At 42.5% G+C, this 72,089-nt stretch overlaps 3 protein-coding genes across 11 annotated transcripts; 1 reads left to right on the plus strand and 2 right to left on the minus strand.

Moving 5' to 3' along the window:
* Nucleotides 1-8,333: 8,333 nt before the first annotated feature.
* Nucleotides 8,334-18,366, minus strand: LOC118384428 (coatomer subunit zeta-1-like). Of its 6 annotated transcripts, XR_004825833.2 has the most exons (11): nucleotides 18,115-18,283; nucleotides 16,488-16,556; nucleotides 16,255-16,339; nucleotides 15,357-15,451; nucleotides 13,250-13,305; nucleotides 12,445-12,522; nucleotides 12,093-12,144; nucleotides 11,644-11,764; nucleotides 11,119-11,157; nucleotides 10,269-10,301; nucleotides 8,334-9,183 (listed from the first exon to the last, which is right to left on the minus strand). XR_004825833.2 is itself a non-coding variant. In XM_035770958.2 (10 exons), exons 1-10 carry the CDS (start codon nucleotides 18,172-18,174, stop codon nucleotides 9,136-9,138), a joined length of 612 nt encoding a protein of 203 aa, XP_035626851.1. In that variant the 5' UTR covers nucleotides 18,175-18,366; the 3' UTR covers nucleotides 8,334-9,135. The 6 variants fall into 6 exon arrangements, 4 of the variants coding, with proteins under 4 accessions (XP_035626851.1, XP_035626850.1, XP_035626852.1 ...); XR_004825834.2 differs by lacking the exon at nucleotides 10,269-10,301; XM_035770958.2 differs by lacking the exon at nucleotides 11,644-11,764 and having other exon boundaries at nucleotides 15,357-15,448; nucleotides 18,115-18,366.
* A 349-nt stretch (nucleotides 18,367-18,715) lies between these two features.
* LOC118384425 (endoplasmic reticulum membrane sensor NFE2L1-like) lies at nucleotides 18,716-32,685 on the plus strand. Its single transcript, XM_035770950.2, has 6 exons — nucleotides 18,716-19,017; nucleotides 20,535-21,322; nucleotides 27,961-28,116; nucleotides 28,799-28,888; nucleotides 28,980-29,138; nucleotides 29,424-32,685. The coding sequence occupies exons 2-6, from the start codon at nucleotides 20,783-20,785 to the stop codon at nucleotides 30,741-30,743; spliced, it is 2,265 nt and encodes a 754-aa protein (XP_035626843.1). The 5' UTR covers nucleotides 18,716-19,017; nucleotides 20,535-20,782; the 3' UTR covers nucleotides 30,744-32,685.
* Nucleotides 32,686-32,776: 91 nt separating this feature from the next.
* On the minus strand, nucleotides 32,777-54,329 carry LOC118384427 (chromobox protein homolog 1-like). 4 transcript variants are annotated; one of them, XM_035770954.2, is made up of 6 exons: nucleotides 54,169-54,329; nucleotides 51,609-51,767; nucleotides 40,076-40,250; nucleotides 37,178-37,361; nucleotides 36,959-37,053; nucleotides 32,777-36,849 (listed from the first exon to the last, which is right to left on the minus strand). In XM_035770954.2, exons 2-6 carry the CDS (start codon nucleotides 51,715-51,717, stop codon nucleotides 36,705-36,707), a joined length of 708 nt encoding a protein of 235 aa, XP_035626847.1. In that variant the 5' UTR covers nucleotides 51,718-51,767; nucleotides 54,169-54,329; the 3' UTR covers nucleotides 32,777-36,704. The 4 variants fall into 4 exon arrangements, with proteins under 4 accessions (XP_035626847.1, XP_035626845.1, XP_035626846.1 ...); XM_035770952.2 differs by lacking the exon at nucleotides 54,169-54,329 and adding an exon at nucleotides 53,780-53,972; XM_035770953.2 differs by lacking the exon at nucleotides 54,169-54,329 and adding an exon at nucleotides 53,463-53,600.
* Between the last annotated feature and the right edge of the window lie 17,760 nt (nucleotides 54,330-72,089).

Genomic DNA, 72,089 nt, shown 5'->3' on the forward strand with positions numbered 1-72,089 from the left:
GGCCATTGTACTCTTCTGCCATCTACTGGCTAAAAGGAGGTACCGCTTGCATGCCCATCATGTTTACGTAGCCTATCTATACACTGAGTATACAAATATTAGAAACATCTAAATATTGAGTGGCCTGTCTAGGAAAGAGCAGGTGTTCTTAATGTTTGGTATACTCAGTGTATAGGGAAAACAGCTCTTGTTTCTATGAGATACTAGAAATTATTATTAATTCCCAAAATCGAATAATTATGAATAAGCCTTTAAATATGTAAGTTTAATACAAATTACTAATTGATTAAGGGTTACTTAGTTATAAACAAACAAATCATAGCGAACCAAATATTTTTTTTTGTCAAACATGTGCGTTAGAGTGTATGCAATTGAAGGAATAAAAACTCCATAATTGGCCCTCAATATTTTGCATGAAATGGACCTTGATGTGAACTATTTATATAGAAACATTTGGTAGGCAAAACAATTACAATGTCCAGATTTGGGGAAATATAGGCCCTTCTACATTTCAATAGATTATCAAATGTAACTAATGCCGACATGTTTATTTTTCAAATAATTTGAATTAATTTGAAACTGAATTCAAAGTTGATGTGTAGGGTATGGCCCTAAAGCAGCACATCAAATTATTGTGACATAGCCTAAATATAGAGGCTTATTGGGCGCTCTGGTTCTTTTAGTGACAGCATGTGGCGTTTTGGAGACCGAGTGGCCAGGTCCAATATTGGGGAAATAGCCTACAAGCTTCGGCCTTATATGGCATTGAGAATCCCATTTTCAAAACAAGGTAGTCTAGGTTAGCCTACTTTAGCCTTTAATTTCCAACATCAGGCTCGAATTTACTTTTGCTTGATTGACTTCCTGTTTATTCTATTTTCTGTGAAACCTCTCAGCCCCGCCTGTCACCTCATATTTTCAGAAACCTGTCGCCTTGTTTACCTTTCAAGACGACAAATCGTTTTCTTTTTTCTAATTCGGCTCCATTTGACAAAGATTGTGTGCGTCCGCGGTCTGAGATTGTGTGCGAGTTTATTTGTTTAAGAATGGGCCATCATTTATATCCCGCGCGCTCTGTTTGGGCAGATGGCTGGCTTTGGTGCGCCAAACAGGGCTGTTTATTTGAAATGGAGCATGTGGCACGCTAGGGTAAAAAAACGGCCCCAATGAGCATGTGGTCCTCCCGTCGCTGATTGAGAGACGAGAGTTTGGCAGCCTGGCTCGACTTTTGACAAGATGCAGGAGACAGGGCTGGTGTTCTGTTGAAACAGACCCGACTGTTTCCACCGGGCAGGGCGCGCGGGGCACAGAGAATGACTGGCCTCGAATACTGGCTGTCCGTTATTCTTTATGGCGTCGTTCGCAACCCGGTGTGGATGTGATAATTAATTGTATGTCCAGCTGGAACTTCATATAAATGTAATTACATTTCAAGATGACATTAAATATGACATTTCACAGACTAAAGCATTTGGCAATAGAAAAATATTGGAGAGTAAAAAATGTGCACATTTTAGGACATATTGTGCTTCCATAGTGCAGGTGAGAATATGAAATTAAACTTTCCTATTCAACGAATTCAATCTTTGCAAGATAATAAGATTGGGAAGGGGGTTATTGATTGTTCAATTAAAACCAATGCACTCATTAAAACATAATAGATATAGGGACTACTATCAGTCAAATTATAGTTGCAAAAATGATTATGGTCTGTACTCCACAGACCGTCAATAATAGACCCACAGGGTGGAAGGGCTCATATTAAAGGGTACAACAATAAGGCCGAGGCATTTGACAGTTATAGCCTAGAAAATACAGTCTAGTTCATGAAAATGTTACGATCTTATTTCAATTGTAATTGCATAAGATGTTTTCATTATCATAGTCTAGTTTATCAGTAAAACACTTTCCATTTTGTATTCTTTATTAACAAGACGTTCGACTACAGCTACAACTAATATGTAACCCCACAGTCTTATTTAAAGAAAACAAAAAATAGCACGTCTTTGACCACAGTTGATGATTGACAGTGTACCCCCTATTCCACCCCACCCTTCGCTGTCTCCATCCAGCTCAGCCCACTTTTACACGTCACTGGAATATCCAATCAGCTGGAGGCCAATCTGTCAATGTCAGGTCACACACCAATCAGCAAAAGATATGGTAATACATTCTAGCCAATAGAGTCAGCCTTTTCACTTCATGGCTATATATATATATATATATATATATATATATATATATATATATATATATATATATAGGAACTTATATATAGGAACTGGGCTGCATCTGTCACATAGACAGTTGGGAGCCAGCTGGATCATCTTATGGAACTAAATGAAACTGAGCAGAACAAACCTTGAGGCTGATGTTATAGGCATATTGATAGAGACCAGGCATAACTAGATTACTTTTGTATTGGGATGTAGGCCTATTTTAGGGGAACAGATAGGCAGAAAGAAAGGATATACACACCTATTTATGTGGGTGTCCTTTCTGAATTAGATTTTGTCAATACCGGCTACTTAGGGAGCCTACATGAAGAACATTAAAAACGTTAGTAACACGTCAGTAACATTACACAACACAACAGATGGAAAATACATTGAGAGTGGACACGGGCAGGATTTACAGACTGACGTAACCACATTCAATGTCTGTCTGTAACATTGTCCAGTGTTGTCTTAGCTAAGTGCTCCCTAGATAATCCCAATGACCCAGCTTTGGGAGAATCTGACGTTCCACGTATTTTAGGAATCCCAGCCCCAAATCCCCAATCCACTCCTGGACACCCCTCCAGAACCCCTCCCATTACCCAGAGCACCATGGCCCCATCATGTCCATGCACTGCCTCTGCCTGGCTTGTACAAATCACCCCCTGTCACTCTGTCAGATCTGTGTAACATAATTCACCCTATTTGACTATTTGACTTGGCTCTCTCACAAAAGGGTCTGAATGTGTGTAAGTGTGCGCTTCCCACCTCTACGTCACACCTGCTTTGATGGAGGCCAGACCCCGGGCTGCAGAGCCAGTGTGTGTGTGTGTGTGTGCATGTCCATAGTCTCTCTCTCTCCCATCACTGCTTTCCTCTCTCACAACCCTCTCAATTTCACTCCCTGTGTATTTTCTCTCTTTCACTCATTCCATTTCTCTGTATTTTTCTTTCCCACTCACTCGCTCTCTCATATTGTAGCCTATCCCTGTGTGAATCCCCCTTGTCAAACTCCCACTCCCACTTAGGCTTTGCCAGTGGGAGTCACTGGGATGGGGGCTAGGGAGGTTGTGTTGCCAGAGAGCCCTCCTCACTCCCCCCCCCCACCTCATTCAGCCTCTCACCAGTCACTGGCAGCTTTTTGAGGAGACATTTTGACTGATGATATGGCCACTTCTCTGAACTCAAGCTGCTTAAAGATCATACAACCTAAAAAAGCTGTTGTCTTTTTTTTTAGGTATTTATGGCAAAGGGTGACGTTGTGGGTTTGTGGTTCTCAAATAAAGTTGGCTGTGAAAGGCATTTGTATTTTATTTATTTTTATCTCTCGCTCTCTCTATATATACTCTCTCTATACATTTTTTACAATTATTGTACTTTTCTCTGATTAGCTCTGTGGCTGAAACCAATATGAATTCATAGTTTTACTTGGTAAGCATATATGCTAGGCCAAGGCCTATTGGTCTATCAAGCCATAAAAAAAACAATGAATATCTGATGTGTATTAAAGGGTCTGTTTTAATGTAATTATGGGGCTATTGCTAGCCTACAGTTGTTGTTATTTTATTCTTCCTCTCGTGAAGTTGAACTCTCTCTGACCTTTCAAGATTCTCTTCTGCCTCTGTCTGATATGAGAGGACGGAACCACGTGTTTGTGTGCGTTTTATTGCCCATACAGTTCAGACAGTGGCGGGACGTGAACACATTTGAGAAAACGTCCGGAAAACAGATGTTAGTCGGCTTTAAAAAATGATCTCGTAAAAAAAGCCAGCTGGGTTGCTTTTGAGTCCGCTGTGACAGATGGAGATGTATCTGATATCTATTAACACTCACGCCTCGCTTCTAAAAGGCCATAATGGATGTTGCGAGTTTCCTGAGGATGTGGCACACGTGCGTCGCGTGCTCAGAGTCAACTGGTGCGTTGATGATGATAGCTTGTGCTGAGTGCAGCGAAGGACAAGAGAGATAGAGGATGTCATGACTGACCCTTTCGCTATGGAAATGTTTCATCCCATGTAATTAACCAATTCATGCCATGTAAATGCCACAGACTGGAATATATTCCGGAATTCATCTGATAACATTGAGGAGTTTACCACATCAGTATCCGGCTCCGTTAGTGCATTGGCAACGTGACCATACAAAAATAACCCAACCAGAAGCTATGGATTACAGGCAACATCCACACTGAGTTAAAGGATAGAGGTGCCGCTTTCAAGGAGTGGGACACTGATCCGGACGCGAATAAGAAATCCATCTCCGACCTCCGATGATCGATCAAACAGGCAAAGCGTCAATACAGGGTTAAGATCGAAACCCTACTATGCCTGCTCTGACGCTCAACGAATGTGGTAGGGTTTGCAAATTATCACGGACTACAAAGGGATACCCAGCCGCAAGCTTCCTAGCAAGGCCGCAGGGCTAGACAGAATACCAGGATGTGTACTTTGAGCATGCGCTGATCAGCTGGCAAGTGTCTTCAATGACATTTTCAATCTATCCCTTATACAAAGGATGGCGACTTATACAGGATAGCACTTATACAAAGGATGGCGAGTTCGGATCAGTACATCACTGTGGCCGAGCTCCCTGCCATCCAGGACCTCAATACCAGGTGGTGTCAAAGACTCCAGCCACCCAAGCCATAGACTGTTCTCTCTGCTACCGCATATCTAGTGGTACCAGTGCACCAAGTCTGGAACCAACAGGACCCTGAGCAGCTTTTACCGTCGAGCCTTAAGACATCTAAACAAAATCCTAAATATCTAACGAAACGACTACCTACATTGTCCATTTTTTGCACGAACTCTCTTGCACGGACTCCATGCACACACACGGGACTCTACCCAAACACTCACAAATACTTAAACTCATGTTGCCTAGTCACTTTACTCCTATCTATACATACATACATACATACATACATACATACAGTGGCAAGAAAAAGTATGTGAACCTTTAGGAATTACCTGGAATTCTGCACAGATTGGTCATAAAATGTGATCTGATCTAAGTCACAACAAAAGACAAACACAGTCTGCTTAAACTAATAACACACAAACCATTTTATGTTTTCTTGTCTTTATTGAACACACCGTGTAAACATTCACGGTATATGGTGGGAAAAGTATGTGAACCCTTGGATTTAATAACTGGTTGACCCTCCTTTGGCAGGAATAACCTCCACCAAATGTTTTCTGTAGTTGCAGATCAGACCTGCACAACGGTCAGGAGTAATTTTGGACCGTTCCTCTTTATAAACAGTTTCAGTTCAGCAATATTCTTGAGATGTCTGGTGTGATCTGGTCTCTTGAGGTCATGCCAGAGCATCTCAATCGGGTTGAGGTCAGGACTCTGACTGGGCCACTCCAGAAGGCGTATTTTCTTCTGTTGAAGCCATTCTTTTGTTGATTTACTTCTGTGTTTTGGGTCGTTCTCCTGTTGCATCACCAAACTTCTCTTGAGCTTAAATTGGCAGGCCGATAGCCTTACATTCTCCTGCAAAATGTCTTGATAAACTTAGGAATTCATTTTTCCATTGATGACAGCAAGCTGTCCAGGCCCTGAGGCAGCAAAGCAGCCCCAAACCACGATGCTCCCTCCACCATACTTTACAGTTGGGATGTGGTTTTGATGTTGGTGTGCTGTGCCTTTTTTTCTCCACACATAGTGTTGTGTGTTCCTCCCAAACAACACAACCTTAGTTTCATCTGTCCACATAATATTTTGCTACTGGAACATCCAGGTGCTCTTTTGCGAACTTCAGTGTTTTTTTGGACAGCAATGGCTTCTTCTGTGGTGTCCTCCCATGTACACGATTGTTTAGTGTGTTACGTATCATAGACTCATCAACAGAGATGTTAGCATGTTCCAGAGATTTCTGTAAGTCTTTAGCTGACACTCTAGGATCCGTCTTAACCTCATTGAGCATTCTGCACTGTGCTCTTGTAGTTATCTTTGCAGAAAAGCCAGCGAGTAGCAACAGTGCTGAACTTTCTCCGTTTATAGACAATTTGTCTTACCATGGACTGATGAACATCAAGGCTTTTATAGATACTTTTGTAACCCTTTCCAGCTGTTCACATCAGGCAATGCTTCTTGTGAATAGCAAACTCACATTTTGTGAGTGTTTATTATAGGGCAGGGAAGCTCTAACCAATATATCCAACTGATTGGACTCCAGGTTAGCTGACTCTAATTAGCTTTTAGCCTAGGGGTTAGCATACTTTCTCCAACCTACATTGGAAACGATTCAATTATGTATTCAATAGACAAGAAAAAAGACCATCATGTGTGTGTTATTAGTTTAAGCACACTACGTTCGTCTATGGTTGTGACTTGGAGGAAGATAAGATCAAATTTTATGACCAATTTATACAGAAATCCAGGTCATTCCAAGGGGTTCGCATACTTTTTCTTGCTACTGTAGCTACTTCCATTACCTCGTACCCTTGCACATCAGCTCAGTACTGGTGCTCCCTGTATATAGCCATTTGATTTTTACTCTTTCTTGTCATTTGTTATTCCCTGTGTCACTATTTCATCTTAAAATTGTTTTGAAAACGAACCTGTAGGTAAGCATTTCACTGTTAGTCTACATCTGCTGTTTACGAAGCATTTGACAAATAATATTTGATTTGAAAAAAAAAAAGCTTTGGCTATGGTACAGAGGATATGTGAACAATGCTATAAAAAAATGATGTTTTCAATCTCTGTAGATAAATACAGACTACAATAGGCCTATTATTGAATTATAAAAGGCTTGGAAATAACCTATTATGACCTATTATAACCTATTAATATGCTATTTCAATTATTATTAGCCTATGTTTCTGGAATAAGCCTAATGGTAATGAAAAAAACATGATAGGCTATAAACATAGGCCTACTTTACAAGGCACTAGTTCTAGGCAATCCATGATGAGATGGAAATATTCCCAGCTATTTGATTGGGCTTGGTTATGAGATTGATTGTCATGGTAGTTTGTCAATTCCAATACTATGTCAACGATATCCCTATCAATGACTTTTCATTGGGGAGAGAGGAAATTACTCCACATGAGATGCTGCAAGGCGGTGAAAGGCCACTAGATGGCAGCAATGGCATAGTTGGGGAAACGAATCCTTGGTGGGCACAGTGTACGCAGACAGGTTTAATCATCAAGCCGATTATAATTATGAGCAGGCAGTTTCATGCGTTCAATAAAAAGATTCATTCGTTTTGCCTTTGTCTTCCCCATTACACATTTATTTCCATATAGGCACACGCCAGATTGAGAAGCGTTGTGTAGCGTGTGTAGCCTATAATATTTTTTTTAATTTATAATGCAATTCAAACGAAAGTAGGCTAAACACGAATGGCAGTAAAATTGCATAGAACATCGTCAACTAAAGATTTTGAGAGTTAAGATTTGAGGTGTAGGCTAAAATAAAGAATTTCATCCGTTTCCGTTTCTTCCATCCTTATATGAAAGTAGCAGGTGATCCTTGTACATTTGAACAATTGTTTATTTTAAAGAGACCTACATACCCTCTTGCCATCAAATTCGTTCAACATTATCATTTCAAAATCGAAATAATTCTTAAACCTATAATGTTTTCCAATTATATAATATCGTACCAGCTATACCAATTTCTAAATCTAAAGCATCGCAATGTAATCTAAAATAGGCCTACAAGCAACGTTTGTATGCTATTCAATTTCTTTACATATACTATAACATTTACCACAGACACATCTTCATTGTCCATGCTTAATTCCACCTAATTATGGCCTATATTGAACAACTAAAACTATATTTAGCACAGACTGATATGGAATATAGAAAGCTCCACCCTGCAGCAGACACGTCCAATCACATTGAGATTTAACATCTGAAACGCTTCATTGGCTCTTGCTATGAAGGCGAGGGATGTTGACGTAAGACCCTGACGTCCAATCAAAACAGACACCACACCCCATGTCTCATGACTATTCACAACTGAGATTATCATTGAAAATATTCATTTCAAAAGACACTGTGGGCTACAGCCTTCACTGCTCGCTCACAGGAACCCTTTTCGAAGAAACAAGAAAACACAGTGTCAAATTAGGTATGATATATGGAACAAGAGCCATTTTGACAAAACAAAATATACATTTTAATTAGCTTGACAACAGGCAGATTACATTTGAAAAAAATAAGCTGTCAATAGAAATCAACAAAGCAAAAATGATTAGCCTCTTCTTCGTTGGCGTTAAACATGGAAATATTAAAAGTGTATTTGTCCATCATAGACTAGTAACAAAATATGTTATTCTTATAGTCCTAATGGTGTTCTCAGTGCTTTAGAAAAAACATAGGCCTACCCACCTACGCCAACTTCGTTTTAGTATGAACACAAAATAATTCTAAAACATAAATTAACATGGGGTAACCTGACTTTCAACTAGATACAGGACTACTGTAACACTACACAGGCTATTGCCTTTTTCTGTTCAACTTACAAAGCTTTAAAAGTGTAGTATAACATAACTTCATATTTCAAGTTCTCTGTAACATAACGTCATAATTATTGAAGCCCAAGCAACAGTTTCCCTAGTTGTGTAGGTCTGCATACATTACAACAAAATGCAGTTGATTTCTTGGTTTGGTTAAAACATTTCTTTAGAGCATTTTGGTGGGTTAAGGGAAATTAACAAAATCATATGCTATAATCTAGCATAATATCTTGCAATTTATTTCAAATCAAATAAATTAAATAGATTATTTCCAAAATAATACATACAAAATGTCAGCTTGCCTTCATATGAAAAATGCCCATACTTGCCACTAGTCACCATAAATATAGCCTATTTAAGCATAAAGCGCTAAATACACCTTTAATATTTACACATACATTCGTACTGTTCATTCCACCTTTGGACAGGCGGTGTAGATCATTTGAGTATTGACCACTTTATTTGTTCTTTGGCAGACTGCATTATCTGGAAAGAAAAACCCCAGAAAGAACACTTTCAGATTCAATGTGGAAAAACAACATTATCACAGATCATATAGTAAGTAGCCTATTATAGTATGCAGTGTTATATTTATTGTTCATTGTGACACTTCAACCAGTAGGTGTCACTGTTGTATTAATGTGAATTTGAATGGAACTGCTCATACTTTCATTATTTACATGAAATATGAGCTCCTTAAACTTGCAAGTGTAACAACAAATGTTGTAAGTGTATTTTGTGTAGTAGACACAAAAAAAAGTGACAGTCAGCTTCTCTGAGCAGACAAATTCATTTTCATCTTGCTTAGAAACAATTTCATTCTATTCAACATCGGCAATGACATGATGCAAGTGTGACTCAGTGTTTAGAAAATGTCACTCTTCCTGCTATAAAACTAAATTCCACAAGAGAAACAAACTGCATTTTTTGGGCTGTTGAAATAGAGATGCATAGCATAAAACTACACACCAGGGGGCGCAAGGAACCCAGCTAAAATTATGAACTTGTGACTAGCGTTTACTGTCTACCTCTAGTCGTTTACGGTTTCGTTTAATGTTAGTGTTTATTGTTTTAGGTTTATTGTCAAGGTCTAGTGTTTTTATATAGGCACCATGACAATTCCATTTCTATTAGAGGATCGAAAAGGTATTGTCATTGACGTTTGGTTCCAACAAGGGAGAGAAACTGCCACAAGACAAATAGTTAATAGCTTTGGATATGAACCCTTCCTTGCAAGCAGGGTCTGACTCAGGAGTGAAGCGCAGTCTGAAAGTCACACAGAGAGATGACCAGTATAGAACAGTCATGATGTGTCCATTCTATACACTTCATATCTATCTGCAACATTCTGGTCTTTCTGTAGCTCAGTTGGTAGAGCATGGCGCTTGTAACGCCAGGGTAGTGGGTTCGATTCCCGGGACCACCCATACGTAGAATGTATGCACACATGACTGTAAGTCGCTTTGGATAAAAGCGTCTGCTAAATAGCATATTATTATTATGGTCTTCTGAACACACCCCAAGAGACTGAAAATGTCCCATGTTGGAGGGTGAGGAGTGAGAGGACTTACATTGGAGGTCATAGCCAATTTGTCCGTAATGTGCTGTGAGGGTTAAAGTAGAGGGTTAGGAGAAGGAAAGATGAAGTAACAGGCAGAACATTGCATGAAGGTAAGAGCAATTCAGCAGCCATGTTGATCATGCAATGTGGCCCATTCCATAATTTACTATGCAGGTGTGAGCATGGCATCAAATCCAGATGTAGGTTAATTCATGCTGGCAAAGCTGGCAAAATGATATTGAAAGCATTCTGTATGAATGCAGTGTGTTTGGCACTCAAAGAATACGATTCAAATGGATAAATGTGTATGAATGCAGTGACTTTAGTCAAATGGAAACCCTATTGTAGTATGATATCATATAACTGGACCCCATCTTTTAAATCAACCTTCAAACAATCAGGTACTATGAGTAGTAATATGATTGTTTTCAAATCGAACAATACTGGGAGACAATTATCCATATATTGTGTACTGTGGCTTTATTCTACAGAACATTTAGTATAGAAATGATGAAAATGGGTAACTGGAAAGACACGAATCAGGGCTGGGGTCAAATCCATTTAAAATCCAGTCCATTCAGGAAGTACACCAAATTCCTATTCCAAAGCATTGAAGATAATTTGAATTTTGGTGTACTTCCCGAATTGACAAAAACTCAAAATCGAACTGACCCCAACCCTGATAAGACTCATGTTATAGTTTATATGCAAGTAATATACTGTACATGACAGTAGAATAGAAGGTTATGTCATCAGGTGTGAGCTGAAATTAATGGCTAAAGCTGTATCAATGGAAAAGATAATCATAGTCTATACATGCAGTGACATTGCTTTGTTTGTTTGTGTGTTTATGACCTCACCTGAGCCACGCTCTGCTCTGACAGTGGGTTCTCATCCGCCTGGAATAGATACAGTAAAAGAGGGGACATGACATCATAGCAATCACACACCATTAGGGGCTGTGTGTGTAAAGAGTCAAACACATAAAGCAAGCAACAACTAAGATAACATAATACCCTTATAACAATCATGTGATGCCTTGCATTGCTAATGTAAATGCACTCTGACACTGGTGAATATGTCAATGACCACCGCAATCCAATCAAAATGGCTGCCTCACACAAGGCATGCATTGTGCAAGGGAGTACTACAAAGGGCCCCGCTGCTCTTAAAGTGTACCAACACCTATGGTATTTCCTGGAACCCCATACGGACTCCTTGAAACACTCTGGGTAACCTCAGTCTAACCACTGACAAACCCTAGCAAGACAGACTTAGTGGACAGTTGTTCCAACATTGTGAACCTAAAGTGGCATGCTCTCTCACCATGCAGTTACCTGCACTGGATCTCCCTCAACCCCTCCCTCCCTCCCTCCCTCACTCGCCCTCTCTGGTTGTTGGGGCAGTCTGTTGCTATGCACACTGGCTTCTGTCCGTCTGTCCATCAATGTTACCAACGATGTAATCAAAGAGGTCGAAGCCGTAGGCTTGCTCTGAACCATCCAGCTGACAGTGTGAGGAGATGGGTGGGGTCAGGGGAGAGAGAGGACACATGTAAGAGGAAGATGAGATGGACTTGGGTGTTGAGGGGATGGTAGGACGGGGGCTGAAGACTGGCATTTGGTGTTGTGACATCAAATAAGTTAATTAATTTTCATCAAACATACAGGATATCAGATTCCACAACAATCCCACTAAACACAATCCCTACCTCAGTCGGTCCGAAAATATCATAATTTCCTATAGTCATCTGTGTCTTCGAGTATTGTACTCGTATCAGAATCTATGTATTCATCCATACAGTAGACATAGTCCGTGATTGTAGATGTCTTACCCTGTAATTGACCTTCTGGATGACCTGTTGGGGGTCGCTTTCCAAGATCACCCTGGTAACACAATGCTAGGGTCAGTAACTCAGAGAACACAAGATATTGTACCAGTAACTCCCAAACCCATCCCATGAATGATACCTCAAATCAAAGTTTATTGGTCGTGTACACAGTTTAACAGATGTTATAGCGGGTGCAGTTTAATTATTATGTTAATAACTCCTAACAAGGCAGTAAAATGTCAAACAAGGACACAAATAATAAAAATAAAAATTCAAAACAAGAAATGTGGGAAATAATCCAATTATCAACACAAATAGCAATGTAACAGTAATCCAAATGCAATCTATACGTTACCCCCCGTCGATAATTTCGTCCACTACTAAGAAGACTCCGTCCATGTTGTCCAATAGACACCTTCTCTCCACATTTTTCCTGGAAGTAAGAAAACTTGATTGACTTACTTGAATTGTAGTTAGTACGTGGAGCCCAATCTGTGATTGGGTCTCATACTATTGCCTTGTGACCAGAAATGTAGGGGACACTACTGCCGATGTCACCTTAGGCAATTCTGTACATTTCAAACACCGACTTAAATTAACTTCCTGTAGTACCAGTTGTCAAGGTTTGAAATGATACTTAACAGTTGGCATTTTGTTTTTGTTAAATAGGAGAAAAACTGCATGAAATGAGTAGAGAGCAAACAGATAAATTGATTCTCTCCCTCCCTGCATTGCTACTGCATTGGTTTCTATGGTAACGGCTCCAGCCCCTGTCAAGCTGTTCCACTACACAGAGGGCTCTGGGTGTGTCACTGTCATCCGATCATCATTTAACCCAAAATAAACAATCACTAACTTACTGCGGGCATCAACTGTTTCGGTTCTCCATATTTTGAACGCATGAAGGAAACAATTACACCAGAGTTACTCAAATCAGAAATTAACTTCTCATTTTGTTGACCTGTACCCATATTTACAAGAGTGATGTTTTCACTAATTATTTACCCCCCAAAAATGGAATAATCGTTTCTTGCGTGGCTGACTTTGTTACGTTTTTCTCCTCGATGTTACTACAAATCGTTAGCCTCTAAAGGTTGACTGACCTCCTCACTTTTAAAATGTGAGGTTACTTCAACATAGGACAACACTTGTACGCTTACCTTAGGATTTGACCGAGGGACTCAAACAGACAGTTCAGTACAGCCATGAGCATGAGCTATAGGGAGAGAGAGAGAGAGCAGTGGAAGATGAAAGGAAAACAAGAGAATTGAGAGGTATAGATGGAAGCCAGGAGAAATAAACATAGAAAGGGTGTGGGAAAGAGAGAGCAAAAAGTCAGGTGTGGTTGAATCGCTCTGCTTGTTGTATATAAATGCTGAGATGCCATAAAGGGGCTGGTCTTTAGCTTTGCAATGTACACAGCAACAAGAAGTGCTAAAGAAAATGAAATTGTCAGCCATTTATTCTCATGGGCATTTTCTATATATAGCGTCTCCATTGATGACGTCATGCAGACAAGTGACCTGTGGCATGTATTCATGGATGCCAATGGCAGTCAGGCTTCCCCAAAAATGTACCAATATATACAGTCTATATTTTTTTAATCTTTTGTCTCTCCGAGTTTAATCATTTTCATTCAATTTTCAAAAGAGGCTGAATGCATCTCACCGGAGAAAGCATCCGAGCGAGCCAAACAGCAGCCCTCTGTCTCTACGTATCGGCATCTATCTGATACCGTCTGGTCCAAACTAGTATGACATTGTTGCCACCTGTAGCATTGAATGCAAGGGAAGTCAGTGAGCATTTGGCCTCCAATGTTTAAATTTTTATTTTATTTTTAATTGCCAATCAACATTGAGCTAAACTGAGCTCAACTGTGAATAGTCCTGGCGCACCAAAAAAAAAATTAAAAAGGGAAACAAGTCTGGATTTTGGCATCGCTCCTATCAAATCGCATTGTGAGCATACGTCATTGACAGAAACAACTTCAATTGTTGCATCTCATTGTATTGTTGTCCTCCGGTGCCTAGCTAGCTAGCTCAAATTGGCACTTTCCTAAATTAGCCATGGATCGAGATAGGGATTTGGACTTGTGGTTGTAAAGAATTATCTGTACTGGACAATGATTATAATGGCGATTCTGATCCAACCATTAATTAATACATTGTGCCCCTGGCCTGAGAGGATGGAAGTTCAATATGTAGCTAGGTGTAGTAGGCTAATGTTAACTAGCTAATGTTGCCTATGAAAGGAAGTTAGGCTAGCTAGCAAGCATTTTTGCCAGGTAGTCTAGGACAACAAAAAATAAGTATGTACTGTATAACAGAGTGATAGACCGTTTTGTCAACATGAAAGAGAGGAGGATGGCATTGGCGTTTCTCTACAAGTAGGGTGAGTCAACATGTTTTCCTACTCGCAGGAATGCACATGCACACTCACACAGAAATCCGAACCATGGACAGCCACATCATATATAGCTTACGTTGATTGGACTAAATTGTTTTGGTATCTTTTAGTTGTCACTGTATTAGACTAATCAGGGGTGACTTGATGATGTTGAAGTGGTGCTGGAGTAGTGGAGGCAGCGCTTTGTGGATTTTTGTGTGATAAAACAAAGGTGTGGTTGAATGTATTCTACCACTGAGTCTTCTTATTGTCTCAGCTTTCAGGCACATATACACACACCTAATAAATATTATATTATATATACACATACATTTTTATTTTACCTTTATTTAACTAGGCAAGTCAGTTAAGAACACATTTTTATTTTCAATGACGGCCTAGCAACTGCTTTGTTCAGGGGCAGAACGACATATTTGTACCATGTCAGCTCAGGGATTCTATCTTGCAACCTTTCGGTTACTAATTCCTACACTCTAACCACTAGACCACACTACCACACACACTACCACACACACTACCACACACACTACCACACACACACACACACACACAATAATTAGCAGGTTAAAGATGAAAACGCAATTATCACAACACAGGTTGTAATAGGGGGGAAGCCATTTTTACCCATGCACCACTACTGAAAATGACATGTTGCTTTCTGAGATCCGAATTCTAAATTGATATGCGAGGGCTTAACGCAGACTTTGTGGGAATTATGCATTGATGTCAATGCAAGATTAGTGCAAAAAACTTGAGTTGCATGCGGACTGCGGATCTCAAGTCAGGATCCGGGCCATAATGCAGTCTTTGAAGCACCAGTCTAGCCTTGTACTCCTTCTGCATCTGAAGCACATTACCTACCTCATTCTCCTGTGAACTGCCCACCACGTAGAAGAACAGGTCAATGCTGCACTTATACACGATCGTCATCCCCTCCACAAAGGCAATCTCATCTGCTTAGAGAGAATGAAAGAGCGAGAGAGATAGAGAGCGAGACGCTGAGATTTCAAGCCACCAAGTGACCTTTATTGCCACGTTAAAGCACATCCACACCTTATTCACATATACAGACATACCCAAGTGAGAGGTTTCATGGATGTTGCCAATAATGGAGGCTTCCAATTTAAACGAGTGTTGTCACATAAAATGCTAATCTCCTATGTGTGTGGAGAAGAAGGGATGGAGAGGAAGGAGGGATATCGAGATAGAGAGTGGGTATCCTCCTTAGGGGCAGGTGGACCCGGGGTGTCAGATGACTGCTGTGAATTTCATTGGAACAAAAGAGTGTGAGAGCTGTCTGTCGCTGAACTGGTTCCCTCCCCTTTTGTTCACTGTAAGGTGAGCTTGGGAGGACTGAAGAACCCAGAGGAACCAATACTGTTTCTCAACTTTTAGACAAACTAACCAATGAGGGTTGAGCCACAGGCTAATACTATACAGCTAACACTGCCTCGTGGTTTTCTATGGTGGAGGATACACAGAAGGTGTGTACACAACAGGTCATGACCTAATAATGCTTGACGAGAAGCCAAAGAAGACTGGTACACATATGCAATGATTTACATTATGATCCTGTTGATACGGATTTCACTGACAGTGCACATCTTCTCAACTCTCACCACATTGCTAGAAGCTTTGAATTTTTTTTTTTTATCTTAGTGGTTCATTAAAACTATAAAATGGACCAGAATATCAGGCCTCAAGCTCAACTATCCACTCCAATAGTCTCCTGGGACATTTTTATGGGATAAAAACTTACTGTCCGCTTTGTGTGTCTTGTTGAAAACGTTCTTTTCAAAGTTCTTCTGCTCCTTCATGGAGGGGTAGAGCTCTTTGTCGTAGTACTAAAACACAACAAAGACAGAATGTTGAGTCATTACTTATGATTAATACACCATCTACAACGAGTGCTCATTTGGGGCAGTACTCACAATGTCGACTCCACAACAATAACCAACGTGGGTCGCTATTGGACAACTGTTATTAGCATACCTTTGATAGAAGTCTATTGCCATCGTTATCCAAAATGAAGACTGCTTTCACTGTGTACAGTGAGGGTTCCTGAAAGACAGTATTGACCACATGTTGACCAGAATCAAGGACAATTTGCATTTCCATAGGACCTAGGCATACTGAACACATTCCTAACAGTTATTACTAGAGCACTGATGATGATATTGGTGATGATAATACAGTCAAGTTATTCAAAAGCATGAGGAATACGACAAGATCAGGAAGAGATGCGAGTGTAGATGACGATGGTCCCAGAGCCTTCAGTTACTTCCATCCCACGGTGCCTTGGTTGAACCGGGCCAAAGTTCTGTTATGCACTGACTACCACAGACTCAGAGCCTAAGTGTATCACAGAACTTGGGCCAGGAACATCACATTCAGGACTTGACAAGAGTTGAACTGGAGGAAAAGTCCAAACCAGTCATCCAGATGTCTATGGCAATTAGAAACGGTCAACAGTGGAACGAATTCCTTGAACAGTTCAATGAGGTGCAGGTGTCAGGTAACCAGTCCTGTGGTCCTTTGTGCAACATTACTTTATGCATTAAGTACAGTGAATATCAATATCAAGAGTGCATAACTTATTGAAATCCACAGCCATTAATGACTGCCTACTAACAGAAAACACTGCAATTTACATAGAGCAATACATCAGTTGAAATGATATCAGTAAAAATAAAAAAATAAAAAGTGTGTATATATACGAGAGAGAAAGAGATATCTTTTGAGGCTGGGGGTCAAGTGGTGTACAGCGGGTGTTAATCAACGAAAAGTAATTGCGGCCTTGTCCAGCGCTGCTTGTATTATTTAAAGTTTAAATTACAGTATAAAAAAAACAACAACTGTAAAGTCGAAACGTAAACCTTAATTTATCTTAGTACAATGATAATCTGTCTAGAGTTTAGCTCAAAAGTGTGAAATTATTCTATACATATTTTGTTGAAAAACCCACCTGTGGAATCAAGTTTTTGGTAAGCGTAAAATGCTGCGCAACGCACCTCCTCCGGTTGAAACCAAATATCGTAGACGTGGCACACAATATATTCAGTGTTCACCCTTCAATGCTTGGGCAGGGTGATGTCACAGTTATAGTAAAAGTATAACGGATAACCGACACCTCATGCCATTCATTTAAGTGTAAATCATAACAAATTGGGTTATAATATCAGATATGTGACACGGGGTAGCTTTTCAGACAGTATGCCCCTCTCTCTGGGATGATTTGGCAACTGTTCGAGTTTGTACAACAGCAATTGCCCATTGACGAGGAAAAAGTACAACACATGTTGCTGCTGGTTGTGGAATATCAGTACGCTACACTCAAATAGCGCATAGACTACATTCAGATAACGACAGTCGTGCAGAATACAGTACCTCCTAATGTCTGCTATCGCACCTGAAAAGATTAGATCCAGCCAGTCAGAGACCTCAAACAATCACATCTTAAGCTGTCCATACGGTAAAATACTGAATACAACATCTTACGCAGCAAAGGGCTATAATGAATGCTATTCAAGCAATGGCCGACGAGGCCTAATCATGCGTTTGCAAGGTAATGCTCGTTTAGAAATATGTTTAAAGCGCCATATCCCTACCGATTGCTTACCAGAGACGCGATCTCCATAGTGGTTCTCTGGTGTTGACGTGGACAGGTTTGAGCTGTCATTCTAGTAGACCTCGCAAAATCCTCTGACTCATGGGTGGGCGGGCCTGGAGGAGGCTCCACGAAACCAAGCCCTTCATTCGGCCATGTTGGCTCCCTCTAGTTCGTGAATGATGTTAGGTCCTTGTTCTCTAGGAACCACAATGGTGCCCGTTTCTTATAGCGGTGCTTTTACGCGTTACTCCAAAATTAACACCGATTCGGTTTTTGGTGACTTCACTGACTTCATATGGCCAAGCAGTGCATTATGGGACATTATGCATATAAATCCTATCAGTAGTATATTTAATCGCATGTGTTTAGTGCATGTCATACATGAATTACTCTTGTTACAAGTGATAGCCTACTTTATTCTAAAATATGTGATTCAATCCATGTTGCGAGGCATGTCTGGGTTACCCAGCGCGGATGTCATTATTTTCCTACTTCATTCTAACACGGCAGATGGCAGCAATGCACATAGGGATGGATTGACAGACAGCACAGAAAGTATGATATTCTACTTTCGAGCCTGCGCACGGCGTGGCTGTGTGTGTGTGTGTGTGTGTGTGTGTGTGTGTGTGTGTGTGTGTGTGTGTGTTTAGCCATTGATTTGGCAGGGTTGGGCGGTATAGTCTATAGAGAGGCATGGTTTTTGACGCCGCACAGTTATAGAAAAAAGACAAGTGAAACGGTAGGCTTTACGTCATGTAGGGAGGGGACGGCGAACTGCGTGGTGAACTGAGCAGGCTTTAAAACTCTTCACTCTCCGATTTAGAGTCAGAATACAACATCTTCCAAAAGGATTGGGTTTGCTGCTTTTCCAGTGATGTGCCTATTGTTGACAACTTTTGTCTCCATAGTCCGGTAAGAGAATCAAAACAAGACACTGACATTAGCTACTCGTTTGTGTTATTTGGCGGTTTTGTCGGTCTAATACTGGTATATGTAAACAGGCTATACACATTGCATACCTTACATTGAGATGAAGTGGAGTTTATGGCACAGTTAATAATAACAGTTAATAACAGTTTTACATGGGATATTCAGTTGCTGGACCCATTTCTATTTGCCAATTAAAGTGGGAAATTTCTTAAGAACGGGGGTGAAAAGGTGTTGTCAACGGTTTTTAGATCCTTCACGTTCATACATAATTCCAGATATTTTTAAATGAACCTCTAATGATTTCGCGGGATCGTTCAGTGGCCTTTGAAGAAGCCTACAGGTTAAATGCTCAACGTTCTTCCTGTCAGACAGGTTCATGTTCAGTCATTTAAACCATATTTTGTTGAACTGTCTCCTCCATATGACATAATGTTTCATGCAGTAAGAAATGCAATATACTTGCCTATTGAAAACATTGCAGAATACCATTGGTCACTAGTTTATTTACATGGCATATAACATTACAAACAGTAGTCTACAGTTGCCGAAGTAATGATGAGGAAATGTGTTGTCAAGTCATTCATTGACCCATTGATTGGCAGAATATGCTTGTTATTTCCCGGGTAACAGTGTGATTACATCATGTGGTGTAACCTTCACCACTGTCTGTCTAGTACCCGCCCTGGTGCTATCTACCAAACAACTTCTAGAACGAATAGAAGGAAGTAGGTCGAAGTGAAGTCACTGGTATCTGTTGATAACAAGAACACTTCCCTGTTTGTTATCTTTAGGGAGAATGTTTCAAAATTCCCAATGTGTCTTAATCTTAAGTGTACAATAATCTTATATAGGGCAGACTTAAATCTTTTGGGGGCCCAAAGCGAGATTTGGTTGGGGGGCCTCCCACCTTACTCAAAACATGTTAGTGTCCCCCCTCTTGACAGTGGAGAGAGAAATGAAAGTTTTAAAGTTAATTTCATGCAACTCTACATATTTTGCCATGGGGCAGAGACAAAACAAATCTGTTTTACAGCAAATGTCCTGCAATTCTACACATTTTGCTATGGGGTGGAGAAATGTCTGCTGTTTTAGAGCACATTCATGCAATTCTACAAATCTCGCAATGACTTATGCCATATTAATATAGTATCTGAGTGAGAATGACTAACAAAATGATTGGGGGCCTCATGTAGGTCAGGGCCCAGTCGGTATTCGGCCATGATTACTAACTACTAATGTAAAAATATTTTATTTTGGGGTTGTGGGCCCCCTAGCGGCCGGAGGCCCTAAGCGACCCTGATCTATGCCTAGAAGCGGCCCTGATATTATAGCACAGTGTTGAATTCAGCAGCCTCTTCCTCTGCTATTACATCAATTACGTTGGATTCACTACTTGTAATTTTATGAATGATCTTTTCAATGTGATATTCTTTTGAAATAACTTGTAAATTAATTGAATTACCTAACTTTATTTTTTCATGTTGTGTTTGTCTGTATAGGATTTAACGATATTTGGAAGGGTGAAGAGGAGAGGATACACAACTTTTTTATTTCACCATAGTGTCTATTTTGGTGTATCCTAAATAGCCTTATTTTCCCTCTTTATTGCATTGACTTGAAGCTATAGATAACCCATCAACAGACAATAAGTCATCAGAGGCTTACACTTGGCATTTTGCCACCCACCACATCTCCATCCCCTTTCCCTCGTGTCTTGCACTCACCCTGTAAACTCCGAAGACAAGACATGGTGTGTCTGAAGAAATATTTCACAGAGGGCTTGATCCAGGTAGCCATCCTGCTCAGTCTGGTTGGCGTCAGAGTAGATGTGGGCCCTTACCTGCCCCCCTGGAACGAGATGATCTTGGGCCCCACCTCTGCCCTCACCCAGACTCAGTTCCACAACCCCCACAATCAGCTGGATGGCCAGGACCTCCACCCCAAGAGTGTAGACCTGGACGGCTTCTTCACAGCCCGGAGACTCCTGGGCTGGGTCCGCTCCCTGGACTGCCTCCGGGTGCCTAGCTCGGAGCTAGAAACCTGGCTTGTGCGGCGCGAGCCTGATGCCCTGGTGGTGGGGGCTCAAGGTCAGCCAGCCCCCCTGGAGGCAGGGGCAGGTGGGTTGGAGGATCATGCGGGTGACCAGGTGGAGTCGGTCATGAGGTCAAGCGTGGTGGCGGGGTCGCAGGAGTCGGGTTACGGGCCAATCAGAGAGGACAGTCTGGACACCACAGCGCCGCTTCTAAGAAGAAGCCATGAGGAGGAGGATGAAGATCTATATGAAGAGGTAAACTATGGTGAACTCTTCTATACTCTATGTCAGTAAGACCAGTGGCAGCATAGAGTAGTGTTCAAGAGAATTGGCTGTGTCAGAGCTTATTCAATGTTCAAATACAATGCAGTGCCTTAAACAAATTAATCCCATCCTTAGATACACAATAGTGAACTACATTACTGCAAACCAGTCCAAGACTCTGCCACTGGAGAAGTGTGTTCAATTAGGCAACTATCAAACTGTTGATTTACAGAAGGCAAGTGATACGCCTGTCATATATCATTAGGGATCAAGGGCAGGATTTACTGGAGGCTGAGATCACTCTATAAAAGGAGGCTTAACTGGGAGAGAAGAACACCCTTGTATGAAAACAGCCTTACACTAAACAGAGTGGGGATTCCCACCCTCCTCGGATTCAAGCAAAAGTGAAAGCTTCCTGGTTGTATTTGCTGTATCATGCTGTTAATTTCAAACCTGCATAAGAGATTGCAAGACATTTACAACTCCCTTAATTTACAGCATTAAGGAATGCATCTAAGATTGCAAGTCAAGAATGAAGTGTAGGTTACTTTTCAGAATAAGTGACTGATAACTAATCCTAAAGGCCCGTTCAGACTGTACGATTTCAGCCATCTTATGCCACAATTTCCACGTTGTGCTCAAATTCTTAGGTTGTAAACGATTGTCAGACGTCTTGGCTTATTCAGTGTGACTAACAAATCAAATCAAACATAACTTAGCAGGCGTAAAAGACATGCCTGAAATTAGATCCCCCTACCTACTGGTCTTGACGAGAAGGGGAAAAAATGTTGGGGGAGGTTCCATTCTGCACTGTTCAACCAATCTAGTACATGTGGAGGAGGAGTTAAGATGGAGTGTAGCCTTGTTAACATCCAAAAGAGGAAGTCGCGTCACAGGCTCTTTCCATTTCCCCTGAAAACCGGAACATCCGGTTGTTGTGCGACAGGGTCTAGGTCTGCCGATTTAAGTACCACTATGTGTGGTCGTAGCCTCCGACAAAGTGTTGAGCTTATATTGTGTAGTGTGGCTGGTGTTACAAGCCAATCCCAGTGACTGACCAACAGGAACACAGCCGGCACAGAGTATGCCCACAATAATATGATGGAATAGTCAGATTAGTATAACAGTTTGATTTAAACGTTTACATGCTTTGCAAGAAGAACAATTTCTCTAATCTTTACATGACTTCAGAAATCAGGCTACCTAATGGGATTTTGATAAATGCACAAAATCGCAAATCAAAATAAACGTTTTACCACAGTGACCATGTTATTTTTGGGAAGCATGTTTGATTCTGACATATAAAGGTTGTATGTGAAATCATTTAATAGACACATTCCAGTGTTTCTGAACTCATTTCACTAGTGCATAAGTGTGGGAGACTTGCACTGCTGGTGCCGGTACATGCGCTGGTCAAATACACCGCTGCAGTTGGTCTAGTTTACGTCAGCTGACGTAACCTCTCAGGCCAATCGCAGAATGTGATGACAAAACTGAAGCCAATCATACAATCTGACCAGGTTGATAAAGATTTTGATTTGGTAACATGTAAAAGACTGAATCCGACGTACAGTGTGGGAATGCCTGAAAGTGAAATATTTTTCATGTTATAACGTTTGTTTTATTCTAGTAAAAAAGTTCAGGGAATTGTATATTAGGCATGGTGTTTGGTGGGCTGACCTCTTAAGATTTCAATAGCAGAAGTATAATAACCAATATGACGAGGCAAATTATTTAGGTCATTAGTCAATGTTTATTCTCTGAGGACTTGCTGAACTTGAAAACAAGACATGAATCACTTTAAAGACAGGAAAAATATCAACAGTCTTGTTTTATCTAGTCTATTTTTGATGTGTATTGCAACAGTTACATTTGTTTAATTGTAAGAAATTACAATTAACCCAAGTCCCAACCCCATCATTATGTTTTAGCATTTGCTCACTTTTGTTCGAGCCTGTGTTTTGGCACCCAAAACACTAATTGGGCAATGACAGAATCACGCGGAGTTAACGCAGCAGCATGCTGAAACCTTGGCTGGGCTTCCTCTTGTTTTTCAACAGCTGAGGAGAGCTGCTTGTTGATATGTTCCATTAACTGTGAGAGGTGCGCTGGCCAGGCCCAGGCTGCTGTGTGTCAGGGGAAAGTAGACCAGAGAAGGGTGTGTGACTGGAAATGTGTCCCACTTTAGCCACTGGCTGTTCAGATTTGTCCAATACATACAGCTTTCCACACCCATCACAGCCCAGCTGATTTGGTGTAGGAATAAACTGGCTGGTATAGTCATCATAAGTACACACATTCTGTGTAGGCTAATTGTATTTGTACACCAATCATATTTAGAAGTGCAATCACAATAATACTTGAATTTACTATGGAAATAATAGTATCAGAAGATACTGTTAAAACATGTATTTATTTATTGAATATTGCAAACACAGGGGACAGTTTTTTTTTCTGCTCTAACTTAGACTTTGAAGGGGAATTCCCAAATCACTTTCATTTAGCACTGAGGTACACTATTAGTCACTTTGGGAGTGTATGGAGTTTTCAGTCACTGTAGGGTCTAAATATATATCTGCTTGGCAACATGCCTGAGTATGCACCCTACACTGGAGCTAGTTTTGGATTGGGGAACGTATGGGGGTTGTTTTGTTTTAGTCCTCTGTGTGTCATTGCTATCTTCTGGCTTCTGGTCTTTTGGGCCATTTGACTGCGTACCCAGTCTCAGCCAAGATGACGGCAGACACCGGGGAGGCTTTAGTTTTAGCCTCCCAAATCAGCTGCCGCTCTCAGGGCAGAGAAAGTGGTGTCATTTGGCCTGTCCAATGTCACAGTTGACCAAGTATGCAGTTCAGACTCGACATGTAGCCCTGTTGGCTATTTCTGGACAGGAGGGCATGTTTTTTGGCATTGCTAACTGGTACTCAGTTCAAAATTGACATGCCTCATGTTTTCCCACCAACCCTCCCCATGGATGTATTCCTGCTGAAAAATATTTAGTTTTGGAACATAGTTATGCTCTTCCTTCCGTCGATGGTTATGCTTTCTGGGTCAACCAAGATCCCAGTAAGTGATATTGAACTGACCACCTGACAGTAAGTTAGGGGCTGCAATCATGATGTAACAATTCAGACATACTGATAATCTTAGTTCCCTCCAAGGAACGACTCGTCCCTGATAATGACCTTCACCCAGACTAACTCATCTGGGAAGCAGCAACCGCACGGAGACAGCTGGGCTGTATTGTTTTTTAAACTCCAGCTGCATCATATTATGGCAGAAATGTGTTGTACTGTCTGGGACATCCCCCGCTTATAGATGCTGTTATTGCTACAGGGCTAGGCTGGACATGTCTAAAGTGCCAGACATCACAAGTCCTACAGTATTGTTTGAGGAGAAAGGTCAACAAAGCTTTCTCTGGGATACTGCTCTGTGAACCTTTTGCCCTCTCCGCTCATTCGTACACATAGAGGGGTCAAGGACCTCTCCTTAAGGCCATGAGCTATAATTAAGCAATAATGCCAGACGGGTGTGGTATATGGCCAATATACCACGCCTAAGGGCCAATATATCAAGGCTAAAGGCTGTTCTTAGGCCACAGCCCTTAGCCGTGGTATATTGGCCATCAGTGGGGCGGCAGGTAGCCTAGTGGTTAGAGCGTTGGGCCAGTAACCAAAAGGTTGCTAGATCAAATCCCCGAGCTAGGTAAAAATCTGTCGTTCTACCCCTGAACAAGGCAGTTCACCCACTGTTCCTAGGCCGTCATTGTAAATAAGAATTTGTTCTTAACAGACTTGCCTAGTTAAAGTTCAATAAAAATATCAAACCCTCAAGGTGCATTATTGCTATTATAAACTGGTTACCAATGTAATTAGAGCAGTAAAAATAAATGTTTAGTCATACCCGTGGTATACGGTCTGATATACCACAGCTTTCAGCCAATCAGCATTCAGGGCTCGAACCACCCAGTTTATCATTTGTCTTTAACTTCCCGGACTTATTATTCAGTTCTATTACAACTAATCTCTGCTCTATTACCTTGACTTGCTCAATGAAACACTGAAGTGCTGCCAGGCTCATTTGTCTGAGCCTCTCAGGGAAGTAACATTGTGACATGTCAATATTGTGGAAAGTGGCAAACTGACAACGTCAGTGTTGACTCGCCAGCTCGGCTGAAACTACAGATGTTTGTCTTGGAAACTTGGACTGAGTGCTTTGTAGGTATATTTCACTCAGAACATTACCCGTGACCACAGCTCGTTTGTTTTGTAACACGAGGTGGCATCATTCTAGCACACATTCATACCTTTGATTTCACAATACTTGTTTACTAGCTTAGGTTACGAGTATATCACCTCTTCAGACAAGCACATGTATATGTATAGCCCTATACCCAGAGCCCTCTGGACCCCATCCAATGCCCAAATCTGTCCAGAGCTGCCTTCTTTGCCCCCAACAATTCTCATGTTGTGCTTATGCTTGAGGAAAATATGCTGTGCAATCCCTTCCAGTCACATTCAGGCACACATTGACCCAAACCCATAAGTGATTGCAGAGTAGCAGTACCACAGGCCTCAGGGAATGGTCAACGGCAGGGGTTGGAACCGATTCAGGGAACAGAAAAGCAGACAAAAAAAATTGAGGAAGGGAAACAGAACAAAAGTGATCTATATTCTTCCGGAACAGAACCGTTATTTTGTAACCTTGAGCCGGTTCAAATCAAATGTATTTATATAGCCCTTCGTACATCAGCTGATATCTCAAAGTGCTGTACAGAAACCCAGCCTAAAACCCCAAACAGCAAGCAATGCAGGTGTAGAAGCATGGTGGCTAGGAAAAACTCCCTAGAAAGGCCAAAACCTAGGGAGGAACCAGGCTATGTGGAGTGGCCAGTCCTCTTCTGGCTGTCCCGGGTGGAGATTATAACAGAACATGGCCAAGATTTTCAAATGTTCTTTAATTACCAGCATGGTCAAATAATAATAATCACAGGCAGAACAGTTGAAACTGGAGCAGCAGCACGGCCAGGTGGACTGGGGACAGCAAGGAGTCGTCATGTCAGGTAGTCCTGAGGCATGGTCCTAGGGCTCAGGTCCTCCGAGAGAGAGCATACTTAAATTCACACAGGACACCGGATAGGACAGGAGAAGTACTCCAGATATAACAAACTGACCCTAGCCCTACGACACAAACTACTGCAGCATAAATACTGGAGGCTGAGACAGGAGGGGTCAGGAGACACTGTGGCCCCATCCGATGACACCCCCAGACAGGGCCAAACAGGAAGGATATAACCACACCCACTTTGCCAAAGCACAGCCCCCACACCACTAGAGGGATATCTTCAACCACCAACTTACCATCCTGAGACAAGGCCAAGTATAGCCCACAAAGATCTACGCCACGGCACAACCCAAGGTGGGGCGCCAACCCAGACAGGAAGATCACATCAGTGACTCAACCCACTCAAGTGATGCACCCCTCCTAGGGAAAGAACCCCAGTAAGCCAGTGACTCAGCCACTGTAATAGGGTTAGAGGCAGAGAATCCCAGTGTAAAGAGGGGAACCGGCCAGGCAGAGACAGCAAGGGCCGTTCGTTGCTCCAGAGCCTTTCCGTTCATCTTCACACTCCTGGGCCAGACTACACTCAATCATATGACCCACTGAAGAGATTCTTCAGAGAGTCTTCAGTAAAGACTTAAAGGTCGAGACCGAGTTTGCGTCTCTCTCATGGGTAGGCAGACCATTCCATAATAATGTTATTCTGTTACCAGAATATTCCTAATGTGTAGTATATAATTTCAGTTCCAACCCCTGGTCTGACCTCAAACATGTTGTCAAATACTGTTCAAGGAGTCACAAGATCAGAATGTTCCAAATAGTCCAAGTGTAAACAGTCAAAGAAAGTCAGTCAGTTTCACTCAGGTCGCTGTACTGTAAGGTTAGAATCGGGGCATCACAAATGGCAACATCCCGAACTCCAATAGTCCCTTTCGGTGGAGAGCGAGAGGATCAGCTGCAAATTTAGAACTGGTTTAGGGACATGACTGGAACAGTTGGTATCACTAAGCTCCAACTTAAGGAAAAGGTTAAGTCTATTCATAGCCATCTCACCGTTTGTATGCAATGTCTACTAATGTATGGGCCTGTATGGAAAAATAAACTGTAGTAGATTAAATGCAAGGTGGCTGCGATCCCCTTTCTCTTTTTGTTCCTGGCCCGTGTCCTATCTAACAATACTGCCCTACCGAGCAATAAGGCAGTAACTGCTCATAGCGTGGAACTGAGGGGGGGGGGAAATGGCTTTTATTTACCTTTGTTTCACAGTAACCTTATGCAGTTACTGCTAATATGACCCCCATTTTCTCCAAAACACAATAGAGGCAGGATACTTGTCCACATGATTAAGCATGTATTTAATGTAACAAAAATGACTCATTTTCAACCAAATTAGTAGCTACTGCCTTTTTGCTTGGTAGGGCAGAATAGTACAGAGAGAACTTGAATAAAACATACGAGGATACATTGGGCATTGTATGGATGATTGATTATCTTAGTTAATATGCTTATAATAAGGTGTAGATAACATCGCTGCACCTAACATTTCAATTATTATTATGTGTTCACAGGATACAGATATGCTTTGGCAGGATCACTCTGATCTTGGACGTCATCAGAGGCCTGAGGAGGAGCTGGTGGGGGACACCTGGAGAGAAATCTGGAGGGATGGTGGACGCTCTTATGACCTTGCGAATAGAGAACTTGCACAGGATTTATCTGATCAGGTGGGACTCAGTCCGGAGGCTTATAAAATGTCCATATTTCATACATACCTGTACCCTTGGACTTGTTCTTTGACATCCTGGTTCAATTACGTTATAAAACGCACATGTTGAAATGTAAGACATGGTGCACTTTGGGAAAGAGTAATGCTCCGGTTGCTTGAAACCAAAGATGAGTTTTCTATCCTGGCTGTGTGTCGTGAAGCAGGATAGAGTGTTTGGGGTAGATGAGGTGGAGATAGGAAGCAGTCTTCCCATGTGTGTACAATAAGAACATGAACTGCAGGTTTCTGGGTTCTAACCCCAATCTCTTGCACTCCTATGGGTTAGAAGAGACCTGAAACTCTTGCTAATCCACTATACCTAATTTTGGGAACAGGGGCAGCCACATATCATTAAAAGGCATTTGCACTCATCAGTGGTGTATAGCTGGAGCATGAGTTTCCTTGACCCAAGGAGAAATACAGTATAGTGAAATGAAATTAACATTTGATACCACACTACAAAACGTTTCAGATAAAGCCACGCTGTTCCAACTGTTGAGTTTTACCCTCTTGCCATAACATGTTCTGGAAAAGCCTAATCATTTCCACCATCTGTATCAGTTCAGCTCAGAAGAAAAGGAACCATTGTCACCATCCAGAACATCCAGGTAGCTCTCTGCTCACTCCTGTTCTCTTCTCAGTTTGCCAGCTTGGAAGCTCAGTCCTCAATGTCCTTCCAGGAATGTCTACGGCTCTTGGAAGACACCTTCCCTTTTGGAGAGGAGACAGAGGTACAGTTTTATTTGATGGTATTAGGGTAAGAGATGACCATTGATAGGATTGTTGACCACAGGATAACCATTGTGATGTTTCTGTTTTTAGCTGTCAGACCCAGTTGGCGTAGATCGGAGGGAAGCCGCCAGCGGAGAGGACCCAACCCCTGTCCGAGAGCTTCTCCTGTCCCCCCTGCTGTCCCATGAGGAACCCTCTCTGGACTTGGAGCAGCAGTGGCATGATATTCTCGCCACCATGGAGCCAGAAGTAAGTTCAAATCAAATCAAATCAAATTTATTTATATAGCCCTTCGTACATCAGCTGATATCTCAAAGTGCTGTACAGAAACCCAGCCTAAAACCCCAAACAGCAAACAATGCAGGTGTAAAAGCACGTAAAAGCAAGTTCTACGTGGTTTCTGATTTTTTTTATCCCCTTCATAAACATCATAATTTATTTAAAATGTCAAGAAGGTGTATAAACGTTGAAATACCCTTGCCCTGAAAGTAATTCAAAATAAATGTAATCCAACTTCTTGTACTATTTTGGAAGGATATGGATATGGACCTTGGCAGAGATGAAATGCAATCTGGATCTATTCAGAGTTCCAGCTTGATGGACCCCGTTCACCAGGATGTCAGCCTTCATCAGGCAATCCTGCCCGGAAGCAGCCAGGATAGTTACCCCTTCAACTCCAGCTTTGGGGGCAGTGTTCCCCTGGAGGACCCACTCCAGCCAGCCCTGCTCAGTCAGTCCTCCAGCGGACCTGACTTTGACCATAACTTGACCTTTGGCCCATCTGACCTGACAGATAACACTCTTCCTTTGACACTCAATGGCACAGTTGGCAACCCCATGCCTTCCATTCAGTCAAGCCTCTTTCTGGAGGAACCAATCCTGCCTAGCCCACTCGGCTCCCTATTGGATGATGCCTTGCTGGATGAGATTAGTTTCCTGGACCTGGCTCTGGAGGAAGGCTTCAACCCAACACAGGCCTCCCAACTTGAGGAGCTAGACTCTGACTCTGGACTTTCTCTAAACTTCAGCCACAGCCCTGCATCCCCTAGCAGCTCGGAGGCATCCTATTCCTCTTCTTCATCCTCTTCATCATCTGACTCTTCTGTGTTTTCTGACGAAGGGGCTGTGGGCTACAGCTCTGACATGGAGGATATTGTGATGCGAGAGGAAGGTGCCGTGGGAGGCTACTCCCCAAAAGTCCGTAAGATGTGCAGCTACCAGAAGCCTGGGCGTTTCAACAACCTCCCTTGGCTGGAACAAGTGGGCCACGACCATACCTACAACCAGCCATGGGCCACCTCTCCCACGCAGGGAAAATCACATTACAGCAAAACCTATGAGCATGACATTTCCGATAAGCTTTGGGGCCGTGATGAGCGCCGGGCTCTCGCCATGAAGATCCCCTTCTCCAACGATCTCATTGTCAACCTACCCGTGGAGGAGTTCAATGAACTTCTGACCAAGCATTGTCTCAGTGAGGCCCAGCTCAACCTGATCCGAGACATTCGCAGGCGGGGCAAAAACAAGATGGCCGCTCAGAACTGCCGCCGACGCAAGCTTGATGTCCTGTTTGAGCTCGAGGAGGGAGTAGAAGGATTATACCGCCACAAGGCCCGTCTGTTAAAGCAAAAGGCAGAGAACCTTCGCTCTGTCCGGGAAATGAAGCAGCGGCTCAGTGGTCTTTACCAGGAGGTTTTTTCCCGTCTGCGGGATGAGCAAGGAAGACCCTTGCCTGCCACTGACTACACCCTACAGTTTGGCAATGATGGACAGGTCCTGCTTGCTACACGGAACGGTTCAGCCAGTGAACAAAACCGCAAGCCCCACAACAAACAGAAGAGCAGAAAAAAGTGAACATTTGTTGGGTGTGCAGTTTGATGTAGCACTCAAGGAGTCGCTTGACAAGGGGATGGCTGTAAAGATTAAATATCTCACAACAAGATGGAACTGAAAAGGAAAGATGTAAGAGGAAACCTAAATCAGTTTAATCTGCTCTGATAGTTTATTTGCTGGAAAGGACATGTAGCACAAATATGATCATGCAAGAATCTTGTGAACATCTTGGAAAAACAAAGGGAAAACCTGTCTCAGGGGCAAAATAACTGTTGGGAGGACCATGTCAGCCTTCCAAAGAAATACAGTACATAAACCACTAAGGTGACAAGGAGGAATGGCTAGCCTACGGCCTTCAGACACAAGACCGGGCTCTTGGCGCAATGCGGGCACATTGCTGTCCCAGTCTTCCAGTGCCTATATGTTGAGGGTAGGCCTAGGTTCCTTGAAGTCATCACTCAGACAATTTATTAGGTACACATCTAGTACCAGCTCAGAGCCCCCTTTGCCTCCAGAACAACCTGAACTCTTCGGGGCATGGATTCTACAACGTGTCGGAAACGTTTGTTGCTCAATTGGTATCAAGGAAAAACATTCCCCACACCAGCTTGTACCAGGCAAGATGGGTCCACAGACTCATGCTGTTTATGCCAAGTCCTGACTCCGACGCAACAGGAACTGAGATTCAACAGACCAGACAATGTTTTTCCAATCCTCAATTGTCCAGTGTTGGTGATGACATGCCCACTAGAGCCGCTTCTTGTTTTTAGCTAATAGGAGTGGAACAAGGTATGGTGTCTGCTACAATAGTCCATCTGTGACAAGGATCAACAAGTTGTGCGTTCCGAGATGCCGTTCTGCACACAACTGTTGTACTGCAGCGTTACTTGCCTGTTTGTGGCCCACCTGTTAGCTTGCAGGATTCTTGCAATTCTCCTTCGACCTCTCATCAACGAGCTGATTTCACCCACAGGACTGCCGCTGACTGGATGTTTTTGTATGTCGCACCATTCTCGGTAAACCCTAGACCCTGTTGTGTGTGAGAAACTGTGGGAGTGGGAGTTTGAGATACTGGATCTGGTGAGCCTGGCACTGACGATCATACCACGCTCAGGTCACTCGTTGCCCATTCTAACGTTCAATCAAATAGCAACTGAATGCCTCGATGCCAATCTGCCAGCTTTACAAAGCAAGCCTCAGCCACAAGACTCCCTGTCTTGTCTGTAAGAGTTAGCCATTTTCATGAACAGGGTGGTGTACCTTTGTAAATTGAGCGGTGAGTGTATATCAGTAAAAAGGACAGGGGAGCCTGGTTGAGAACAAAAGGGAACCAAAAATATTTGCTCCGGTCTAAAGTGAACACAACAGACAAGTTACCATTAACTGGTGCATTATGGCTGTCAGTGAAGGAGTTGGATAGTGCTTTTAGTAAAGCCTTATAGTTACCCACACAGCTATCTGTGGTTCTCAGGGGATGTGACATGATGCAGACAATGGTACAATGATATTCAGGAAATAAGACTGCTTTAAAGTACCTGAATATAATATCTACTCCGGCCCAGTGCCAACAATATTGTGTTAATGATATGGTTGTGGACTTTTGTTTGTAACACGTTGAAATTGAATGCCTTTATCACCGGTATCATACTGGAATATAACTTAATGCTGCATAAAATATCACAGCATTTTCATAAATGTTAAAAATTAAAATTTATGAAATGCCACTACAAGTACTGTGATTGTGGCTTCCCACTACCTTTATGCTTTGTCAAGTGTCCAATATCATAAAAGTACTTTAAAAAAAATGTATATATATTTAAACCCTGAATTGGGTGCTATATGGTATTATTGGTTTTAAAATAACAATATTGTGTTTTAGGAGGTTCTCACCCGTTTCATACTTTTGAGTACTTCCTGGCAACCAATGGATGTTACTTTTGGGTGAATAAAACATTTAACCCCTTTTGCCTTGACGATTGAGTGATATTACTAATAATACTTATGTACTAAAGAATTACAAGTTAACTTGTTTCATCAAATTATATGAAACGCCATTGTTAACAAAAAAAGATTTATTGTCCAAAAACATTTATACAAGTAAAAGTAACCACTGCAAATGGTGACATTGATTGAAAGCAAGAAACATGCAACGAGATGCATCTTCAGTAGACACGAGAAAGAGTCAAAGACAAAAGAACTAAAAGGTTACATATGAGCCACTTGTCTAGGATATACTGTGTATATATATAGAAATCTTCCGGTCTAGTATAGTAGAAAAGATATACAGCCCTCTTTGTAATGTTAAAATGAGCAGTAAAATGCCAATGCAAAATCAATCCAAGGCAACAGGCTCTATACCAGGGCTGTAAAACCCCTGGTACAGGTGGTTGTCTTCAGTACCTCAACATTTAAAATGTTAGTCACGATTAATCAGTTCAATCGATTAACACTTTAATTCAAGCTATTGTTAGCTGTGATTAAAATAGATTACTTAACAATTTAGGATTTTTTTTTTTAAAGAACAGGAATATTCAGATGCAGTAGAGCAGTGAACAATTCTGCAATTAAGCCAGCGGTAGCTAAGCCCCACAAACCAAACTCGAATATAATCCACCCACCTCTGAGGGTGTCAGATGTTTAACATAACCCACTCACCTCGTGAGGGTGTCAGATCTTTTAATTGGCAGCTCATTTTAATATAACAGGTCCAGACTGGGCGAGTATTAACATCAGAGCTCAAAGGTAAAGTCTGAAAGTAGAATTAGCTTAGTTGGAGAGGCCATCATGATCTGGTCTTGCGATTTCTTGGGCAGGAGGCCCATCATCTTTTTGTCAGTTGTGTGAGATGGATAAGTTGCTAGATTGATCTATATTCACGTGGGCTGTCAACACCTTGAATATATTTACTTTACACTATAAACAGGTCACCATAAAACTGTTGTTTACTTTGAATCACAATATAGACTATACCTAGGGACCAGTCTTTATTTAAAACAAGGGTTTAGTAAAACAGAGGCATGTGCATAGACCAGGGAATTCCAACCCTGTTCCTGGAGAGGTACTCTCCAGTAGGTTCCCGTTTTAATTGACCCCATTCAGCTTATCAACCAGCTAATTATGACAATCAGGTGCGCTAGATTAGAGTTGGAGCAAAAATATAAAATGACTGTAGCTCTCTAGGTACAGGGTTGGAGAGCCCTGGCATAGACACTACATTTACCTCTGTGTATACCTCTTGGGAGAGATTTGACACTTGCATTACTGGCTTATGTTGGTTGCATTGCAAGAAAACACTTCTTTTTTTTTGTCCATCCCATCTTCACAATCACAGTCAACCATAGGCATTGACTGGGCCCAACCCTTCCCACCCCCTTAATCCAAATCCACGTATTTACAGTGCAGTTTGATGGCAATGCCAAACCTCCTAAAAGCCCCAATCACCTCAAGGAAGCCTGTGAATGGTGAGCATGTACTGCACATGGGAAGAGCTCGACAAGAAAGCAAAACAGACTATGTGGACGTTATAGTAAATTAAGCTTTCCACCAAAGATGAATCTGAGTGAAAGCCCGTCTTTCGCATCTTCGTCTATAGCTTCTTACTTATTGCCGGTTTTCCGAGAGTATGTTATCTGACAGGAAAGTGGATCACACCAATCAAGTTTTATTAGCCATAGGTACGAGCCTACAAACAACTCAGGTTACATAGGTCATACTGGTGCTCTACAACAAAGTGAGTTGCTCCATACCAGGGATTCTGTTGGCTAGTAATAGCCGGCTTTTGGCCGATTAAAAAAAGTGAAATGCCGATAAATATAAATGCCGCCGGACAATTCTCTGTGAGAAGAAAAAAAAATCCCATTGAAAAATGCTTTTTAGCCTATTCATTGATGGAAATTCCAGTCGATGCAAATACATATGACCGGTCAAGATTATCAGTCTATAGGTTCATTTGCATAATTTGGTATAATTAAATTGCTGTGTGTATTTCCGTTAGTCTTTATGCATCTTAACACATGCACACAGCATACAGATGCAGAGCCTAATTTGAGCGGAAAATCTGTCAGAACAGAGGAGCTGCTGGTACAGCTTCTCAAACAGCGTGTTCCTTGCTACCGGAGTCAAACGTGCTTTTACAAGCCCAATCATTGCACAACTAAATGCAATCGTGTGTTGAAATAAGACGATGGCCATAATTAAAAATAGCTACTATTTAATTTCTTAACTGGCAATAGAAGCACCCTTATTTTAAGTGCCTAGGCAACAATATGCAGGCTTTAGCGCGTCACACACCACTTAGCAATGAAATGTAGGCAGGATGCTTTTTTTTTTTTAATTGCTTGAAACCTGAATGTTTTACTTCATATTATGAGGCATGTCTTCCCTTGCTTCGAAGTAGCCTAGCCAACATCCGACCCTAGAAACGTAAAGGCAATTTAGAGTTCCGTATGCCATTGAAACCAGCAGCCTATTTCTCTCATTTTCTATTAGTTTTCAAATCAACTTTCTTTCATTGTCCAGTATTGAAAGGCACAATCCTAGTCATATTAGCAACCCATGCTAGTTGTTGCATCTTTATATTAAGAGGGGAGATCAAATGGATATTTTCATCCCATGAAGCCGCTCACAACAGTGTTTTCTTGCCAATTGCATTACGGGACAAACATTCGCAAAGTGTTGAAGAAATAATAGTTGATGAACATTTTAAGCTAAACGTTCTGATCGGTAGCATCAGCCTCGTTGCTTTAACTTTTCTGTTTTGTTTTATGTAGCCTAGGCCTACTGGTTGTATGAATTTGGGATCTGTCGTCCCACAACTGTCCCCGAGTCTGTTTGGAGTAGACCATTTCTTTCTCGCACAGAACGACAAGCTGACCAATAAATAGGTTTATTGTTCCACTGTGGGGGATAGTAGACTGACATAGGCAGGTGATTTTTGCTGTTCCGTTACTCGTCTTGTTGGCTGAGGACAAGTACATGTGGACAGTTGTTCTAACATCTTCAAAGTCCGCATCGGAATTCAGTAAGGATGCACGCCGTTGCATCCTCGATTTGCATGTTCTTTTCAGATGAATCACCATGGCTGTACGCACTAAACAGGTTACGCACACATTTCATATGGGCCGGGAAAATGTCTCAAATGTCCGGTAAATTAAAATGCTGCCAGTCAAATGTCCAGCACCACATTTTCCTAACGGAAACCCTGCTTCACACCATTGTTCACAACTCTATACACCTATGCGTAACACTTAAAGACCAGAATCTAGGTTAACTCCAGTCTGAACATCCAAAACACTCAAATAGAATCCTTCTTAGATCGCTCTCATAACCAAATAAAACCACAACTATTTACACATTATATGATAATGATATGGCAAGGGAGGGCAGGTGCCAACACTTAAAACGTCGAAAGAGAAACAAAAAGCCCCTGCGAGTTGCTCGATGAGGGATGTGTAGGTACAAGATAATGTTCTGACTGGAAATCAACTTCAACATTTCACACAGGAAAACTGGACATTAAAGATAGGCTATTTCAATTGAATTAGCGGAGAACGTTTGCTGGATCATGTTTTGGAATCTGACCCTTCCATTTTGTAAACTCAGCTGCTGTAGTGATACCTCGCTCACTCAAAAGTGTATCTCGACAAAAGCTTTTGAGGCGAAGCTACAGTAAGAGGAGCTGGTGATTTTAAAGCAATTTCAGTGCTCAGGGACTGAAAACTACATATCCCATGGTGATAAGACCCCAAAAGTGAGGCCTGATAAAGTGATCTTGAGACGTACGAGTTCTATTTACCCATGCCCCCCAACCCACCTCCTTGACAAGTCTTCCCATCATCCCCACCCATCTGTCAACCTCTGTTTTAGTTTCAACAGTCTGGGTTTGTAGAATGAAGCTTTTGAAACAAATCAGCTTCTCTGTCCCTCCCCACCACTCTAAACCCCACCCTCTGTACCCCCTTCTCCTTCATCCTGGACCTGTGGCTAGTTCTTATCATCCTTCTTCTCTTCCTCCTCAGTGGGGTAGGAGTGCCATGTCAGACGCTCCTCGTAGAAGGATATGACCACCTGTGGACATTTAATGTTGGCCTCCTTGGCCGGCACCAGGTCCGCCTCATCACTGTTCTTCCTGTGGAGACAGAATTTAAGGGTGAAGCCACTTAAACCAGTTGTATGTCCCACTCTCCCAGTAACGTATAGCGAAAAGTGTCAAAATCCCAATGCTGCCCAGAACTCACCATTTCATGAGGAACATCAGCTCTCCACTGGAGTCTGTGGCTCCAATGATCCGTTCGGGGTCAAGTCCACGAGCAAAGCCTCTGGGCTTCTCTGCCTGGAAGAATGATAGATAAGGAGAGCGATGGAGAGAAGGGGGAGAAGGTTCAGTACAGGACTACGTTCACGGTCTATAGTTTCAGGCATGTTCTTTAATATTGAAGTGCAGTACAGGCTCTCACCTCATCTTTCCTCTTCTTGGGCCTGCCTTCTTCACCCCCTGCCTCTGTGTCAGACTCACCAGCTTTCCTCTTGCCACCAGACTCTTTCTTGTAACTTTCTTTTTTGTTATGATGATTCTGCATGTACTCAGCAATCAGGTCAGGGCAATCCAGGTTGTCCTGCGGTTCCCATGTATTGTCCTCACTGTGGTAAACAAAGTGTAAAAAAGGTACATTTATACCATCAGATTCCGTTTCAACCCCCCCCCCCATTCCCCAGCCCATGGCCCAACTAACAATTGAGATCAGTCCGATGTTATAAAAGTGCATGAAAAAAAGGGGGCAGGGCCCAGGGTGGCAGGACTACCACCGCAACACTGGAAGACGAAGTAGTAAAACAGACAGATGCCAAATATACAGCAGCTGAAGACCAACCAAGCAAGTCACTGTGTCACCATGGACCAGAAAAAGTTGTAAGTGTTTGAGATGGCTATTGACTTTTTGTCGAACGATGAGAACAACCAACAAGAGCCAACCAAAAGGAAAGAAGATTAGGTAGCAGGCTTTGACTTATGCAGTGCCATGCCCAAAGAGTAGGGCCCTATAAAATCTACGATATGGAGAACCCGGACAGAATCCAGACATTAAAATGGAATTCAACGACAAACATGTATTGAACTTAGGACATCAACTAAATGTATTGTATTTATTAGAACATTTATTTACCCAAGATTATAATAAAGACCTGAACAAATAGCCTACGGGATTCATATTTTCCGTTAACTTAGAAGAGGCAACGGGGCGGGAAAGCCCGTGTGCGTGCGTTTGTCTAACCACAAAGCCATTAGCGATGATGCAATTTACAACCGTCTTCTGGCAGATGGAAAGACTTTCCCAAAAACATTCTCATTTAAATGTTAACTACAAAAGTAGTCTGTGCCTACCTGGCAGAATTGATTATTTGCAAGAATCCAGTAGTGATTTTTTTAACAAATCTGAAATACTGTGTGCTATAGGTATTTTGCTGGTGCCAGACTGCACACTTGAATATAAAGGGTATCTACACCCAAAAATGGGGGGGGTTGGGTGATGTAGCCCATTTCCATAATCTTTCCCAGCTGGTGGAGTTGGTGGCCCCTCTCATCGGGAAGCAAGATACTAACTTCAAAAGACAGCATTCCTGACAACTGGCGAGCGATAGCCGTCCTAATGTTTAAATGTTTGATATTAGATTGTCACGATGCCTAAGAGACAACCATGAAGACAAGTAAAAGCTAGCCAGCTGACTATGTATGCTAGCCACACAAAACATGTAAACAATATTTTAGCTAGCATTATTTAAAATGTTTCTTGCAGCTTTATTTCTAATGTTTGGTGTTGGCTAGCATGTGGGCATACATCACCAGCTGGCTTCATGGTTGACTTTTTCTCACAATGCACATATAATGTTCTGAACTCTTAAATGCTTAATAAAACACATGTGTATCTGTTAGTTAAGTTTGCAGCTAGCTTGGTTGACTTGTTGTCTTGGTTTGTAACCCTTATTTGGTAATCAGTGTCTTTGTGCAGGTGAGACCTACAAGAGCCTGTCCTTCCAATTTTGTATTGGACATGCAACAGTCTCTAAAATCGTTCCAGAGACTTGCAAAGACTCTTCCTAGAGCTGGCCGCCTAGCCAAACTGAGCCATCGGGGGAGAAGGGCCTTGGTCAGGGAGGTGACCACCAAGAACCCTATGGTCACTGACAGAGCTCTAGAGTTACTCTGTGGAGATGGGAGAATTTTCCAGAAGGACAACCATCTCTGCAGCACTCCACCAATAAGACCTTTAAGGTAGAGTGGCCAGATGGAAGCCACTCTGCAGTAAAAGGCATGACAGCCAGCTTGAAGTTTGCCAAAAGGCAACAAGACTCAAGGCAACAAGACCATGAGAAACAAGATTCTCATCTGATGAAACCAAGATTTAACTTTTTGGTCTGAATGCCAAGTGTCACAGCTGGAGGAAACCTGGCACTATCCCTACGGTGAAGCATGGTGGTGGCAGCATCAAGCTGTGGGGATGTTTTTCAGAGGCAGGGACTGGGAGACTAGTCAGGATCGAGGCAAAGATGAACGGAGCAAAGTACCGAAGTTCTTGATAAACCTGCTACAGGGTGATCAGGACCTCAGACTGGAGACCTCAGACTGGAGTGAAGGTTCTCATTCCAACAGCACACAGCGAAAACACAGGAGTGGCTTCGGGACAAGTCTCTGAATGTCCTTGAGTGGCCCAGCAGGAGCTCGGACTTGAACTCAATCGAACATCTCTAGAGACTTGAAAATAGCTGTGAAGCAACACTTACCATCCAACCTGACAGAGCTCGAGAGGATCTGCAGAGAGGAATGGGAAAAACTCCCCAAATACAGGTCTGCCTAACTTGTAGTGTCATACCCAAGAAGAATCAAGGCTGCAATCACAGCCAAATGTCCATCAACAAAGTACTAAGTGAAGGGTCTGAATACTTAAGTAAATGTGATTTTATTTTGTATACATTTCTAAAAACACGATCTTGCTTCATCAAGTAACAAAATATGGAAAAAGTAAAGGGGTCTGAATATGTTCCGAATGCACTGTACTTTGCCAACCGCTGGCAAGTGTTCCACACGACCACTCGTCTTAAGACGGAGACCGTGGAAACCATTGTTGACCTTGCACAACATGCTCTGTGAGGAAAACGGAAACCAATATGCCCGGCCTGTTGCAGATCCAGAGGGCCCAGGGGGTATGACAAATCCTGTTGCATGGTGACAAGACCCGCAGCTACACTACCCCATGGGTACCAATAAAGAGATGAAAAATTATAAACCAATAAAATGTACACAGGATTGTATGTAATGTATGCCAACTTAGTTTGTGACTAGCATTACATTCTTCACTCACTCTGAGAAGCCTTTCCATTTGAGCAGAAACTCAACGCGTCCCTTTACCACCCGTCGGTCCAGCACCTTCTCCACCACATATTCCTCCTCCTCTTCCTCTACCACCTCCTCCACCTTCTTCTTGGTCTGCTTCTTGCCTGCTGTTGCCGCCAACTTGACCTCTTCCTTGGGAGGCTCTGGTGAAGGGGAGGAGTGCAGAACAGTTTGGTTAGACTTCATAGACTTTGTTCACGGATATAAGTTCGAATGATTATGGTCACACTTCACTACGGTCAGGTTGAGTCATGTTACACAGGTGGGAATCGTCCCAAAGACATTTGTTGGACTTGCTTTGCCAATCAAAATACAAATTATGTATTTTCTGCAATTAAGCAGCAGTTCAAGCATGGAAACCTCAGGGATGCAAACTGGTGAGGGCCCAAAAAGGTGACTCCCCCAAAAAATTGCATTGAAACATGCAAAAACAAATCCGTGCTAGGAGGAAGGCAGGTTTTAACTAATTAAACAACAAAGAATGATCTACATGATCAGTCTCTGTGTACAATAAATGGTTAATGTGAACCTAACTCACAGCTAAAACATGTAAAGAAAGCAATCCAATGTTATTTGTTGCCTAGACTTTACCGTCGTGAGAAAAAAAACAGTAATATTGCAGTTAGCCATGACAGCCTTTATAGTAGAACACTTGTGACCACACACCTATATCGCAGTTGGGGAAAAAACATCTTAAAGTAGAAATAGAATGAAACAAACAGGCAGTCTATTTTAGCTCTATTATATTGGCCATTATAGTAGATGATCAAGTGCACAAGGCTACATGTGTGCAAAAATTACATTCATTGAGTTAAAAATATATATATAATCCCCCCTCACTCACACACACACACACATTACTGGCAAGTTCAACACAACAAAAGCAATATATTTGGGCTACATTGCACATCATACACTTTCTGCATGTGGACATCTGTTCTACAATGTGCCAGAAAAAGTGAGAAAGAGGGAGGTGTGTGTGTGGTGTTCCTTTCACCTCTATAGTGGCATCCAGCTTAAGCCATGCCCAGCTACACTTGATCCCTGAATCCACTTTTTAACGAGCAATGCCTCATTCTCACCTAATTCTCTCATTCTGAAAATTAACCACATACCGTAGAGGGAAAACATGTGTTAACAGATAGTGGTTAGTTCGTTAACATTTCACACAGATTACCAGGGTCCAGTAAGCAACGTTAACACAACGTGAGGAATGGCAAGGAGTCGTAAACCAGTTAATACTATAGCGAATTGGTTAGATTACTAATGTTAGCTCATCTGATGTTGCAGACTTTATTAGCCAGCTCACTTTCACAGATTAAACTCAATTATTTGATCAGTTAAGTTGGCTAATGTTGCTCAACATTTATCTGGCTAGCGAACGGAGAATTTGATCCAGCTAGCAAGATACTTAACAATGCTAATAATACTTGTTCCACCCCACTTTCTACCTCACCTCAAACTTTCCAAATGCCAGTTGGTTTTCGGATACAGCTCATGAGGTAGGCATCATCACCTCCTCACCCCCGTCTCCGTGGTCAGGCAGCTCACCTAACGTTACCTCTTCGTTATCGTTCTGGGGACGAGCTGCTGTAACTGCCTTTTTACTCCATGCTGTCTTTCCAGATCACGCACAGATGTTGAAACTCGCAAATTGGTTCTCTGCAGTCGCTTGCTGCGCTGCATTCTGATGTTATGTAAAACCATTGGCTGAGCCTTTGATACAGCCGGTATTGCTCCAAACGCACATCACTCATAGGCTTACAGCCGAAAGGTGACTAGTTTTCGTCCCTGCAACCTTCGTACCTTTTAATTATCAACCCTGTTTGCCAACCCTTTCTTCGTTACAGCTCATGGAATTGTAGAGGACTATGCAGAGACGGGCTCTCTGACATAGGCTTCAGTGTGCCTCAAGATCTCTGGCTCTGAATCACTAACATCTGACTGATCCACTTTCAATTGTTTTTTTTTGTAACTGTCAATATAACCAAACCATAGCAATGGGTTTCTGTATTCAAAAGAGATCCTCCAACTGACCCTCGTGGATTTGTTTTTAGAGGAGGTTAAATTAGTTTGGTATTCTGCTGGGGTAGTTTTAAGGTGTCCGGTATGGGGACTTGACCCAAGGATTGAACATTTCAAGGACATATAGATAGGTTGGGCAAAGGATAAGAGGCGTCAAAGCCAATGAAAGGTTTCGGTCAGTTTATTTGGATAGAATCTGTGGAGCATCTACAGATGGTCTATCAACAAACTGTTCATCTGTTGATAAGCAACTGCATGCTAAGGTTTAAAATAAGGGTTAGGGTAAAGTTTACGTTTAGAGTTAGGATAAAGGTTAAGGTTAGGCTTAGCAGATCATTTGTTTAAATGTTACAGATAGAGCATCTACAGATAGTCTGTAGTCTATCCCAAAATAAGAATAACCAAGGTTTCTGAAACTATAAATCCACCTCTAGCTTGGACCATAATGTTAAAGAGCTGGACTGCACTAGAAGTCGACCGATTAATCGGAATGAGCCGATTAATTAGGGTCGATTTCAAGTTCATATAACAATCGGAAATCGGTATTTTTGGACACCGTTTATTTTTTTTACACCTTTATTTAACTAGGCAAGTCAGTTAAGAACAAATTCGTATTTTCAATGATGGCCTAGGAACAGTAGGTTAACTGCCTTGTTCAGGGGCAGAATGACAGATTTTTACCTTGTCAGCTCAGGGATTCAATCTTGCAACCTTACAGTTAAACTAGTCCAACGCTCTAACCACCTGATTACATTGCACTCCACGAGGAGACGCGAATGTAGTAAGAAGCCAAGGTAAGTTGCTAGCTAGCATTAAACGTATCTTGTAAAAAACAATCAATCATAATCACTAGTTAACTACACATGGTTGATGATATTACTAGTTTATTATCTAGCGTGTCCTGCGTTGCATATAATCGATGCGGTGCATATTCGCAGAAAAAGACTGTCTTGCTCCAATGTGTACCTAACCATAAACATCAATTCCTTTCTTAAAATCAATACACAAGTATATATTTTTAAACCTGCTTATTTAGTTAATATTGTCTGCGAACCTGGCTCTTTCGCGAACTCTGAAGACTATTTCTTCCTAACAAAGACAGCCAACTTCGCCAGTGCTTAAAGCATTGCGCTGTTTATGACTTCAAGCCTATCAACTCCCAAGATTAGGCTGGTTTAACCGATGTGAAATGGCTAGCTAGTTAGCGGGGTGCACGCTAATAGCGTTTCAAACGTCACTCGCTCTGAGACTTGGAGTGGTTGTTCCGCCGCAGTATTTGTGGAGCAATGGGTAACGCTGCTTCGAGGGTGACTGATGTGTTCCTGGTTCGAGCCAAGTAGGGGCGAGGAGAGGGACAGAAGCTATACTGTTACACTGACAACACTAAAGTGCCTATAAGAACATCCAATAGTCAAAGGTATATATAATACAAATCGTATAGAGAAATTGTCCTAAAATTCCTATAATAACTACAACCTAAAACTTCTTACCTGGGAATATTGAAGACTCATGTTAAAAGGAACCACCAGCTTTCTTTGTTCTCATGTTCTGAGCAAGGAACTTAAACGTTAGCTTTTTTACGTGGCACATATTGCACTTTTACTTTCTTCTCCAAAACTTTGTTTTTGCATTATTTAAACCAAATTGAACATGTTTCATTATTTATTTGAGGCTATATTGATTTTATTGATGTATTATATTAAGTTAAAATAAGTGTTCATTTTCTATTGTTATTATTACAAATGAAAAATATATATTTTTAAATAAATGCAAAATATTTTTAAACAAATCGGCCGATTGATCGGTATCGGCTTTTTTCCGGTCCCCTAATAATTGGTATCGGTATTGGCGTTGAAAAATCATAAATCGGTCAAACTGCACCGTTGAAAAAGTAAAGGGCACAATGTCCCTTGTTCAGGACTCTGTCTTTCAAAGATAATTTGTAAAAATCCAAATAACTTCACAGATCTTCATTGTAAAGGGCTTAAACACTGTTTCCATGCTTGTTTAACCTGTTACTCCTACCCCCTACTTTTTCGAACATTCTGTTAAAAATCACGCAACATTTCAGCGCCCTGCTGCTCATGCCAGGAATATAGTATATGCATATGATTAGTATGTGTGGATAGAAAACACTCAGACGTTTATAAAACTGGTTAAATCACGGCTGTGACTATAACAGAACGTGCGTTTCATCGAAAAGCGTAGGAAAATCTGATCACTGAAAATGGAAAAATATATCCATCTGCCACTTCAACCCATTGATAAAGGCGAACCACATTAAATGGGGCTGAGGTTGCAATACCTACAGCTTCCACACAATGTCAACAGTCTTGTCATTTGCCTAGGCTTTGTTTCTTGGTCAAACGAAGAAGAGACAAGCCATTTGTTCAGGTCTCCGACCGGATATTTTGGTTGAGATTTACCCGGACATTATTTCCAGACGTACCCCATATAGAATATACATCGCCTCGTGATCAATTTGATCGCTTATTAACGTGTACTAATACCTAAAGTTGCATTACAAAAGTATTTTGAAGTGTTTTGTGAAAGTTCGTCTACTTTTTTTATTTAAAAAAATGACGTTACGTTATAAGACGGTATTTTTTTTTGTTTATCACAGTCTTCATAGATCGATATCTAGGCTATATATGGACCGATTTAATCGAAAAAAAGACCCAATAGTGATTATGGGACATCTAGGAGTGCCAACAAAGAAGATGGTCAAAGGTAATGAATGTTTTATATTTTATTTGTACGGTTTGTGTAGCGACGACTATGCTATTTATTTTGTTTACGTCCCCTGCGGGTCTTTTGGGGTGTTACATGCTATCAGATAATAGCTTCTCATGCTTTCGCTGAAAAGCATTTTAAAAATCTGACTTGTTGCCTGGATTCACAACGAGTGTAGCTTTAATTCAATACCCTGCATGTGTATTTTAATGAACGTTTGAGTTTTAACTAGTACTATTAGCATTTAGCGTAGCGCATTTGCATTTCCAGATGTCTAGATGGGACGCCTGCGTGTCAGGTAGGAGCAAGAGGTTAATGAACCACAAACAATGAACATGCACCAGTGGAACGGTGGTTAAGACACTAAAAGCTTACAGACGGTAGGCAATTAAGGTCACAGTTATGAAAACTTGGGACACTAAAGGCATTTCTACTGACTCTGAAAAACATCAAAATAAAGATGCCCAGGGTCCCTGCTCATCCATGTGAACGTGCCTTAGGCATGCTGCAAGGAGGCATGAGGACTGCAGATGTGGCCAGGGCAATAAATTGCAATGTCCGTACTGTGAGACGCATAAGACAGCGCTACAGGGAGACAGGACGGACAGCTGATCGTCCTCGCAGTGGCAGACCACGTGTAACGACACCTGCACAGGATCGGTACATCCGAACATCACACCTGCAGGACAGGTACAGGATGGCAACAACAACTGCCCGAGTTACACCAGGAATGCACAATCCCTCCATCAGTGCTCAGACTGTCTGCAATAGGCTGAGAGAGGCTGGATTGAGGGCTTGTAGGCCTGTTGTAAGGCAGGTCCTCACCAGACATCACCGGCAACAACATCGCCCATGAGCACAAACCCACCGTCGCTGGACCAGACAGGACTGGCAAAAAGTGCTCTTCATTGACATGCCGCGGTCTTGTCTCACCAGGGTTGGTCGGATTTGCGTTTATCGTCGAAGGAATGAGTGTTACACCGAGGCATGTACTCTGGAGTGGGATCGAGGTGGAGGGTCTGTCATGGTCTGGGGCGTTGTGTCACAGGATCAGACTGAGCTTGTCGTCATTGCAGGCAATCTTAACGCTGTGCGTTACAGGGAAGACATCCTCCTCCCTCATGTGGTACCCTTCCTGCAGGCTCATCCTGACATGACACTCCAGGATGACAATGCCACCAGCCATACTTGTCGTTCCATGCGTGATTTCCTGCAAGACAGGAATGTCAGTGATCTGCCATGGCCAGCGAAGAGCCCAGATCTCAATCTTATTGAGCATGTCTGGGACCTGTTGGATCAGAGAGTGAGGGCTAGGGCCATTCCCCCAGAATTGTCCGGGAACTTGCAGGTGGGGTAACATCTCACAGCGAGAACTGGCAAATCTGGTGCAGTCCATGAGGAGGAGATGCACTGCAGTACTTAATGCAGCTGGTGGCCACACCAGATACTGACTTACCTTTGAGTTTTGAGTGATTTTGAACACCCCCCCCTTTGTTCAGGGACATATTATTCCATTTGTTAGTCACATGTCTGTGGAACTTGTTCAGTTTATGTCTCAGTTGTTGAATCTTATGTTCATACAAATATTTTACACATGTTAAGTTTGCTGAAAATAAATGCAGTTGACAGTGAGGATGTTTTTTTGCTGAGTTTATGATTCATGGATATCTGAAATCTGAAGACAAACGAGATCGTGTAAAGGATGATGATCAAAGCAAACAGTAACAGATGAGTGCATAGTTGACAAATGTGTGTGGAGGGTGGACACAATGCAGTACATATAAGGCTGGGTAACACTGTTGAGAGTTGCGCAAGATGTGAAAAGTAGCGTTGGTTTGTTGTCTTCCTGTATTGAACACAGTGGTCCTTCTGTGGCTCAGTTGGTAGAGCGTGGCACTTGTAACGCCAGGGTAGTGGGTTCGATTCCCGGGACCACCCATACGTAGAATGTATGCACACATGACTGTAAGTCGCTTTGGATAAAAGCGTCAGCTAAATGGCATATATTACTATTATTATATATTACAGATAGGCCCGTCTACAATTTGATCGATTATTAACGTTTAAAAATACCTGAAGTTGTATTTCAAAAGTAGTTTGAAATATTTTGGCATAATATAGGCAACTTTTGAAATATTTTGTAGTGACGTTGTGTCTTTTGGAAGCTCTTTTTTTCTGGATCAAACACATCAAATAAATGGACATTTGGATATATATGGACAGAATTAATCGAAGAAAATGACCAATTGTGATGTTTATGGGACATATTGGAGTGCCAACAAAAGAAGCTCATCAAAGGTAATGCATGTTTTATATTTTATTTCTGCATTTTGTGTAGCGCCTGCAGGGTTGAAATATGCTACCCTCTTTGTTTACTATTGTGCTATCATCAGATAATAGCTTCTTATGCTTTCGCCGAAAAGCCTTTTTAAAATCTGACATGTTGGCTGGATTCACAACGAGTGTAGCTTTAATTGAGTATCTTACGTGTGTGATTTAATGAAAGTTTGATTTTTATACAATTTTTTTTAATTTGCCGCGCTGCATTTTCCCTGTTTTTTGCCCAAGTGGGACGCAACCGTCCCCTATACCATAAGAAGTTAACTGACTTGCCTAGTTAAAGGTTACACACACACACACACGCATACACTGACCAAAAAGTTATTTTGTTGGCATTTGCATATATCCCCATTACCAGTAAAACATCATCAAAACCTATTTCTTTCACTTACTTGCTATGTTGTTCAGTCATTTCATTCTCAACCAGGATTTCTATGGAACACTGTTTGGGTCTTTGCATGTCAAAAAAGACACATCAAATAACACTATTTGACGTGTCAAATAAGCTTGTTGACCAATCTGGACCTGAATAGGACTGCATGTCACATAATAATTTAACATGTTCATAATTTTAGTTATTACACTATCACTCGTATTTCATGTCACAACAATTCACCGACACGTATGCTATGATGCTGGTAAAGTTGTCTCGCACATCTACAGTGCTGGTCATTAAAAAAGCTGGCTAGCTCACGGATTTAAACAATGTTCTTCCTCAAAAACATATCAAAACGACACTCTGTTTCAGTAGCTATAGTTAGCTAACTATATAGCTAGGTGTCATCTAAAAGAACCCTAATTTATAAGACAGTTCTTATTTGACCCATCTATGTGAAGCTAGCCACAATAAGGATTAGCCACAATAGTGGACTTTGCGGTTTGCCTTCAAAATAAAAGTTACTGACAGTGATGCAAATGCATACACATAGTAGAATTATGCCATAATTGAATAGATCATGCTAAATGAGGTTGGAATGTTGTTATATAAAAACAAAAGACAATTTGTTAATTTGATAAAAATCTGTTTAAATCACAATGTATTATACTTTAGTGGCATTGGGGGCATACATATTTCACTGTACAGCCTTACCTATGGATTGTGGATCAATGACATGAGGTATCAGTCTACTCAGTGACACCGAGAGAGCATTAAGCATCGTAGTTCTTATTGCAGGACTCTGAAAAAACTGAATTGAGACAGATTTCTTGTCAACCTATGTGTATTGAACACTATTCCTGAGGAAAAACAATACTGTTTTGGAGTCTGATAACTGAGGAGGACATTGGGGAAAAAAATTGGGTATAGAGTAGCCGGTTACCCCATTTCATTGATCCACAATCCTTTAAAGCTGTACAGTGCAGTATGAATGTCAATACACACAATAGATTGACTGTGGAGGGTATTTCACACAGTCACAGTCACGCAATAAGAGCTACAACGCTAATACTTGAGTAAAACCTTCACAGTTGGGTTCTGTGGGTGTCAGCGAGTAGACTGATAACCCATTTCATTGCTTCACATTCCAACCCTGTTTAACATTATCTAGTCTAAATATGGCATGAATCCACCATCTGCATCACTTTCAAATAGGTACTTTTACTTTGAAGGAAAACTGCAAATTCCACTATTCTGCCTAATCCTTATTGTGGCTAACGTTACAACACATAACCCGGTCAGGCCTCTAGCCAGATGAAGCTAGCTGGCTGCTTGTAACGTTAGCTTTGGGCAACAGGGTTAAGTAGCTGGCAAGCTATTGTTTATTTTCATGAACTCCATTTTAATAAGCGAACAACAATACTTACAAGGATACCGAAATCATTCCTAAGAATAGTGAAAATGACTGCAGTTTCTACTGTTAATTGTTTTCAGACTGGTTGTATTGGTGCTAGCTAGGTACCAAGCTAAAGCTAAGCTAGCTACCCCAGAAGTTGCGGTTGAACAAATAATGCTTTTTTACTAACGCGATATTGTAAACACATTGTTTCGTGGCCGGTGTTTGCAGACTTTTCTGTACAGCTTTGACAGTGCTACTGATAGTAGTGGTGGCGCTTGGCTTGCACTTGCAAATTTAGAACACACAACATTCTATAATAGAACTGTTATGTGACTTGTCAAATCAAAAGCTTATTTAACGAGTCAAATAGTGTTAAGTGTTATTTGACGTATATCTTTTCTGACACGCAAAGACCGAAACCGCGTTACATAGTATGTCGTGAAGCAAATAGCAGTGACACTATTACTGTGTAACTCCGGTAGGGCAACATCTGAACAATAGCACACTTGGTAACAGTGTGTACAGGTGCTCGACCAGTCACGAAAGGCAACATCACCCACGACAGAGAACGGTTGATTGTCAAGTGCAATGAGTTCCATTATCTTGGCATTAATGTATTTCGCCTTTGAGTTGTCTTGCTGAAATGACTTACTCTTTCAAATTGTTGTCTGCTCGATCCACACAGCAGACATTGTGGGCTAGGTCAGGAATGCTGTGTTGCAGGTTCAGCGCAAAATTTTACGTTGCGTCATTACGTCATGAACCTCAGTTACATAAATATGCATGTCAGCTTTGACATCAGTTTTTCACATTGTCGTTAAAATAGACATTGGGCCGATACCGATGTCATTTCTAGCTAATATCGTCCGATTCCGATACGTTCACCGATATATCGTGCATCCCTAATTTAAACTATTTATTTGAAAATGTTTTAATAGATTTGAATATTTGTAGCTACTTAAGTAAATACCGGCAGCCAACTTGTGCAACACATTTGGGGAAGAATAACATTGCGTTCATTTCAGCTGTCACATTATTATGAAGCTTACGTTAGTCCCCAGTCACCTGGTGTTTGTTTACAAGCACACAAAAGACGAGAGCCTTGTGAGTCACTCACTGTCGTACAGCATGCGACAGGTGATATAATATATATGGAATTCACAGCTAAATATTTGCCAACTAGATATCTTATAACTATTAAGGGCTCCCGAGTGGTGCAGTGGTCTAAGGCACTGCATCTCAGTGTAAGAGGCGTCACTGCAGTCCCTGGTTCGAATCCAGGCTGCATCACATCCGAACGTGATTGGGAGTCCCTTAGGGTGACGCACAATTGGTCCAGCATTGGCCGGGGTAGGCCGTCATTGTAAATAGTAATTTGTTCTAAACTGACTTGCCTAGTTAAATAAAAAAGGTTACTTTAAAAAAATATATATATAAAAAATAAAATGTGCTAAATGCTCTGCAGTTGTGTGTTGGTTTGCTAATTCAGTAGCTTGTTAGCTATCTAGCTAAGTGGTTAGATTCTTCCAAAATCAAGCATTCACTTGTTAACAGCTGAGAATCCCCTCCTGGATCAAGAACCTTGCTGGCTAATATTTGTTATTCGTGTGCAGCAAACTGTGTATCATTTGAGTTACTTGTATAGTTTAGGTCAGAAACTGTACACATTTTTTTCAATGCGCTTGTTAGCATTCTCTATGGAATTTTAAATGTACTTGTTTACCAGTGGGGTTTGAAAACAGCGGCCCTTGTGTTCAGTGCCGGTATACCGAATATCCCAGTATGGCAAAGTTGGTATAAAGGTATGACAATCTGGATAGCGCCCAAGCCTAGCACATACCCCACTAATCTTGTCAAGGTGGGCAGCCAAGTCAGAGAGAATCCTCTGGATGCCCCACGCAAAAATATTGAGGTAATTCCTGTTCTAGAGCAGAAGCGCTTGTTTCGGTTCAACTTCTGAAGAATGATGCAGGCTACATTACATATTCAAGAATTGGAGGTGAGTCGGAATGCAGAGGGAAAGATCTCAATTGCATAATCTTTGCATCCTCTCTCCTTCTCAAAACCCATTGGATGAGAAAGCCAGTGGTCTCTCCCCTCTGACATTATCCTCCAATGGGTTTTGCGAAGGAGACGGAGGAGAGGACGCGAGCATTATGCAATTGAGATCTTCCAGAGGTGATTTCCACATGGAGTGGAGAAACATCAACAAATATGGCTTATGATTATTTGCTGGTAAAAAATGTGGAGATGCAAAAACAACACCTAACTTTGCAGGTTTTTCTTATTATTAAACAAATGACAACCTAGTTGATTGTAACATTCAAATAAAACACAGCCCTGAACAAAAAAAATGTAAGACTGAAAAGTATTAGCACGTCATCTCATAGGGGAAAACACATGGCAATGACACGGAAAGTAGATACCACTTTAAGCCAAAATATAATCATACATTGACTAAGGCGATCAACTTAAATCCTTGTGCAACATCATGGGTAAGCTATGTCCATTGTCTTTTACCACCCCCCCAAAATGTGAATTTTCACTTGTGTGCGTAGAAATTCTGCCAAATCTGGCCAGTCCACCACCCAGCCCTATGGCATTCATAAAACAGAAACAATAGATTACCGTTTGCATTAGTAGAAAGTGGATCTACACCTTCAGTGGTAACACCAGTAGTAACACTGGGGATGACATCACTCGGGGCTTCTGTAGCGGTAGCAATAGGCTCACTCATTTTCAGGCTGGGAGTAGGCAGTGGAACCAGTGGGTTCCTTGTCAACAGAGCTAAACAGGATGAGAAGGGGGGGGGTCATGGATCAGAGGCATAAGGGAGAAATCACAGATGGAAGTAGAAAATGGCATTGGTAAGAAGAACACATGGTTTCATCTCTCAGTCGTGTAATGCATGCACACCACTACAGCACAGATAGAACAATGAGACAGATGTTTCATCGGATGTATAAAATGTGAAGCATCCAGCTGGCATTTCCACTCACCACCAAATATGGTGATGAGAGGAAGACCAGTGGTCGGCAAGTGGGAGAAGATGGAGCGAGATAGATTTTGGCCATCATCCTGCTCATTTTCTCATCTATAAAACATTTGATCTCAATACAGTTGTGACCAAAATTAGAATCTGTTACAAACAGAATGGACTAACTTCTGTAAACTTTATCCTTTGCTAGGCTCTCCCTAAAAGAAATATGCAAATACATACGAGAAAGCGCCAATAAGATCTCGCTAGCTCGTGCTTGGCTCTACCAAACTCATTGCTTGTTCTGCCTATGATTCATTTTCACCTATTGGAAAGCAGGCTGTGGTCTATCTTGGGTCAGTTTTTTTTAAATCTTTGACTACAGTTCCTACTATGTGGTCAGTACTAAACACATGGAGTGGCGATATGTTTCTGTTAGAAGAGCTGGCATGCATTGATTGTACTGCAAGTCTGCAACTAATGCAAACAAATACACAGAAAAACACATTTGACGAGAATCACTCTCGGTTTGTCATCACTATTTCCAGACATAGAGGAGAGCCCTAGGGGTTGATACCCGTCTCAAATACACGATCTAGGCAGGGGATAGGGACTACACGAGTTCATGAACATTCCATTGGGCTGTAGCCTTGACTTGGTGTAGACTAATGCACACCTACCAACATCGTAGGAAAGTTTAAAATGTCAGAAGCACAATCATTTCAATCAGACCAGCAATCATGCAGTCAAACACATAACATTACACGAGACTCAGCAGGTGAAGGGGTCAAGCTTCAAATCTAGACATCTACGCACAGTAATGCCACATACAGTCGAATCAACTAAAGCACACAATCACTACAAACCACTGGCAGAAAACAACATGGTGAGAACAAGAAGGTCTGGAGGAAGAAAGGGGGGGTGGCACCCACACATCCTGGTTTTCATCCTTTAGAATAACCAACACCAAGAAAACGCTTACCCCCACCCCCTCTTAACTGAACATTGGGGTAAGCTGGGGTAAAACATCCCTATAATACAAAACACTGACAACGCAAATGTATTAAAAACACAATTAAATAGGGCATATTTTGTAGGCTAAACAACGCATTTGAATGGCAGCGTTGATGTGCAATTCAACAGCTTATTTAAAAATGTAAGTAATTTCAAGAAGGTGATGATTTCTGATTCCATTGCCCTATTTGGGTAGAATTGAGTTTAGGTGCACGCTGCAGTTCGCTGGTGGCTTTAACGTTAACAGACGATGCCAATAAATGATGCAAATGTAGCCACTTGTAAATCGATGCAAATATATTTGTACCATAAGCAGTCATTTCTTTGCTACCGCACTCATTCCTGCTCGAAAGAAGGCAATGAAATGTAGCAACCTAATCGTTTTCCTGCATCAATAATAACGGGCAATCACGCAATGCAACAAAATAACCACATGGTCACAAACACGGTAACTGCAAAGGACTACACACAATTGCAATGTATTAACCAACCCGTTCCCGCAGCCGTTTCACATGGTGGTGCTAGGGGTTTTTCCCCCCAGAGCTCTGGAGACGGAATGACTAACGTTAGTCGTCCATGTTGACCTGAATCATAGCACGAGCAATCTACACGACCTCGCGCGAAAACAATGTAAGTGAATACTCAAAATCAGAATCCTCATGCAACAATGTAGCAAGATGCACATGGCAGGGTCAATATATTGGCCTATTGAAATGTGCTTATCACGCATTGTGCATAATAGAAGGTTAACGCTGGGGGGAAAACCGCTAAAGCGCAGAAGGCTATGGTGAAGTAACTAGCCACTTACCTTTACAGAGAATTGACTCGAATGAATGAATGGTCGGAAATTTTGTTAATTTTATAAAATGGTTACCAATGATTTATCTAAACAATTTTAATGCTTATCTTATATAAATATCAGCTTGTAAACTCTATTTTAAAAATACTCTTCTCGTTTAAGCGTAAAGCTACAGACAAAAGCCAACCAGTGCCTCCTTCGTACCCGCCAACTCCGGCCGAGCGTGGCTACGCAGCGTGTTATTGTATGGCACCATGGGAGATGAAGTCTTTAAACATTTTATTTTTCTTTCTTTTCTGTATTATACACATATTACTCAGAGATGTTTGATGATCTTTATTTTCAATGTTTAGTTATTGGTCCAGCATGTCAATGAGTAGAGTAATTACTTTACTTACAATGTCTTGTACTTGGTTCTATTCTCTAGAATTCCAGGATTGATTGATGAATTTACCATTAAAAAAAGTCACATTTTAGAAAGCAGTAGTAATTGAATAACCTATGACACCAACAGTTGTGGAAGCCTGAACACGTCTCCCCCCCACCTTGCTCTCCATGTTTCTCTCTCTATTCCTGTTGGCTGGTTAGCCTTCACTGACTTCAGCCAGTGAAAAGCGACTGGCAGACTTTCTCTTCTCCTCCTCCATTGCCAGATTTATTTTTATCTGACTGCACTTGCATGACTGCACCAATATTTATATCATACACTGAAGGTATAGCATCTCCGATGTCCCGACTGGCAAACTGCTGTATGTGAAAACACTCAGACCTCTAATGATGATGTCACCCATGAGAGGTGCCATCTTCACACTCTCTGTGTCCTTTGGGATATCATTAGAAGCCATCCTGTTAATTGTTTGATTAATTATAATACTTAACAGTCAATAGCCCAGACAAACATTGCTTCCAGAGATAGACAACAAAATGTGCACTCATTATGTTGTCATGTAAATCAAAAGGAACAGACGAAAAAAACACAGAATTAATATGTAAAATATTTAGAGCTGGGCAGTGATGCATGCTAACAAAATATCAGTAAAAAGCGTGCATTACCTGCACACGCACTAGTTAAAGTTTTGTTAAAAAGAAGACTACACTGCTGCAGAGCTTGGTCTTCCAGCTGACACTGTATCCAACATGTTTGTATTTTTATTACCTTTATTTAACGAGGCAAGTCAGTTAAGAACTAATTCTTATTTTCAATGACGGCCTAGGCATAGTGGGTTAACTGCCTGTTCAGGGGCAGAACGACAGATTTGTACCTTGTGGGGCAGTTACTGATCCAACGTTCTAGCCACTAGACTACCCTGCCGCCGTGTGTGTGTGTGTGTGTGTGTGTGTGTGTGTGTGTGTGTGTGTGTGTGTGTGTGTGTGTGTGTGTGTGTGTGTGTGTGTGTGTGTGTGTGTGAGAGATGATGATATGTGTGATCTTATTATTATTATTATTATTTGTATCTGGAATGCACAAACAAAAGCCATTCAACAGGATCACTTCTGCATGCTCTTCCACATCTACAGTATGTGATCTTGTCAACACACACAGGGCCATATCCTCTTTGTTCCTTTGACACAAAAAAAGAGCTGTACTTTTGGAATGGAAATGCAAATGCCTCTTCATTTCCCATCAAAACCATGAATTGAATCAATTGGATAGGATTGAAATAGAGGAGAAGGAATGAACTCATAGGTCTATATGGGCAGGTGGACAGTATAATGTATATTTGTTTATGTAGATCCCTAATTGATTTGACTGTGTGGAGAAGCGTTAAGGGGTCAGGCAGGATGCCAAGTGGTGTGATCATGTCCCCTGTCTCCTGAGGCTAGGTAACGCATGTGTTCTTCAAATGCATAAATACATACCACACACACACACACACACGCATGTATGCACATACACACGCATGCAAACACACCTATTCCCCCTCCAAACACACAATGCACCCCTACCCCCTTTTGCATGTACACAAACACATGCACACATAAGGTGTCTGCATTGGAAGTATGAGTAAGTGGGGAGAGGAAGGAAATGCAGAGGGGGAGAGGAGGGAGATGTGTAGGGGGAGGAGGACAAACAACACGTTCAGCTTCATTAGCGAATAGCAACCCCTTTTAACAGGAAGCCCATTATTCACCCAGGACCCCAAGTCAATTACAAGTAGGAAGGAGGTGACTTTGGTGAGAACTTTCAACAAATCCTAACTCTCATGGTATATGAAGAAAGAAAAATAATTTGTATCGATTATATAGTGGCCAAAGAACTGCTCCGATTGTCTGGTCCGTCCTTAGTCTATGTCGCTGATGATTGTGTTTTAGTTAAGTGTTGACCATTTTTATATTCAAATGTAAGTTGTACTCACAAATCAGTATGTTGCTGCCACTTGCCACAATGTCTGTTAGAAAAAACAGTAAAGAAAACAGCAATCTCAGTTCACGAAGACAAGGAAAAGTTTGAGATCTTACTGAAAGAGGAGAGGATAACCGAGGTTGAGAGGGGTGAAGTCTACCTCAGTAGGATGAAAGCGGCTATAGAGAGAGAAGGGGTGAAGGGAGAGGTGGGGAAGGAGGGAGGGGGAGGAGGGGTGATAGGGTCTCTCTCAGGTAATGTTGAGGAAAGAAACCTGATTGGGTTTTAGCAGAGAACAAAAGAGGAGAGCACACAAAATTCATCTTGTGTCTCTGCAGCATGATAGGTCTAATTACCCCATTACTCACTAGGACCAGTGGCCCTGTGTATGAGAGAGAGAGAGTGAGAGAGAGGGGTGGGGGGAGTGAGAGAGAGAGAGAGGCAGCGAGAGACAAAGAGGGGTAGATATAGAGAAACAGAGTAATAGGAAAAGAGAAGGTCCGATGAAGAGAGAAAAATAAAGAGGGAGAAAGTGATGTGTTGTCGAAAAAAGTGTCTACAAATCTACATACAGTGATAACAGCACGATATCAACCTAGATGATGTGCTACCATTGGAACGACTATTATAATTAAGCAATAAGGCCCGAGGGGGTGTGGAATATGGCCAATATATCACAGCTAAGTTCTTATGCGCTATGTGGAGTGCCTGGATACTTCAAGATAAGAAAAAATAAATATAGAAATAGCAACACGAGGAATAAATACACAGTGAATAATGAATAACAATAACGAGTAAAAATAACATTGCTAATACAGGGTTGTACCGAGTCGATGTGTAGGGGTATGAGGTAATTGAGGTAGCTACACCATACATGCATATCCGCAAATTAAACTTGAGAGCTTGCGAGTGTAAACTTTGAGTGACCACAACTGCATTTCTGCATACAGGGCAGAGATTTTTGTTGGCCTGAAGAAATACCTACTTCTTGTCAAGACTCAGAAAGGACTGCATCCCTACACGGATGTCTTTTCTCCCTCTCACACCAATTTTCCAGTTTGCTCTCAAAAATAATTGTTGCTTTCGCAACTGCTTACTATAATTTTATAACAGGGAAATTCTAGCCAATGAACATAGCCTGTAACAGTCTACTGAAATGCACTTGGTCAGGTTGTTGGACCATATAGATAAAAAGGGTCAGTGAAAGGTGAATGATGGCTGACAATAATAAATAGGTAAATTCAAAAGTTTTCCAATAGAGGTCCTAGCTAATCAACTATGATTTCAATATTGAAATTGAAGTAAGTAGTTATTTGGTCTTCTGTTATTAAAGCGGGCTATTGATGAGGCAAGCTAGGTTAACGTCAGCTAGCTAGGAAGGTAACGTTAGCTAACTAATGTTAGCTAGCTAACGTTTAACCATGTGGTTTAGTTTAATAGACCATCTCTGGTTAAACTAAGAGCATTGTACCTAAATTGAGGAGGGGGTTAGTAAAAGAGGAGGGTGTGGAACACCAGCAAGACCGGGTTGAAGACGGGTGAGAAGCAGGGCAAGGTGAGAACCGACAGGGGAAGAGGGCTCCCGAGTGGTGCAGCGGCATCTCAGTGTTTGATGCATCACTACAGACACCCTGGCTCGAATCTAGTCTGTATCACAACCGGTTGTGATTGGGAGTCCCATATGGCACAATTGGCACAGCGTCTTCCAGGTAGGCCGTCATTGAAAATAATAATTTCTTCTTAACTGACTTGCCGAGTTAAATAAAGATTAAATGTAAATAATTCACTTTTTTCTTTTTTTAAGAGATCAGTGATTGAGGAGGAGCCAAGAGAGGTCAGGCTCTTCACCAAATAACAGTCATTATTGTAAACTACTAATCGCATAATTTGATATACAATCTGATTGAAATAAAGATGAAAGATTTGTATAACTTTCACTCTGTCTGTTTTTGTGCAGTTACAATAAATATAAACCATTTATCTCTCTCCATCCTTCTTTCCATGCAGGTCCACTGTCACCAACATGTAGTGGTGAAGTTGTTCTCAGTTGACAGAGACTGGAGATACAGGAGTCCCATTCTGTTCCAAGTAGGTTACCTTGACTCTCCTCTATGCACAGCACTCTGGAGACTTCCTGCAGGTAACCATGACATCCACCAATCACCCCCCTTAGTCATTAGTGGTACTGTGACTTCCTCACATTTATTTGACGCTGTGTGAAGGCATTGTGCAAAGGACATTTGTCACGTAGAGTGAATAATGACCAGCCATTGTTTATTGGTTAGAAAGATGGTTATATAATGAATGCCTGCAATAATCATTGCTAAACAACGTGGGTTGGGCATGAAATGGCAGCAGGCTGTTCAATCCTGAGCCATGCTGACTGACAAGTGGTGTGGATTCCACAGTTAAAGAGTATTTGTATTTTTATTTATTGTGGACCCCACTCTTCCTTGGGGCCCAGAAAAATTAAGGCAGTTTATACAATTTTAAAAACATTACCATACATTTACAAATTTCACAACACACTGTGTGCCCTCAGGCCCCAACTCCACCACGACCACACATCTACAGTACAAAATCCATGTTATCGTGTGTGTATACATGTGTCTGTGCCTAGGTTTGTGTTGCTTCACAGTCCCAGCTGCTCCATAAGGTGTATTTTCATCTGTTTTTTTTATTTATCTAATTTTACTGCTTGCATCAGTTACTTGATGTGGAATAGAGTTCCATATAGTCATGGCTCTATGCAGTACTGTGCGTCTCCCATAGTCTGTTCTTGACTTGGGGACTGTGAAGAGACCTCTTGAGGCATGTCTTGTGGGGTATGGATGGGTGTCTGAGCTGTATGCCAGTAGTTCAAACAGACAGCTCGGTCCATTCAACATATCAATCAATACCTCTCATAAATACAAGTAGTGATGAAGTCAATCTCTCCTTCACTTTGAGCCAGGAGAGATTGACATGAATATTATTAATATTAGCTTTCTGTGTACATCCAAAGACGAGCCGTGCTGCCCTGTTCTGAGCCTATTGTAGTTTTCCTAAGTCACTTTTTATGGCACCTGACTACACAATTGAACAGTAGTCCAGGTGTGACAAAACTAGGGCCTGTAGGACCTGCCTTGTTGATAGTGCTGTTAAGAAGGTAGAGCAGTGCTTTATTATGGACAGACTTCTCCCCATCGTAGCTACTGTTGTATCAATATGTTTTGACCATGACAGTTTACAATCCAAGCAGTTTAGTCACGTCAACTTGCTCAATTAACACATGATTTATTACAAGGTTTAGTAGAGGTTTAGGGTTTAGTGAATAATTTGTCCCAAATACAATGCTTTAAGTTTTAGAAATATTTAGGACTAACTTATTCCTTGCCACCCACTCTGAAACTAACTGCTACTCTTTGTTAAGTGTTGCAGTCATTTCAGTTGCTGTCGTAGCTAGAGGTCGACCGATTATGATTTTTCAACGCCGAAACCGATTATTGCAGGACCAAAAAAGCCGATACCAATTCATCGGCCAATTTTTATATATATTTGTAATAATGACAATTACAACAATACTGAATAAGCTGTCACGTTCTGACCTTAGTTCCTTTGTTTTGTCTTTGTTTTAGTATGGTCAGGGCGTGAGATTTCTGTGTTTGGCCTGGTATGGTTCTCAATCAGAGGCAGCTGTCAATCGTTGTCCCTGATTGAGAACCATACTTAGGTAGCCTGTTTTCACCCTTGAGTTGTGGGTGATTATACTTTCGTTTTAGTGTGTTTTGCACCTGACGGTGCTGTTCTGGTTGTGCTCTTTTGTTTCTTTGTTTGATGTTGTTCAGTTTTAATAAATAACATGAACAAGTACCACGCTGCGCTTTGGTCCTCACCTTCTTCCACCGATGACCGTTACATAAACAATTAACCCTTATATTTTAACTTAATATAATACATAAATAAAATCTATTTAGTCTCAAATAAATAATGAAACATGTTCAATTTGGTTTAATTAAATCTGGAGTAGAAAGTAAAAGTGCAATATGTGCCATGTAAAAAAGCTAACGTTTAAGTTCCTTGCTCAGAACATGAGAACATATGAAAGCTGGTGGTTCCTTTTAACAAGAGTCTTCAATATTCCCAGGTAAGAAGTTTTAGGTTGTAGTTATTATAGGACTATTTCTCTCTATATGATTTGTATTTCATATACCTTTGACTATTGGATGTTCTTATAGGCACTTTTGTGTTGCCAGCCTAATCTCGGGAGTTGATAGGCTTGAAATCATAAACAGTGCTGTGCTTCAAGCATTGCAAAGAGCTGCTGGCAAACGCAGGAACGTGCTGTTTGAATGAATGCTTACGAGCCTGCTGCTGCCTACCACCGCTCAGTCAGACTGCTCTATCAAATATAAAATTATAGACTTAATTATAATATAATAAACACACAGAAATATGAGCCTTAGGTCAGTAATATGGTAAAATGCAGAAACTATCATTTAGAAAACAAAACGTTTATTCCTTCAGTGAAATACGGAACCAGTCCGTATATTGATGAATGGGTGGCAACCCTAAGTCTAAATATTGCTGTTACATTGCACAACCTTCAATGTTATGTCATAATTCTGTACAATTCTGGCAAATTAATTAATGTCTTTGTTAGAAAGAAACACAGTTCGCAACGAGCCAGAAGGCCCAAACTGTTGCATATTGTTTTATTTTTTTATTTCACCTTTATTTTATTTAACCAGTTAGGCAAATTGAGAACAAGTTCTCATTTATAATTGCAATCTGGCCAAGAGAAAGCAAAGCAGTTTGACACATACAACAACACAGAGTTACACATGGAGTAAAACAAACATACAGTCAATAATACAGTAGAAAATAAGTCTATATACAATGTGAGCATATGATGTGAGATAAGGGGGGTAAAGGCAAAAAAAAGGCCATGGTGGCAAAGTAAATACAATATAGCAAGTAAAACACTGGAATGGTAGATTTGCAGTGGAAGAATGTGCAAGGTAGAGATAGAAATAATGGGGTGCAAAGGAGCAAAATAAATAAATACAGTAGGGGGAGAGGTAGTTGTTTGGGCTAAATTATAGATGGGCTACGTACAGGTGCAGTAATCTGTGAGCTGCTCTGACAGCTGGTGCTTAAAGCTAGTGAGGGAGATAAGTGTTTCAAGTTTCAGAGATTTTTGAAGTTCGTTCCAGTCATTGGCAGCAGAGAACTGGAAGGAGAGGCGGCCAAAGGAAGAATTTGTTTTGGTGGTGACCATACCTGCTGGAGTGCGTGCTACAGGTGGGTGCTGCTATAGTGACCAGCGAGCTGAGATAAGGGGGGACTTTACCTAGCAGGGTCTTGTAGATGACCTGGAACCAGTGGGTTTGGCGACGAGTATGAAGCAAGGGCCAGCCAACGAGAGCGTACAGGTTGCAGTGGTGGGCTTTGGTGACAAAACGGATGGCACTGTGATAGACTGCATCCAATTTGTTGAGTAGGGTATTGGAGGCTATTTTGTAAATGACATCGCCAAAGTCGAGGATTGGTAGGATAGTCAGTTTTACGAGGGGATGTTTGGCAGTGTGAGTGAAGTAGGCTTTGTTGCGAAATAGGAAGCCAATTCTAGATCTAATTTTGGATTGGAGATGTTTAATATGAGTCTGTAAGGAGAGTTTACAGTCTATCCAGACACCTAGGTATTTGTAGTTGTCCCTTTATCTAAGTCAGAACCGTCCAGAGTAGTGATGTTAGTTGGGCGGGCGGGTGCAGGCAGTGATCGGTTGAAGAACATGCGTTTAGTTTTACTAGCGTTTATGAGCAGTTTGAGGCCACGGAAGGAGGGTTGTATGGCATTGAAGCTTGTTTGGAGGTTTGTTAACGCAGTGTCCAAAGAAGGGCCAGATGTATACAGAATGGTGTCGTCTGGGTAGAGGTGGATCAAGGAATCACCCGCAGCAAGAGCGTCATCATTGACATATACAGAGAAAAGAGTCAGCCCAAGAATTGAACCCTGTAGTACCCCCATAGAGACTGCCAGAGGTCCGGACAACAGGCCCTCCGATTTGACACACTGAACTCTATCGGAGAAGTAGTTGGTGAACCAGGCAAGGCAGTCATTTGAGAAACAAAGGCTGTTGAGTCTGCCGATAAGAATACAGTGATTGACAGAGTCGAAAGCCTTGGCCAGGTTGATGAAGACGGCTGCACAGTACTGTCTTTTATCGATGGCGGTTACGATATCGTTTAGTACCTTGAGCATGGCTGAGGTGCACCCGTGACCAGCTTGGAAACCGGATTGCACAGCGGAGAAGGTACTGTGGGATTCAAAAAATTGCAAATTGTTAAAAGTTATATGGTTTGCTTCACTTTGAAATCATTGTTTTTTGTTTTACATACATTTTAAAGTGAAAAATCTGACTGTCATCATCACTCTGTACTGTGGAATTGCCCAACAGCTCAGCTCAGTCCCAAAACATGTGTTATCACTTATTTTGCTAAATGATTATCCATAGTTGTCTCTTTTGATATAGCCACTGCAGTCCTAAAATGGACTTCCCTTGAATGCTACATTAAGATGTTAACACATTTGGACTCCAGTTGAACTCTATGACATTTTCTGACATCTTATTTTCCTCTCTCTCACTCCAGTTGTTCTCAGGAGACAGGTCTGTGTGTGTGTGTGTGTGTGTGTGTGTGTGTGTGTGTGTGTGTGTGTGTGTGTGTGTGTGTGTGTGTGTGTGTGTGTGTGTGTGTGTGTGTGTGTGTGTGTGTGTGTGTGTGTGTGTGTGTGTGTGTGTGTGTGTGTGTGTGTGTAGAGAGAGAATACGTCAGGCTTCTATTCTACTTCATCGCCCAGGACCACTACATCAATGAGGCAGAGGACGCCAAGTTTGGACCAGTGAGTCACCAACTCATCATATGCCTTACATTTGTGCTGAGTTGTGTATCTCTCCACCTTCCTCAAACTCCAGTGCCTTACTTTTGTTTACCTTTTTACCAATGACTTGTATAAGGATTGGGACTTCGACTCCACACTAAATCTTATTCCATCTCCTGTATTGTTCTAACCTCTGTATAGATGATGCTGAAGCCCCAATGTAAGAACCTGGAGAACTTCACTGGTTCTCAGGGAGCTTATGTGGCTACAAACAGTTTCTGGGACACCTTCCAGGGCTACTGCTGTCTAGTGAACAGCCAGAGGGTGGTCAATACATCTGTCTGGAGAACAGCCAGAGGGTGGTCAAGACATCTGTCTGGAGAACAGCCAGAGAGAGGGTGGTCGAGACATCTGTCTGGAGAACAGCCAGAGGGTGGTCAAGACATCTGTCTGGTGAACAGCCAGAGGGTGGTCAAGACATCTGTCTGGAGAACAGCCAGAGGGTGGTCAAGACATCTGTCTAGAGAACAGCCAGAGGGTGGTCAAGACATCTGTCTGGAGAACAGCCAGAGGGTGGTCAAGACATCTGTCTGGAGAACAGCCAGAGAGAGGGTGGTCGAGACATCTGTCTGGAGAACAGCCAGAGGGTGGTCAAGACATCTGTCTGGAGAACAGCCAGAGGGTTTTCAAGACATCTGTCTGGAGAACAGCCAGGGGGTGGTCAAGACATCTGTCTGGAGAACAGCCAGAGAGAGGGTGGTCAAGACATCTGTCTGGAGAACAGCCAGAGGGTGGTCAAGACATCTGTCTGGAGAACAGCCAGGGGGTGGTCAAGACATCTGTCTGGAGAACAGCCAGGGGGTGGTCAAGACATCTGCCTGGAGAACAGCCAGAGAGGGTGGTCAAGACATCTGTCTGGAGAACAGCCAGAGGGTTTTCAAGACATCTGTCTGGAGAACAGCCAGGGGGGTGGTCAAGACATCTGTCTGGAGAACAGCCAGAGAGAGGGTGGTCAAGACATCTGTCTGGAGAACAGCCAGAGGGTGGTCAAGACATCTGTCTGGAGAACAGCCAGGGGGTGGTCAAGACATCTGTCTGGAGAACAGCCAGGGGGTGGTCAAGACATCTGCCTGGAGAACAGCCAGAGAGGGTGGTCAAGACATCTGTCTAGAGAACAGCCAGAGGGTGGTCAAGACATCTGTCTGGAGAACAGCCAGAGGGTGGTCAAGACATCTGTCTAGAGAACAGCCAGAGGGTGGTCAAGACATCTGTCTGGAGAACAGCCAGAGGGTTTTCAAGACATCTGTCTGGAGAACAGCCAGAGGGTGGTCAAGACATCTGTCTGGAGAACAGCCAGAGAGAGGGTGGTCAAGACATCTGTCTAGAGAACAGCCAGAGGGTTTTCAAGACATCTGTCTGGAGAACAGCCAGAGGGTGGTCAAGACATCTGTCTGGAGAACAGCCAGAGAGAGGGTGGTCAAGACATCTGTCTAGAGAACAGCCAGAGGGTGGTCAAGACATCTGTCTGGAGAACAGCCAGAGGGTGGTCAAGACATCTGTCTGGAGAACAGCCAGAGGGTGGACAAGACATCTGTCTAGAGAACAGCCAGAGGGTGGTCAAGACATCTGTCTAGAGAACAGCCAGAGGGTGGTCAAGACATCTGTCTGGAGAACAGCCAGAGAGAGGGTGGTCAAGACATCTGTCTGGAGAACAGCCAGAGAGAGGGTGGTCAAGACATCTGTCTGGAGAACAGCCAGAGGGTGGTCAAGACATCTGTCTGGAGAACAGCCAGAGGGTGGTCAAGACATCTGTCTGGAGAACAGCCAGAGAGGGTGGTCAAGACATCTGTCTGGAGAACAGCCAGAGGGTGGTCAAGACATCTGTCTGGAGAACAGCCAGAGGGTGGTCAAGACATCTGTCTGGAGAACAGCCAGAGGGTGGTCAAGACATCTGTCTGGAGAACAGCCAGAGGGTGGTCAAGACATCTGTCTGGAGAACAGCCAGAGGGTGGTCAAGACATCTGTCTGGAGAACAGCCAGAGAGAGGGTGGTCAAGACATCTGTCTGGAGAACAGCCAGAGGGTGGTCAAGACATCTATCTAGAGAACAGCCAAAGAGAGGGTGGTCAAGACATCTATCTAGAGAACAGCCAGAGGGTGGTCAAGCTACAGGTGGGTGTTGGTATCGTGACCAGTGAGCTGAGATAAGGCGGAGCTTTACCTGCGCCCACTTTGAGGATAACACAGTGCCATCAACGCTGCCCGCTACCAAGTACTCTGGGCTCTCACCGACGTGAGTGAGACGTTTGTAGCGTGTTAAGCCTTGCAAGGCCGCCGACGCAGACGGCACCCCTAGCCGCGTCCTCAGAGCATGTGCAGACTAGCTGGCTGGAGTGTTTAGGGACATATTCAAATTCATATCCTGCACACTGACCTATCTCATCTGGACAAGAGGAATACCTACGTAAGAATGCTTTTTATTGACTATAGCTCAGCCTTAACACCATAGTACCCTCCAAGTAGGGTAGGAAACAGGTAGGTCAGGAAACAACATCTCCACTTCGCTAATCCTCAACACGGGCCGCACAAGGGTGCATGCTCAGCCATCTTTTGTACTCCCTGTTCACCCATGACTACGTGGCCACGCACGCCTCCAACTTAATCATCAAGTTTGCAGATGACACAGTGGTAGGCCTGATTACCAACATTGACGAGACAGCCTACAGGGAGGAGGTGAGGGCCCTGGCGGAGTGATGCCAGGAAAACTAACCCCTCAACATCAATAAAACAAATGAGCTGATCGTGGACTTCAGGAAACAGCAGAGGGAGTACGCCCCTGTCCACATCGATGGGACTGCAGTGGAGAAGGTGAAAAGCTTCAAGTTCCTAGGCATCACTGACAATCTGAAATGGTCCACCCACCCATGCAGTGTGGTGAAGGCGCAACAGCGCCTCTTCAACCTCAAGAGGTTGAAGGAAGAAATTCTGCTTGGACCTAAGACCCTCACAAACTTTTACAGATGCACAATTGAGAGCATCCTGTCGGGCTGTATCACCGCCTGGTATGGCAACTGCACCATCCGCAACTGCAGGGCTTTCCAGAGGGTGGTGCGGTCTGCCCAACGCATCACCAGGGTCACACTGCCTGCCCTCCAGGACACCTAAAGCACCTGATGTCACAGGAAGACCAAAAAGATCAAGGACATCAACCACCCGAGCTATGGCCTGTTCACCCAGCTATCATCCAGAAGGCAGGGTCAGTACAGGTGCATCAAAGCTGGGACCGAGAGACTGAAAAACAGCTTCTCTTTCAAGGCCATCAGACTGTTAAATAGTCATCACTAGCTGGCTCCCACCCGGTTACTCAACCCTGCTGCCCTACATACATAGACATGGAATCATTATCCTCTTTAGTAATGGAACAGTAGTCACTTTAATAATGTTTACATACTGCTTTACTCATCTCATAGGTGTATACAGTATTCTGTTCTATTGTATTTTAGTCAATGCCACTTCGACATTGCTCGTCCTATATTTATAAAATGACGCCGACAAAACGAAGAACAAAAAACAAACTGTGACGCTTTGGGCTCTGTGCCCTGAACCAAAGACAATGTTAACTTCCTGAAAAACAGGTGGGGGAAAAGGGTACCAAAGGATGGTTCTCAATCAGAGACAAAGCTCGACAGCTGCCTCTGATTGAGAACCACACCCGGCCAAACACAGAAATAGAAAATCATAGAACATAGACTGCCCACCCAAATCACACCCTGAACAAACCAAAATAGAGACATAAAACGCTCTCTACAGTCAGGGCGTGACATACTTTTAGATTTGTGTGTGTTGTTGTGTATTGTTAGATACTACTGCACTGTTGGCACTGGGAATACAAGCATTTCACTCTACCCGTAATAACATCTACTAAATATGTGCATGTGACCTGTACAATTTAATTTGATTTACACTGAACAAAAATATAAACGTAACATGTATCAATTTTACAGCTCATATTGGGAAATCAGTCAATTTAAATGAATTCATTAGGCCCTAATCTATGGATTTCACATGGCTGGGAATACAGATATGCATCTGTTGGTCACAAAAAAAGCAGAGGCCTGGATCAGAAAACTAGTCAGTATCTGGTGTGACCACCATTTGCCTTATGCAGTGTGACACATCTCCTTCGCATAGAGTTGATCAGGCTGCTGACTGTGGCCTGTGGAATGTTGTCCCACTCCTCTTCAATGGCTGTGCAAAGTTGCTGGATATTGGCGGCAACTGCAAACTGCCGTACATGTCGATCCAGAACATCCTAAAAATAAATGCTCAATGAAAGACATGCCCGGTGAGTATGCAGGCCATGGAAGGACTGGGACATTTTCAGCTTCCAGGAATTGTGTACAGATCCTTTCGACATGGGGCTGTGTATTATCATGCTGAAACATGAAGTGATGGTGGCGGATCTCATCACGGTATCTCTGTGCATTTAAATTGCCATCGATGAAATTAAATTCTGTTTGTTGTCCGTAGCTTATGCCTGCCCATATTATAACCCCACCACCACCATGGGGCACTCTGTTCACAGTGTTGATGTCAGCAAACCACTCGCCCACACAACGCTGTCTGCCAACTGCCTGGTACAGTTGAAATCGGGATTCATCCATAAAGAGCACACAATGAGCATTTGCCCATTGAAGTCGGTCACGATGCCAAACTGCAGTCAGGTCAAGACCCTGGTGAGGATGACGAGCACGCAGATGATCTTCCCTGAGACGGTTTCTTATAGTTTGTGCAGAAATTCTTTGGCTGTGCAAACCCACAGTTTCATCAGCTGTCCTGGTGGCTGGTCTCTGACGATCCCGCAGGTGAAGAAGCCGGATGTGGAGGTCCTGGGCTGGCGTGGTTACACGTGGTCTACAGTTGTGAGGCCGGTTGGACGTACTGCCAGATTCTCTAAAACGGCGTTAGAGACAGCTTATGGTAGCGAAATGAACATTAAATATCTGGCAACAGATCAGATGGACGTTCCTGCAGTCAGCATGCCAATTGCACACTCCCTCAAAACTTGAGACATCTGTGTGTTGTGTGACAAAACTGCACATTTTAGAGTGTTATTTTATTGTACCCATCACAAGGTGCACCTGTGTAATGATCATGCTGTTTCATCAGCTTCTCGATATGCCACAACTGTCAGGTGGATGGATTATCTTGGCAAAGGAGACATGCTCACTAACAGAGATGTAAATAAACGTGTGCACAACATTTGAGAGAAATAAGAACATTTCTGGGATCTTTTATTTCAGCTCATGAAACATGGGACCAACACTTTACATGTTGTGTTTATATTTTTGTTCAGTATAAATACAGCTATGGATAAAGTGACCTAGGCAAGAGGATAGATAGATACAGTGGCGATTTTGGAACGTAAATATTGGTGGGGCAAACAAAACAAATGTGGGATGCATGCCAGCAAAGCCACAACACAACACAACACTAAACAATACATTAATTGCACTATAACAGTGACAAACGGTGCCCACAAACTGTTAGGGCCCAACAGCAGTCCTAACACCTTCCCACTGCTACAGTTCATTCAGCCTCATTTACTGCCTTTAAAAAAAAAACATAGCTGATATGGCTGACTTGCTTTAACAAATGTGGTTTCTACTAACAATTGAGATGTACAAACTATGGTATAAGGGGACAACGACATTAATGACGACATTAATGAGCGAGAGATGATAGATGTAGTCAATATAACTATTTGTTCAGCACTTTTGAAATGTACAGCGACAGAATTCAGAACATGGTCCGTTCTTACATATAAACAGACAATGAAAGCTCGTACAATATTCGATGATTACATTTCTCTAAAACAGGTTATTGGCAAACAAGCACACCGGCCACAAACAATGTGTTTACAATGCTGCGTTGGTGAAAATAGACCAAATTATTATCAGTCCAATCAGAGCTACTGATTTGATGCCATTCTATCTGAGGCCAAAGACCTTGAGCCTTCTTGGATGGGCACTTCTAATATAACTCTACGACAGAACGCAAGGGGCTGACATTTTCAAGCTCTAACCTTAGAATTGGGGATGACGTACTGTCCCATGAGTGACAGAAAACTGAGCCAATCAGCCTCAACGCATTTTGGAGCTGCCTTACTCAAAGCAAAAAAGAGACCATGTTTGTATGCGGCTTTATTAACTCAATGACTCTTTTTTTTTTACACTGTTTGCAAACTGAAATGTGACACGCATTAATGCAAAACTAACAAGCAAAACAGGCAAGCGCCCACCCCCCGCCCCAAAACAAACTTTTACCTAAAAGTGTGGGGCTCAACCCACCTGCCCTGGATGACGGGTCGCCACTAGATAGATAGTAGACTGAGCTGGAGCAGCAGCGCGTGTGTGTTTGACGTTAATATACATGTGTTTTGTGTGTGTGTTGGACCAGTGTTTGTGCAGACTCAATGCAGGTTGTCCGGGTAGCCATTTGATTATTAGCTATTTTAGCAGCCTTGTTTAGCAGTCTTATGGCTTGGGGGTAGAAGCTGTTCAGGGTCCTGTTGGTTCAAGACATGGTGCACTGGTACAGCTTGCCGTGCGGTATCGGAGAGAACAGTCTATGTCTAGGGTGGCTGGAGTCTTTGATATAGAGCTCCTGGATGGCAGGGAGCTCAAGACCGCATTTGCCCTAGTACTTTTCCATCTGGTGTGGCGGCAGAGCAGCAGCAGCACCGACCGGGCCAGTTGAACATTTACCTGCTCTGTCGCAGTCCTACCATCGAAAAGTTGTGCTATTTGTAAGTTAGCCATGTGATTGGCCGTTCATTCAAGCACCACGACACTCCCGCGAGTCACTCACAACTTCTTGAGCACTGGACTCGAGCAGTACAGAAGCTGATAGCGTCGCTCACAGCACGTGCAAGCGGTCCTGAACAAAAAGAAGCACCCATCAATCTACTCGCTGAGCTTATTTATTTGAGGGAACGTAATTTACTTTAATGAGGTCAGGAAAAACTCCCGGCCCCAGAAAAGACACGTACTAATTTTGCCAAACCAATTTGAACCTGTGGTGCCACCTCTGCCAAGCGGTGATGCAGCCAGTCAATATGCTCTCAATGGTGCAGCTGTAGAACTTGTTGATTTATCTGAGTACTCTTTTCAGCCTCCTGCAGGGGAGAGGCACTGTCAAGCCCTTTTCACAACTGTGTGTGTGAGGAACTTGAAGCTCTCGACCCACTCCACTACAGCCACTCGTTTCCTGTAGTCCACAATCAGCTCCTTTGTCTTGCTGATGTAGAGGGAGAGGTTGTTGTCCTGGCACCACACTGCCAGATCTCTGACCTCCTCCCTAAAGGCTGCCTCATTGTCGGTGATCAGTCCTAGCACTGCCGTGACGTTAGAACACTTGATGATGTTGTTGAAGTCATGCACAGCCAGCACTTGTGGGTGAACAGGGAGTACAGGAGAGGACTAAGCACACACCTATGAGGGGCCACCGTTTTGATGGTCCAAGTGGCGGATGTGTTGTTGCCTACCCTCACCGCCTGGGGGCGGCCCGTCAGGAAGTCCAGGATCCAGTTGCAGAGGGAGGTGTTCAGTCCCAGGGTCCTGAGCTTAGTAACGAGCTTGGAGGGGACTATGGCGTTGAATGCTGAGCTGTAGTCAATGAACAGCATTCTTACGTAGGTATTCCCTTTGTCCAGGTGGGTGATGGCAGTGTGGAGTGCAATAGAGATTGTGTCATCTGTGGATCTGTTGGAGGTGTATGCAAATTGGAGAGTGTCCAGGGTGTCTGGGTTGATGGTGTTGATGTGAGCCATGACCAGCCTTTCATGGCTATAAATGTGAGTGCTAAGGGGTGATAGTAATTTCGGAAGGTTACCTAGGCGTTCCTAGGCACGGGGACTATGGTGCTCTGCTTGAAACAAGTTGGTATTACAGACTCAATCAGGGACATGTTGAAAATGTCAGTGAAGACACCTGCCAGTTGGTTAGCACATGTTCTGGTAATCCATCTGGCCCCGGAGCCTTCAGCGCACAAGTCATAGTTCTGGGACCTCCATCCTGTCAACACCACTGATTGTTCAAAGAGCCAGGAAGTGACCTCAGAGTTCGACCAGGTTGAGCGTGCCATCAAAAGGCCCTCGCCCCTGGCTTTCAGCAGGTCTTAGGGAGACGAGCCTCACTCTCAGCCTCCACAGCCTCCACTGCTTCAGTGACATGGCAATGATTCCCACTGACCAGCACTATGGAGACCTTTGCTCACTGTCCCCACAATCACACATCACGACATGCTTCAAGCAGACCACCATAGTCCGTGTGCCCAAGAACAGAAAGGCAACCTGCCTAAATGACTACAGACCCGTAGCACTCACATCCATAGCCATGAAGTGCTTTGAAAGGCTGGTAATGGCTCACATCAACACCATTATTCCAGAAACCCTAGACCCACTCCAATATGCATACTGCCCAAACAGATCCACAGATGATGCTATCTCTATTGCACTCCTCTCTGCCCTTTCCCACCTGGACAAAAGGAACACCTATGTGAGAATGCTGTTCATTGACTACAGCTCAGTGTTCAACACCACAGTACCCTCAAAGCTCATCACTAAGCTAAGGAATCTGGGACTAAACACCTCCCTCTGCAACTGGATCCTGGACTTCCTGACGGGCCGTCCCCAGGTGGTGAGGGTAGGTAGCAACACATCTACCATGCTGATCCTCAACACTGGAGCTCCCCAGGGGTGCGTGCTCAGTCCCCTCCTGTACTCCCTGTTCACCCAGGACTGCATGCCCAGTCACGACTCCAACACCACCATTAAGTTTGCTGACGACACAACAGTGGTAGGCCTGATCACCGACAACGACGAGACAGCCTATAGGGAGGAGGTCAGAGACCTGGCCGGGTGGTGCCAGAATAACAACCTATCCCTCAACGTAACCAACACTAAGGAGATGATTGTGGACTACAGGAAAAGGAGCACCGAGCACGCCCCCATTCTCATCGACGGGGCTGTAGTGGAGCAGGTTGAGAGCTTAAAATTCCTTGGTGTCCACATCAACAACAAACTAGAATAGTCCAAACACACCAAGACAGCCG

This window comes from Oncorhynchus keta, chromosome 5 (genome assembly GCF_023373465.1).
Source record: "Oncorhynchus keta strain PuntledgeMale-10-30-2019 chromosome 5, Oket_V2, whole genome shotgun sequence".
Classification (NCBI taxonomy): Eukaryota; Metazoa; Chordata; class Actinopteri; order Salmoniformes; family Salmonidae; genus Oncorhynchus; species Oncorhynchus keta.

Excerpts from the sequence above, each read along its gene's own strand:
- LOC118384428 (XM_035770957.2), bottom strand. The coding sequence starts at position 18,174 with ATGACAGCTCAAACCTGTCCACGTCAACACCAGAGAACCACTATGGAG. Across the intron at positions 16,557-18,114 it reads CTATGGAGATCGCGTCTCTG|GAACCCTCACTGTACACAGT; the intron begins GTAAGCAATCGG and ends ACTGTCTTTCAG. Across the intron at positions 9,184-10,268 it reads AATTGGCTATGACCTCCAAT|ATAATGCAGTCTGCCAAAGA; the intron begins GTAAGTCCTCTC and ends TTTTCTTTCCAG.
- LOC118384425 (XM_035770950.2), top strand. The coding sequence starts at position 20,783 with ATGGTGTGTCTGAAGAAATATTTCACAGAGGGCTTGATCCAGGTAGCC. Across the intron at positions 21,323-27,960 it reads ATGAAGATCTATATGAAGAG|GATACAGATATGCTTTGGCA; the intron begins GTAAACTATGGT and ends ATGTGTTCACAG. Across the intron at positions 28,117-28,798 it reads CACAGGATTTATCTGATCAG|TTTGCCAGCTTGGAAGCTCA; the intron begins GTGGGACTCAGT and ends TTCTCTTCTCAG.
- LOC118384427 (XM_035770954.2), bottom strand. The coding sequence starts at position 51,717 with ATGAGTGAGCCTATTGCTACCGCTACAGAAGCCCCGAGTGATGTCATC. Across the intron at positions 40,251-51,608 it reads ACTTTCTACTAATGCAAACG|AGCCTCCCAAGGAAGAGGTC; the intron begins GTAATCTATTGT and ends CCCCTTCACCAG. Across the intron at positions 37,054-37,177 it reads CCAAGAAGAGGAAAGATGAG|GCAGAGAAGCCCAGAGGCTT; the intron begins GTGAGAGCCTGT and ends TCATTCTTCCAG.